Source organism: Lathyrus oleraceus, chromosome 4, assembly GCF_024323335.1.
Source record: "Lathyrus oleraceus cultivar Zhongwan6 chromosome 4, CAAS_Psat_ZW6_1.0, whole genome shotgun sequence".
NCBI lineage: Eukaryota > Viridiplantae > Streptophyta > Magnoliopsida > Fabales > Fabaceae > Lathyrus > Lathyrus oleraceus.
In genome coordinates, this window is record NC_066582.1 from 157,595,827 (window position 1) to 157,666,635 (window position 70,809).

General features: G+C 37.5%; 1 long non-coding RNA gene across 3 annotated transcripts; it reads left to right on the forward strand.

The window, feature by feature from the left end:
- The first annotated feature begins 10,311 nt into the window (after nt 1–10,311).
- On the forward strand, nt 10,312–29,148 carry LOC127074278 (uncharacterized). 3 transcript variants are annotated; one of them, XR_007785964.1, is made up of 5 exons: nt 10,312–10,680; nt 11,393–11,528; nt 27,091–27,349; nt 27,906–28,866; nt 28,945–29,148. It is a non-coding gene; the product is annotated as an uncharacterized LOC127074278 (long non-coding RNA). The 3 variants fall into 3 exon arrangements; XR_007785963.1 differs by having other exon boundaries at nt 27,091–28,866; XR_007785962.1 differs by lacking the exons at nt 27,091–27,349; nt 27,906–28,866; nt 28,945–29,148 and adding an exon at nt 12,378–13,121 and having other exon boundaries at nt 10,318–10,680.
- The last annotated feature ends 41,661 nt before the right edge of the window (nt 29,149–70,809 follow it).

Sequence of the window (70,809 nt, forward strand, 5' to 3'; positions counted from 1 at the left end):
TGCGCACGAAGCAACTTCATCTTAAACCTCTCTTTGATTTCTGCAACATTATGAACTCGTGTTTTTAGCAACACCTAAGCACTACATTATCTTAGCAACACTTCATCATTCATATCTCTTTGCTTCAGAGCCATTTATTTACTCTGAGGAAAGAGAATTTGCCCAAGAACATGAAGAACCTTAGTTCTTCAAATTAAAATTAAATGATGAATACTAAATATAAAGTAATAGTAGGAGATGGCTTTTGACTAGTGGAGTGAGGTGAAGAGAGTGGTAACTTGTTTGCTCAAAGATTAAACTCATATCTACCTTTCACGTTGGAGCTTCAGAGGTCAACAATGATGGATTTGAAATTCTGGTTCTAAGAAGTTTCAATCTAAGGCAATGCTTCAGTCAGCTTCAAAGGTTCCGGTGAGTGATTCTGGGTGAAGATTCGAAGCTAAAAGAGCTTGAATCTAAGAAAATGTCAACTAGTTTTTTAAGGTATCAGGTTCAAATGGTTTCAGAGTTTCTTTGGTTATACAAGCTTGCCAATGAAGGCAAAAGCTACCTCTATTTATATAAAACGAGATGGGATCAAGGTACATGTGAAATGGAGGTCAATTCGTGTGAATTAGGCCATACTTTTGTTGATTTGCAGAGCGTGTGAAGTGAGACATGAACTGCGTGAATTAGTGCTTGAAACTAGTCTTTTTGTGTTTGTTTATATACATTTTATCATAAAATACAAGTTGGACATGTGCAAGTGGTCCCAAGATGATAAATGACTTATAATTTCAAGTTCTAGGCATCGGTAAAAACAGAGTCCAACATGCCATGTTTGAAGTTAGGACAAATAGAATCCACTTGTGCGTTTTATGATTTTATTTATGCCAAAAGTTCATCTCATTGCCATAAGTTAAATGCAAACAGAACCAAATCAAAAGGAGGCTTGAAGTGAAAATGGTAGGTGTTGAAAGTTGACGCCGTGATATGCTTTCTAGGTCAGGCATTTAGTCAAGTAGTCTTGGTACACTTTGGGCATCTTGAGGCCTCAAGTTCATGACACCATAACGTTTGATTTCCTCGTTCATTTTGAGCCAAACTTGGGCCAAATAATGTTTGACATAAGCTTAACAAGATGCAAAAGGAATGAGATCAAAATAACATTTGAGCTGAAAATGGCATGGCTTACAAGTGAGGGTCATGACAAGGTTTGACCTTGTTTGACAACTTATCCCCTTCCAAAATTGAGGTCCTTAGAGGTTGAATTATTGCTAGAGCCTTGAAGAAAAGTTGTAGAGGTACTCCTTAGGAACATGTTTCTCAAAGAAGCTTGTCAATTGGTTGAAAATTGAAGGAGTTATTAACTTTAGGCCAATAGTGAGCCATACTTACAAATTAGGTCAACCAACATTGTGCCAACTTATGCAAAGTTGAAGTTTCTTTACATCCCAAATCAAAATGATGATAGAATGAGCATCCCTTGAAAAAAACTTGATTAGGGCTTGAATAATCTTGAGGATGGATTGATGAGTGGATGAAATAGCATGGAAGTAAACACATGAACCACCCTTGAATCAATGAACCATAACTTGCATCTTTCTTGACCAAAGTGACCTTTGTTTTATCCTGAATTGAGGTATGATCACCTACATGAACAAGAGAATAAACAAGTACCATATCTTATGAAGCATTGGTTAGTTGAAAAGTAAACAAAGTGAAAAACCCTAATGTTAAAATTAAGACCAAGAATATGGCCATGCTTGTGCATCCATGACCAAATGGAATGGTCATGCTAATGTTATGATGATGCATGGTATGATTCTATGTATGCAAATGAGACAAATAAAAAGGTAAGAAAGAAATGGTAAATTTTGGGGTATGACAAAGAGGACAATGAAGTATCTAAAAGGAACATCCAATGTCAGCTTATGGTACCCCAAAGGTAGTGTATGTAGTCTTGTTGGTTTCTCTGATGCATATTATGCATGATGTAAGAAGGACAAAAAAAGCACAAGTGGAACATATCACATTTTTGGAAATTCCCTAGTTTCTTGGTCATGCAAAAATCAAGCAGGTGTGGCTCTCAGCACTGTAGAAGCAAAATATATTGTCGTCGGTAGTTGTTGTGCTCAGATAATTTGGTTAAAACAACAACTTCATAACTATGGTGTAATTCTAAGAAGCATATCACTTAAGTTCGACAACACTAGTGCAATCAATATCTCAAAGAATCCAATCATGCATTCAAGAACCAAGCATATTGATATTCGACACCACTTCTTAAGGGATCATGTTCTAAAAGGTGACATTGAAATTTCCTTCATTGATACCTGAAGCTAGCGAAAATATACCAAACGCATTGCACACTCGAACATACAACAGAGTCTTTATTGAACTTTATTTATTCCCGAAAGGGAAAACATCGATAAAACCAGGGGAAAGAGATATTTGGGTAAGGAAGTCGGTTATGCAAGGGGAAGACATTAGCACCCCTCACATCCGTTGTACTAACGAGAACCACTTTGATTGTTCTTGCTCGGATGGGTGTTATATATAAGGTTTACTCGCAAAAGGATAAGGGAAAAGAAAAGAATAGATAGAGTGCTCGATGAGGATTAGAGTCCTCATGCCTACGTATCCTTATAGTGCAATAAGGAATTCAGAGCTCCGTAGTTCATGGAATTAGTGGTGGAAGGTGAAAAGAAATTGTGATAACAAGGTCTGAACCAAAGGATAATATTCTTTTGAACTCCAAAAAAGGAATGAAATCTGAACCCAAGAGTAAAACTGGCGTGAACCATATGTGGGGTAGCCCGAGCGTAGGGCCACTATATACGGTATGGCCGAAAACAAAGAGAATTAAGTGTTTGGTTTCATAACATAAATAGCTCTTGGTTCACAAGCAGACGCTGGATGGACCTTAAATAGATATTGTATTTAGCTCAAAGAAATAGTATATCAAATGGAGTTAATGGTTCAATGATTGAAGGTAGATAATGGTTCATGAAAGATATGAATGGTGCCCTAAGCCAAAATAATAATTAGGATTGTCCTTGCCAAGGGTTCGAAGCTTTGTGCCTACGTATTCTCATCGTGCAATGAGAAAGTCAGAGCACTCGTAGTTCGTGGAACCATGAGAACAAATGAGGAGATTGAAAGTGATGAGAAGTATAACTTGTACCAACAGAATGGTGGAAACAAAAAGATGTTTGCCTAAGCAATTTGGACTGATAAGACAAACATAATTTCAAGGGTTAATTGCAGTGGAAACATAAAGGTGTTTACCTAAGCAATAGGGACTGGTAAGACAAACACAAGTTCACTTCAAGGGTTGGCTGCAGTGTTGTTTAGTATAGGGAATAATGTTTCACTGTAGGGAACAAATAATTCAAAATCAAAGAAGAATGGTATATTGGATCCATGAAGGAATAAAATCTGAACCAAAGAGTAGACATGCGTCTTAGCCAAAAAGAAGGAATGAAGTGTTTGGTTTTTGTAGCCAAACATCTCTTGGTTCACGAGGTGGACTGCCGCTATATCATCCTAAAATGATGTGCATGGAATCCAAGGGAAAGTGATATTTGATCCTAAAAAGAAGGTATTGATTTATGAATGAAGAAGTGAAGGATTTATAAATAGGGTAGCTCATGGATAATTTGAATTCTCGTGCCTATATATTCTTACCGTGCAATGAGAAAGCCAGAGCTTTCATAATTCAACCTACTATGACTGATAACAAGATACGGAGGCAAGAGGAAATGATATGATAATAGAAAATGAGGAAGACTTGGAAGTCATTGAATATGAACCACACTAAAGTTTATGAGTAAAGGCGAATACGATGAGCAACTGGGTCATTCGTTCCGTACCCAAAGATATTCAGAATGAGTTAATGGAATTCTCCATTCTCATTCATTCTTTACTACTTAAGGCTCATGGCATGTGATTTTTATCATAACTTTCAAGTTGCTGAAGAAGGCTCTTTGCTGCTCCTTGTGATGATGTAGACTTTGTCAATCATTTGATTCAAATTACATTAAAGTCTATGAATAAAGGCGAATACCTTGAGCAACCGGGTCATTTGTCCCGTACCAAGGATACCCTAGACAAGGATAGGAATTCTCCATTCTCATCATTCTTTATTACTTAAGGCTTATGGAATTGTAGCGGTAAATTCATGACCACCAAGCTATGGATGAACTTGATGTCAATAAAATCAGAGTCGCCATTGAGTTTTTATTGCTTCCAAAGGAAAAGGGAAAAGTACGAACAAAACCCAAAGGTACGAAGTTTTCAAATCAAAACAAATAAAACGTCAGAGATTACAGGTAAGGGGGTTGGTTACACAGAGGGAAGGTGTTAGCACCCAAAGTGTCCTAGGTACTCCTAGGGAGCCCTTTTTGTGTGCAAGTGATTTGGTCAAAATGATGTTTGATGAAAATATAGAGTGGGGAGATGATAAAAGAATTCATTAATTATATTTTTGTGTTTGACAAGACCTTCAGTCTTATGCCTACATACCAACCTAAAAATAAGGGATCAAAACCCCGTAGTTCGTGGTAAATATTTCAAAGAAATTGGTGAATTGATTTTAAGAATTTTTTTAAATGAAAAGGCACAAAAGGCCCGAAGATTTGAATGGGGTTGTTAGTTCTTTTTCTCTTTTTGAAATTAAAGTCAATATGGTTAAGTTCATTCACAAGTTTGATTTGAGAAAAAGTTTGAAAATTCGATGGCATAAGGCCAAAGTTTCTAATCATTAAAACATGTCTAAGTTGAAAACACAAACACAGAAGGTTGTTGAAAAGAGGGAGATATTTTGAAATTTAAGAAGTGGGAGGAGATGAAGGGACTATCCTAGACATAAATTAAAAGTTAGGAGTTAAATAAATTTGACCGATGAGACACAATCCAACAGACAAGAATGTCAAATAGAAACCCATTTTCCTTTGGACTTTAGCAAGCAACAAGCATGAGCAATATCCAAATAATTATATGAAGACCAAAGAATCAAATAAACATAGATATAATATCCAAGTAAGCAATCCAAGAGCTAGCAGTTTTCAATGCATCAGATGAAATATTCCTTGTGGTGAACTCATAAGCAATCATCAGACAACAACAATAATAACAGTTTACCAATCAAGTATAAAGACAAAGTGACAAATGAACATAGTGGCACTTCAGGCTTGCATCATATGAAAGGCACTGTCAAAGATATCACAGTCTTAAATAGTGGCATTGGCCAAGTCCTTTAGCATAGGGAATGTTGGATACTTCTAAGTCCAAAAGTTCAGATCAAGTCCAATAGTCCACTAAGATGTTTTTTAGGGTTTTTGTTGTTGTTATTAGGTGTTTTAAGGTCATAAGACTAAAAACGAAAACAAGCAAATAATATACACAGTCACAAGATATGGCTCAAGTGAGCAAAGTGAAAAGGGATTGAAACATAAACATCTTGCATGAAATATAAATGGCAATGAATGATAAAAATACTGAAATTTAAATTGCATTAAGTAAATGACTTAAATATAAAGCAACATTAACAAAAGTTAGTCAATGGTTAGTCAAATATTAGTGAAGAGTTTTAATTGTTTAAGTCATTCTTTGGAGAACACTCAACCATTAATTCACAAGTATGAATCCATGAACCAAGACAACATCCATGAGAAGGGCTCCAACTTGGATAAATCAACAAGCATGCCACTAACTCTCACGAATGGAAAAAAGGTCAAGTTTTCACATAATGCCATGAAGAATGGGAGACTTACAATCTCATTACTAGAATGATATGCCTTACGGGACAAATTTATCTATATGTTAAGTAATCGTAATTGGACTTATATAGAAGTCACAACTATTTGAGGCCGAGCAATAAGAATATAGGTGTTAATGCATGTTAGAGACTTGGTACAAAGAACCAAACTCCTAAAACATACCACACACTAAAATAAATGGGAATGACCTATCTCAGTCAGACTCATGTTGATTCATCTAACACAAGGTCATTGATGAATCAACTAGCATTTAGACATTAGAGAAATCAATGGTCAATGATGGATTGGTGAAGAATATGGATGAATATGAAAAAGGAATGGGAAATAGAAACTCAAATTGATCATAGGAGGAATTTCATCTAATCAATATTATCTATTCATTTTGGGAGATGAAATGTATATTTCATCAATCCCCTAAATCCAATAGTATTGGTCAAACAAAAATGAAATCAACCATTATCAAGGCCAAACATCACAAGACCAAATAAATGGCTCAACACAATTTTTAAACAATTATTCAATTAAAAGTCAAATTAAAAATGAATTAAAATGTATTTTAAAATGGACAAAACCTCAAATCCCTTCAAAGCATCAAATAAATGGCCAAGGGATTTATCCTAGGTCAAACAAGGTCAAAGGACCTTAGACAAAAAATTTCACAATTTTTGGAAAGTCAGAAGTATTTTAAAAATATTTAAAACAAGTAAAAAATCATTTAATTCATGAAAAATATCAAAATTAATCCAAAAAATGATTTTAATTCAAAATATGGAAGAGGAAAATATTTAAATATTTTTGGTGAAAGTCCCATATTTTTTGGATTAAAAATGAAATTAATATGAATTAAACAAAATAAATGGATTAAATGAAAAATCAGAAATTAAAAAGAAAATAGAAAAAACAAGGGTCATCAGATCTCCCTCATTAATTGAGGTGGCAGATCTGATGGCTAATTGTGCGCGTTCCATAATAGTCCTTAGTCAACGCATCATACACATGGTAATTAAAAGGAATGACTCAGATTAAAACATTTCCACATGATCAGATGGCCAAGAGGTATGCCAACACATCATCGGAGCCCTAGCTGCGGTCGTCTTCTTCGATGGACGTCACCGGACCGGTCCACCACCAAAGTTCACTAAAATAAAAAGTGCATACACTATTTTAAAGAGAAAATGCTCAGGAGCTCGAATCTGGCCTCAATTTCTCATAATTCCAAGTATATTGAAAGATACAAGGAATTGAATTTTGAGGTACACAATCTGAGTTGCTTCGATTTAACCTTAAAGAAACTCAATCTTGTTGCCGACATTTAGACAACCAATAAACAAGTAGAATTATGGAGAAATGAGAGAGAATCGAAGGCTTGAAAATCTGGAAAAATCACCTTCGGGTTGTAGTGATTTGGCTTGATTTTGATGCAATTCCACTTGGTTCTTCCTCCTCTAGCTTGTAGTGATTGATTGAGATGAAAATGGCTATGAATACTTGGATTTCTAGTTCACAAACAAAATTTGAACTAGAGCTCGATTTCTTTGAAATCCTCAAGGAATTCTATGGAATGGGATTCTGAGATTGCTTGGCAAGGTTTGGCCAAGGTTCTTCTTTCAATCTGAGGCCAATGAGTTCATTATATAGGCCATGGAAAGTGATATTCACCACCATTTTAAAATTGAGCAAAATATAGAAATTCAAGTGCATGGGTGCATGGACATGTGCTAGGCCCAAAATGATCATTGTAATCCACTCCAATTCATGCACAAATGCTATTGATGTCATAACATGGAGCCATGCAAAGCTAAATGGAAACTGAATTCAAATGTTGCCAAAACAAGCCATGTAAAGTATCCATTCACAAGTCCCTCAATTCTTGTCCAAATGAAGTGATCTTGGATGATTTAGAAAGGTAACATCAAGGGGAACAACTTTGATGTTGAAGACGTTTCCATTTGGAGCTTGTATCATGGTGAATTTTAAGGTGAAAGTTGGAGAAATCAAACATGGTTGAAAAGTTTCTAAGTACAAAGTCAAATGACTACTTCTTCCACCTTGAATAACTTTTACTATGAGCTTCAACTGAAAATGGTTTATTAACCAAAGTTATATATCTTCCATTCCTATTAAATTTGGTCACAAATTTTACACCATTTGGATTTTGCATGAGGGAGTTATAGATTTTAGAAGTTGAGGAAAATTGCATGTTCAATGGTAATGGCCCAAAATGACCTATAATGTTTCCTTTTGCCACATGCCCTTGCAAGTAGAAATTGGCATTTATAAAATCATCAAATTTGGATAAGACATCTTGAAATCTATCATGAAACTTGGATGGACTTCATATCATAAAAATTGAGCAAATTATGATTCTTGGAAGTTGACCTCCTAACTAGGGCACAAACAAAATGACCTATAATCGTTCACCATAAAATATTTTTACAAGAAAAACTATCTCTTTATGCCTACATGAAAGTTGTTTGGAATATCATAAGAGTAAAGTTTATCTTGGAATAATTTTCATATGACAAAAAGTGTAGGAGATAGGGTCTAAGGAACCCTAGTTTTGACTAGTTGACTTTCTTTGGTCAACCTCCTTGAACCAACTTGCAAACTTGAAGTTCCTTTGATCTATGGGGATCATAGAGAATCATATATGCTTGAGATGATGTATAATGAAGTATCGCTTCATATCTTTGACCAATTGTTGAAGAAACTTGTTGATAAAGTCACATAAGATACCCAAATGAATTAGGGCTTCCAAGGAAAACAAGCTTCAAAATCTTGATGAATTCTTGATCAAAATGATAAATAAAGAACATGGGGATCCATATATGATGCTTATAACCACTGTGAACCTTTCCTTGATTGATCTCTTACATTAAGGGTTTCAAACCCTAGATATGAGCTTGATGAGGCACATGCGGATGCACACACTACCTACAAAAGAAACAAAGCTACACATTGACATATTTTTGGTATTTTGATTAATAAACAAAGTATGATACAATCACAAATGTGCTTGGTGATCTCTCCCAATACAAACTCAATGAATGAGGGGTAAGGAGGATGCCAAGGTGTGATCCCAAGGCCAATGCAAATGATGAGATATCGTGAGGGATCTTAGGGTCAAAATTGGGGTCTTACAGGTATACAACTTGAATCATGATTGATAAAATGTTGATGTAGACATATGATTGTTGCACTGTTGCTTTAAAGGGGAAAGACTTGACAATCATGTGATTTGAATTGTGCTAAAGTCTATGAATAGAGGTGAATACGATAAGCAACTGTGTCATTTGTCCCGTACCTAAGGATACCCTAGACAAGGATATGAATTCTCCATTCTCATCATTCTTTGTTACTTAAGGCTCATGGCATACAACTTGAATCATGATTGATAAATTGTTGATGGAGACCTCTGATTGTTGCACTGTTGCTTTAAAGGGGAAAGACTTGACAATCATGTGATTTGAATTGTGCTAAAGTCTATGAATAGAGGTGAATACGATGAGCAACTGGGTCATTCGTCCCGTACCCAAAGGTATTCAGAGTGAGTTAATGGAATTCTCGACTCTCATTCATTCCCTATTTCTTAAGGCTCATGTCATATAATTTGATCTTGATTTTCAAGCTTTTGAAGATACACCTTTGATATGCTTTATATAATCCACTGCTTGATTTGTCTGGGATGCCTTGCATAAAAGTCTGGATTTGAGGCCTTGAGATCCACAGCTTTACAAAATTTCTTTTGATCAACTTAAATCAAAGAGATTGAATTAAATTGGAAGATATGGTTTATCATGTACAACCTAATCTAAAGGTTATAACATGTACAAGTTCTAACTAAGGGGTCATGTAAAGATTAATATCAAATTAATCATCAATTCCCAAATATCATATGAAAATTTATGCTTAAAAGATCAATTATTCTAAGAAGAGAATAAGAACAAGAATAATTCAACTAATTAAAATTCTAATCATCAAATAAGTCAAATCATGCAATTTACAATTCTATCATATGAATTAAAATCGACCTAATCATGTAATTAATCAAACTCATGTGAATTAACCTCCAAGCCTAATCAAAACTATGATTAATCATGTATTTTTATAATCATTTTCAAATAATCAAGAACTAAACCAAATCAATTAATTCTAACTAATTATGTGAAAATTAACTCAAATTCTAACAATTGATTTCTATTTTAATTCATGAATCATTATTAAAAAAAATAGCAAAAAGTAAGAGCAAAAATCCAACTAAAAATGCAACAAAAAGGCTCAAACCGAAGGGGTACAGTTCATCCAACCAAAGGTGAAATTGGTAGTTCCTGCACTTGGCCCAAATAGAAGCCCATGCTTAAGGCAGTGTCACCCGTCCAAGGGTGCACCAGTAGCAATATGCTATGTTTAGTAGAAATGGCTAAAAGCCCCATGATACCAAGGCCCAATGAAACCCCAAATGGATAGTGCTAACAATGAGGAGTGGATAAGGATTGATTTCATTGGTGTGACGCGTGGGAAGCCGACTTTATCTGGCGTGCGCATTAGATGTGTTTGAAAGTATTAAAGGTCACTAAACGCACGTGTGGACAACCTCATGTAAAATGCAGACCAATGATTCGAATACGTACACCTCCCTCGATCATCTCATGTGCCTGTTAAATCCTCCGCCGTGCCGGAGGATGTCCTCGGTGGTGGAGGTTCTCAGAAAATAAATCAAACATCAACGTTCAAACAAAAATCATGTCATGGCCGCGAATCCACAAACAAAATTTCTTCATTCCTCAAGAATTGCTCGAATCGAAGAAAGAGACGGATGGACCCTAGCTCGAGGAATCGTAAATACATCATGGTAACCTTAGTTCGCAAAAAAAGGAAGAAGATGACTGAAAGCTTACCGGAGTAACGCCGGTGTTAGGTACGATTCTCAACTTTCTTGAGCTCTTCCTTCTTCTTATCCTTGCCTTCTTCCTCTTTCTGGTTCTTCCTGTGTGCTTCTTCTTCAATTTTCTAGGTATTGTATGCGTGAGTTTCTTCATGAGAGATAGAGATAGAGAGAGTAGTGTGCGTTGTTATTGCGCGAGATTGAGAATTAAGAGTGAGATTGAGAGAATTCTATCAGTTGAAGAGATATTCAGAGTGCAATGTGTTGTGTTCTTACGATTCTTGTAATTGGATTTTTTGTGATTTGTGAAACGTGAAATGTGATCAGTATTGAGTGATTGTATTTATAGAGTCTCTGTTCTTCTAATTTCTGTTAGAAATGCCAAATGAAATTCAACTGAAATTCTCAGTGAGTTGGTTATAAATTAGAAAACGGTTAGAGTTAATTTCGAAAGTTTCAAACCAGTTAGTGTTTATGTTGTGCCCCGTTGAAAAATGCTGGATGGATCCTTTAGTTGTTTTCTGCTATGCATTTTTACATTTGGTATGCTTATTAATCGTGTTGTTGTTAGATGAATTATGGAATTGGGATTTTGTGTTAATGAGTGTGACAATTGTGAAACTAGGTCAGTAATTCTCCTTCTTAGACCTGAACTGATGAATTTCTATTAGCATATTTTTGAAATCATCTCAAGCTGGAACCCATTGGATTACTATTCATGCATCTGTATGTTGGTGTGTTGCAGGAAATGGTATAGGCTGGAAGGATATTGATGAGCCCATTCAGATATTCGTTTGGTTGCATCTCAGTGTTTACTGTTGCAATGTGGGAAAGTTCTCAGCACCAAATCCGAAGATGGACTGCCTCTGAACTGAACTCAGGTGGATAATTCTCTTTATTGCATACTCCCTCTAGCATATTTTACTTCATACCCCTATACTTAGACTAATACCCCTATAATTTTTTAAAAATACCAATTTTACCCTTAATTGTTTTTAATCAATTTACCATTTCATTTATAACCATTCAATCGATACTTCCGAAAATTACACTTTCCATCTTCGTACTGGAACTCCTTGAAAAAGACATCCGGCATGTATTTTTTTCAAATCGAAAGACTTTGTAAAAGACATTCGGAACACTGCAAATAGTATACCAGAAGAGTTATCTAAAGATTTTCGATTCTTTTTGAAAGAAAAAAAAAGGTTCTGGAACACTTATCATATGTGTTCCGGTTAACAAAGTGACATAAACCGGAACTCTTCCTTGAAGACTTTCGGTATTATATTTCTGTATTCTGGAACTCTTCGTTGAAAACTTCGTTGAAGATTTTTATTTTTAAAATTTTTTTTTATGTTTTTTAAATTTTAAAAGAAAAAATATTTTAAAACCTCATAAAATTTATTTATGTTTTTAAATTTAAAATTTAATATTAATTTAAAGTAAATAAAATTTAAATTAAATTATATAATTTTGATTAAAATCCAAACCCATTTAAAAACGGTTTTAAACCGGTTCGCAACCAGTTCGGAACCGGTTTGGAATTTTAAATTGGTTTTTGTGAGAAGTGGTTTGGTTTATAAACCATAACCATAAAAATGGATTGGTTCATATTAAATGGTTATCCATCCACACCCCTAAACACGACGACTAATCGGTACGTGTCATTATTTTTTCTATGTATTTTTTTATATGTGATATTTTTAATATTTTTAATATGTTACTTTTAGGATTGAATATGCTCATTGGAAGTTAAAGCAGATGTTAGGAAACAGTATATGTGACATGGTCAAATATTGGGAAGCCATGAATAACAACTTGAGGTTACAACTAGGAAACATTAGAGCTTCTTTTCAAAAAAGTTTTTACGAAGTTGAACACGCGCACATAAGTCTATTTTATGGTAATTTCCGTGGTTCAGTGTCTCGAGCTGCTTTGAGACGTATTGTTGAAGAGTTATTGAGAGTTTATTATGTTGGAACTAACAGGAAAATATGTGGTTTTACTCTTAGAACATCTTATGGGTTATCTTGTGCTTGTGAGTCAGGAAGATACGCACTAGGTGGTATATCGATACCCATAAATATTGTTCGTGTTCACCGGAGGAAACTAACTATGGAAGGTGAATTAGGTGGTAAAAAAATTCTTCGATCTTGTTTCCGGTTCTTGGTTATTTTTCGTTTAAGTGCTGAAAAATAAATTGCGGAAAGTAAAAGGACACCGGAAATTATAGTGGTTCCCTTCACACTCCGAAGGTACTCCACTCCCCTTTCGACTCGAAAGAGATTTCACTATAGTTAGAATTATTGTACATCCTAGTCACACCAATGGTGATGCTTACTATCTAACCTATAGGTAATCAAGTGTATGAAGAACAATCCTCTTCAACACTTCACTTGTTTCCAACAATCCTGGACAACAAGGTATGATACAAAAATCTGAACTTAATTAAAAAGTTGATGATGAATCTTGAATATATTAATCACTTGGATTAATCTTCCCCTTTGGATATCAATCACTCAATGTAGTATACAAGTGTTCAAACCAAATGATATGTATTCTTAGCAAGGTATATGAAGGTTTAATGCAAAGAATACTTTTTTAAGAAAGTTTTTGGACACTTGATAAAAATCTGATTATTATAAGAATGATTAATTGAAAGTGTTTGCAAGAAAGGAGGTGGTCATAAAAAATGAGTAATGATGTTTATATATTGCTACAAACACCTTTTTGAAAGAGTATGATGAATGAAAGGATGCCATGATTCAAAGGAATGCAAAGAAAACATTTGAATGAAGAAATGCACCAATCTGCCAAAATTCGTCAGTGGTAACCGGTTACTGCTCGGTGGGTAACTGGTTACTTGCTTCCAACGTTCAAAAAATATTTGAAAAAACAACAGTGGTAACCGGTTACTGCTCGGTGGGTAACCGGTTACTGAAGCCCAGTTTTGAAAAATAGAATTTGGCAGAATGTGAAAAATGAAATGCAATACATCCTAATTTTCTATATGAACCAAGATATCATGGAATAAATATTTGAACACTTGTATATCATATTAGTGAAAGTTTTAGATATACCAATGATGATACTTGATCCTTTGAAATGATATACTTCACTTGAATCTTTACTCCACTTCAATTCACTTCAAGTCTTTGACAACTTTTTGATCTTTTCACATGAGAATTGTTTAGAGATGTTGTAATCATCAAAATCATCAAGAAGCCATGACTTCACAATCTCCCCCTTTTTGATGATGACAACTCACTACTTGAAAGTTGATTCTAAACTTGTTTCTCTAATCCAAGGATATCTCCCCCTATGCAAGTGCTCCCCCTTTCTTTTGGAATATGAGCAAAGCTTTGGAAATGTGTATCTTTCCTACAAAATGTTAGAGAAACAAAAACAACAAGCAATTCTTCTCCCCCTTTGTCATTAGCAAAAAGGTTGGGAAAAGACTTGATAAAAAACAGTCATACAATCACAAACATAATAAGCATTTATTCACAAAAATGATAACCAAGGTTGTCTTTGTCGTTGTTGAGGACAAAGCACTTACACCCGAAAATATGAAAGAAAGAAATATTTGGTTTTCTCCCTTTGAAAAGTTCATAAGGGGTTTTCTTGAGAACAGGCCGAATATTAACATGGTTACTTATAAAACATGCCGTGCTCAGCGCATCCGCCCAAAAATACTTAGGAAGATTTGAATCACTTAGCATTGTCCTTGCAAGTTCTATTAATGACCTATTCTTCCTTTCTACGGCACCATTTTTTTGTGGAGTTCTTGGTGCGGAGAAGTTGTGTGAGATTCCATGTTCTTCACAAAATTCTTCGAATGAGGCATTTTGGAATTCTCCACCATGATCGCTTCTAATGGAGATAATTGAAAGAGACTTCTCATTTTGAATTTGCTTGACATACTTCTTGAATGCTTTGAAGGCATCACTTTTCTACACTAAAAACAATGTCCAAGTATATCTAGAGAAATCATCAACAATAACTAATGCATAAACGTTACCTCCGAAGCTTTTTGTTCTCGATGGACCAAAGAGATCCATGTGCAACAATTGTAGTGGCCTAGTTGTGGACACCACATTCTTGGAAATGAAAGTTGACTTAGTTTGCTTTCCTTTTTGACAAGCACCACACAGCTTATCCTTGATGAACTTAATCTTTGGAAGACCAACAACTAGATCATGCTTTATCAACTTGTTCATGTGCTCCATGTGAATGTGAGCGAATCTTTTATGCCATAGCCAAGCCTCGTTGTTGTTCGTCATTAAGCATTTTACCTCATCGATTTCTTCATCGGAGTGATGTGAAGCCATAAGAGCCATGTTCGCACATTCATCGCTTTCTGACTCCGAAGATGAACTTATCTCATTATCGTTCCAAGCAACATAAGCCTTTTTGTTCTTGAATTCCTTCTTGCCTTTGAATCCTCCTTTCTTTGCAAGTTTCGGGCAATCCGGCTTTATGTGACCTTGCTTTCCACATTCATAACAAGTGACGTCTTGCATTGATGTGGATGCTTCCTTTTTCCTGAAATGTTTATTCTTTTTAGGATAAGAGGAATTTTTATTTTTATTAAAAAACTTACCAAGCTTCTTCACAAGAAGCATAAAGTTCTCATCTTCGGACGTCTCATCATCTTTGTCATTTTTTGAATCAACCTTCAAGGCAATTCCCTTGGACTTCTTTTCTTGACTTTCATGCTTCTCGAGCCTTCCAAGTTCCAATTCGTGTTCTTGAAGTTTGCCAAATAGAGACGCGGATGTCATCTTTGAGAGACTCTTCTTTTCCGAAATAGCGGTCACCTTCAGTTGCCATTCTCTTGTCAAAGATCTTAGGACTTTCAGGTTGAGATCATCATTGGTGAAGGTTTTACCGAGAGCAATCAAGTGATTCGTTAGATGGACGAATCTCTTTTGTAAGGCAACTATAGATTCACCGGGCTGCATGCGGAACATCTCATATTCTTGACTTAGAGTGTTTAGCCTCGATCTCTTCACTTCGGCTGTTCCTTCATGTGTTTCTACCAAGGTGTCCCAAATCTCCTTTGCCGATTTACATTGAGATATACGGAAGAACTCGTCCATACTAAGAGCGCTTTGGAGTATGTTGATTGCCTTCTTCTCATTCAGAATCTTTTTCCTATCATCTTCGTCATAGGTGTTTTTCAACTTTGCGGTACCAACTCCATTCACCACATTCATCGGGTTGTGTGGACCTTCTTCAACTGCTTCCTATATACCTTCTCCTTGGGCCTCAAGATGTGCCTTCATTCTGATTTTCCAGAAATCGAAATATTCTCCGGAGAAGAGTGGGGGCTTGTTGCTACTTCCACCATCTTTGAAAACCGGGTTTATGCTTGCGGAAGCCATGCTGGATCTCTAGGAACAAGTTACCTATAACTTGCTCTGATGCCAATTGTAGTTTCAGGATTAGCCTAAGAGGGGGGGGGGGGGGTGAATTAGGCTTTATAAAAAATTTCGGTTATTTTATCGGTGGATGAATTTGTGTCGTCTAAGTGTCTAGGTTATGAAAGCAATAAAGCGGAAAATAAAACGACACCAAGAATTATCCTGGTTCCCTTCAAAAACCGAAGGTACATCCAGTCCCCGTACACCTCGTAAGAGATTTTATTATAGTTTTAGATTGTACAACCTATCACACCATAAACCGGTGAAGCCTGCGTTCTAACAACTATACAACAATCAAGTGTGCAAGAACAATCCTCTTGCAACACCAACCCTTGTGTCCAACAATCCTGGATCACAAGTCAAACAAAAATAAATCTTCTTTGATGATTTGAATAAAGTGTAGTACTATCAATCTTCTCTTGATTGATCTTCTCCTTGGATAAATAATTCACTCAAAGGATAATATATAAGTGTTCAACAAGAAATGGAATGAGATGAAACAAGAATGTTAAAAAGTTTCTTCTCAAAAATTGGTTATGAACACTTTTATGAGAAATTGACAAATATGAAAGAGTGATTATCTTGAGTTTTTATGAAAGTTCTTGGAGGTATTTTTTCATTTAAAAAATCCAGAATTTATATTGATCAAAACACCTTTTCAAAGAGGTATAATTTTCTTCATAAAAATTAGTGAAAAGGTATAAGTATTTGAAAACATTTTTCATGAAAAGAGGCCAAGAAATGCTGAAACGAACTGTGTTAACCGGTTAACCAAATGGGTTAACCGGTTAGCGCATCTAACGTTAACTTCAGAATTTCAAATATAGGGCCGTTAACCGGTTAACCCATATGGTTAATCAGTTAACACTGTTGAAACACAGAAAAATATTTTAAGTAAAATGTGTTTTTCATTTCAACATGTTAAAAAATGGTTAGGTTAAATATGGAAATGCAAAACATGATTGTTGAACACTTGTATACTAATTTAAGAGTGAATTAGATATACCTTAGAAGTGATTCAACAAATTTGCAAAAGTGTTGGCTTGATAATGAAGCTTGAACCAAATGTTGCTATGCATATGTGGCTTGATTAACTTGATGCTTTAAATTCTCTTGAAGCTCTTATCTTTTTGCATTGATACATGTTGTCTTCATCAAAATTCTATGGATTGAAGCATGTTTCTACAATCTCCCCCTTTTTTATGATGACAACCAACTTTGAGAGAGATGCTTAAGAGTGAAGTTTCTCTAATTTGATTCTCCCCCTAAGTTCAAGAACTCCCCCTAAATGAGAAGCATAACACAAAAATTCTGCATAGAGAGAATATTAGAGAAACAAGTCTTCTCCCCCTTTGGCATTAGCAAAAAGGAAGAAGCTTATGAAAAAAAAAAGGCATATAAGCATACAAGCATTATGTAATCATTAATATAGTATAAGCATTCAAACACACACGATAACATAAACATAATCATAAACAAGAACAAAAAAGCATAAGAAAACATAACAACAACACAAAGAGACATGGTGCTTTAATCTTCATCTGACACGTCCTCATTATCCTCTCCTTCCGCTTCACTACCGGCGTCACCTTCATCATCATCCTCGGGAAGGTTACGGGAACTCAACACAAGGTTACAGAGGCTTTTGATTGCACAGGTAGTTTCACGGTGTTGGCTCATAATGGTGGTATAAAGGAATTCGTTGGTAATGCCACCATCCGGGATAGGAAAGTTGGATGAAGAGGACCCGTCATCATATTTATACGATCCGTCGTTGCATTGAACTATGCCGGTATTCTTCATGATTGTAACTCCGTTGGTCTCATTTGCGGTTGTGGTCATTGCAATGAACGGTTCTCTTCCGATTTCCATGTCGGTAGATTCCAAAATTCTTGAAATAAGACGGCCATAGGGCAACCTAGTCTTTAGGGTGAGTTGTTGTTTGAGATGATATAACATAGTTGGAAGCCAATTAACTTTGATCTTGTTCTTCACAGCAAACATAACCTGCATCTCTAAGTCATTGATTTGAGAAAGATTTGAGTCCTTTGGCAACAAAACATGACAGATAACATAGTGTAGCATCCGATCATCAACTGACAAATTCTTCGCATAACAGAGTGTGCGAGAAGTACGCTGACCCGAAACAATAACAACCCTTGGAAACCTGCAGATTGAGTAATAATACTCCATTTTGTCATATTTAGCCCATTTGCCATCCACATGGTTAACCCCTTTCCGGAGAAAAATTCCCGAATATGGAATCCTAAGAGAAGCGGCCAACATACCTAGGTCTGTCTCAATCTCACAGTCTCTCACAGTAGCAAACATCATATGTTTATCATTATCATTCAGGTTCAAAGTGAAATGGTTCAAAAATGATTTCACCAAATCAGGGTAAATTTTTCCATTATCAGTGATAAACTCATGCATCCCTTGAATTTTCAACAGCTCAGGGAAGGTGAAAGTAAAAGGTGTGAAGGATTTTAGGTTCACATACTTTCCCTTGAGAAGATGTCTGACCCTGACCTTGAAATCCATTCTTCTCTTTTTTGTTGTTTCCATTTGCATCTCTTCCTCTTCACTGCTTGACACTGACACATGAGCCTTTCCCTTTCTTGGAGGAGCCATGGATGAAGATGGTTGAGTGGAGTTTAATGGTGTTTTAATGATATTCAAGGAGTTTGAAAGTTAAAGAAATGAGATAAGGGTGTTTATGGTGAGTCAAAGTAGGAAGAATAGGAGTTATGAGGTGTTGGTAAGGATTAAAACACATGCACCATAAATAAAAACGCATACCAAAACTTTAAATAAAAACTTTAAACATTCTGTACTTAAAAAAGTAACGCAGAAATGCTATCTGGGAAGCGTTAACCGGTTAACCGATTCCGTTAACCGGTTAACGGGCTAAAATTTTCAAAAAATTAAAAAAATCCAGCAGCTTTGTTTTGAAGAAATGGGAAAAGATTTTCACAAAGTATTAGCACTTATCAATACGCAACTTTCGATCAAAAAATATTTTGAAACCGATAATTTTCGGACATACGACAGTAAGAAAAACTAAAAACGGCGAAAAAAGAGTGCTAGCATTATATTAAAGTGAAAATAAGCATATTTTAAGCTACTATAACACATAACAAACAATTTTAAGAAAAGGTTAGATGTCACCTTCATTGAGAATACCAAGTTCTCGCTGAATCTTGAAAAATTGCTCTTTAGCCAATGGTTTTGTGAATATGTCGGCAAGTTGGTTATGTGTATCCACGAACGTAACATCTACATCTCCGTTGAGCACGTGATCTCGAAGGAAATGATGCCGGATATCTATGTGCTTTGTCCTTGAATGCATGACCGGGTTCTTTGTGATGTTGATGGAACTTGTGTTATCACATCGAAGAGGAATGCAACCGAGATCTACACCAAAATCAAGAAGTTGTTGCTTAAGCCATAAAATCTGTGCACAACAACTGCCTGCTGCAATGTACTCCGCTTCGGCCGTGCTAAGTGCGACACATGCTTGCTTCTTGCATGCCCACGACACTAGTGCATTCCCGAGAATGTGACAAGTACCACTTGTGCTTTTCCTATCGGTCTTACATCCTGCATAATCAGCGTCAGAATAAACAATCAAGGAACATATACTACCTTTTGGATACCATGGTCTGACGTTCGTTGTTCCTTTGAGATACTTCATAATCCTCTTCACGGCGGTGAGATGTGATTCCTTCGGATTTGCTTGAAAGCGTGCACACAAACATACACTAAACATAATGTCAGGACGGCTTGCCGTCAAATATAGTAATGAACCAACCATACCTCGATATTTTATGATATCTATTGAAACTCCGGATTCATCTTGATCAACGTACGTTCTAGATCCCATAGGAGTGGACATCACTTTGCAACTATCCATATCGAATCTTTTCAACAATTCCTTGCAATACTTGGATTGGTTGATGAAGATGCCATCCTTTGTTTGCTTGATTTGTAGTCCAAGAAAATAGTTCAATTTTCCCATCATGGACATCTCGAATTCTCCTTGCATCATAAGTGAAAACTCTTCGCAAAGATCTTTGTTCGTTGAACCGAAGATGATGTCGTCGACATAGACTTGAACCAATAAGGTGTTACCCTTGATCTTCTTTATGAACAAAGTCTTGTCAACCTTTCCTTTTACAAATCCCTTTTCACATAGAAAGTTGTTGAGGCGGTCATACCACACTCTTGGTGCTTGCTTTAAGCCATATAGTGCTTTCTTCAACTTGTAAACATGTGAAGGATTCTTGAAGTCTTCAAAACCCGAAGGTTGCTTGACGTAGACTTCTTCATTGATGTAGCCAATCAGGAAAGCGCTTTTGACATCCATCTGAAACAATTGAAAATTCATAGAATAAGCATAAGCAAGTAATAATCGAATTGCTTCTAACCTTGCTACCGGAGCGAACGTCTCATCAAAATCAATTCCTTCCTCTTGGTTGTATCCTTGTGCGACCAATCTTGCTTTGTTACAAACTATGATCCCATTCTCATCAAGTTTGTTCTTGAACACCCATCTTGTTCCTATGATGTGCTTGTTGTCCGGTCTTGGTACAAGACTCCAAACTTGATTCCTTTCGAATTGGTTGAGTTCTTCTTGCATTGCTACTATCCATTGATCGTCGCCTAAGGCTTCATCGACTTTGGTTGGTTCTATTTGAGATACAAAAGTCATGTTGAGACAAGCATCCTTGAGATTTAGTCGTGTTGCAATGCCTTGGCTAATATCACCAATAACTTTATCGATCGGGTGATCTCTATGAGTTCTCCATTCTTTCGGTATATCATGATGTTCTTCAATGATTGGTGAGTCATCTCCTTGTGGTATTGGTTGATCATTTGGAACTTCCTTTTGTTGTTGTGACATATCTATTATATCATCATCATCAACAACAATAATGTTATCCTCTTTCGAGGGGTTAGTTTCATCAAAAGATACATGCATTGATTCTTCAATAGAAAGAGTTCTTTTATTGAAAGTTCTAAATGCCTTACTAGATAGGGAGTAGCCAAGGAAGATACCTTCGTCGGATTTCTCATCGAACTTACCAAGGTTGTCCTTATCATTGTTGAGGATAAAACATTTGCACCCAAAAATGTGAAAGAAAGATATATTGGACTTCCTTCCTTTGAATAGCTCATACGGAGTATTTTTGAGAATCGGCCGAATGTTGACACGGTTGCTTACAAAACATGCTGTGCTAACTGCGTCCGCCCAAAAGTATTTAGGAAGGTTGGAGTCACTGAGCATTGTTCTTGCGAGCTCCACCAAAGATCTATTCTTTCTTTCTACGACACCGTTTTGTTGTGGTGTTCGTGGTGCGGAGAAGTTGTGGGAAATTCCGTGCTCTTCGCAAAATTCTTCAAAGAATGTGTTTTGGAATTCTCCACCGTGGTCACTTCTTATGGAGGTTATTGTGAGGGACTTCTCGTTTTGAATTTGTTTCGCATACTTCTTGAAAGCCTTGAAAGCATCACTTTTCTGCACTAGAAACAATGTCCACGTATATCTAGAGAAATCATCAACAATAACTAAAGCGTAAACATTACCTCTGAAGCTTTTCGTTCTTGATGGACCGAAGAGATCCATGTGCAAGAGTTGAAGTGGCCTAGACGTAGATACAACATTCTTGGATTTGAAAGTTGTCTTGGTTTGCTTTCCCTTTTGACATGCGTCACATAGCTTATCCTTGACGAACTTAATCTTTGGAAGACCAACAACTAGATCATGCTTTATCAACTTGTTCATGTGCTCCATGTGAATGTGAGCGAATCTTTTATGCCATAGCCAAGCCTCGTTGTTGTTCGTCATTAAGCATTTTACCTTCAAGGAAGAGTCATCAAATGAAGTCATAAAAATATTATTAAACCTTTTACCTTTTAGCAAAATGTCATGGGTGACTTCATGTTCTATTAAACATTCATCCTTTGTGAAGTTGATTCGGAACCCTTTGTCACACAATTGACTTATGCTAAGTAGGTTGTGCTTTAGGCCTTCAACATAAAGGACATATTCGATGATGGTAAAAGGAGGTGCTCCAATGGTTCCTACTCCAAGGATCTTTCCTTTATTGTCATCACCGTATGTAACATATCCTTTGGCCTTTAAAGATAGATGTGAAAATTTGTTGACATCGCCCGTCATATGCTTTGAACAACCGCTATCAAGATACCATTGATTCGAAGTTGTCTTCAAGCATACCTACAAAACAAAATCAAGTTTTGTTAGGTACCCAAATTGCTTTGGGTCCTTGGTAGTTAGTACCCTTTTCAACCCACACATAATTCCCTTTTGCAACGCCAATGTTTCGCACATAACAAGCATTAGGTGTGTGACCTTTAATTCCACAATAAAAACAAGTAGGTTGAAAATGACTTCTATATCTAGGAACATAATTCTTCTTCTTAGCAATCATTTTCTTTTTATGAATTTGATGCATACTTTTAGAATTGTTTACTTTCTCTTTAACAACTTGTTCACTTGCTTTAACAAAAATGGTCTCATTTGTGCTTGGTTTGGAAAACTTAGAATATCCTAATCCACTTTTATCATTAGGATACCTTTGGTGCCTAAGAATTTCCTCCAAGCCAATTTGACCTTTTTCATATCTTTCTAAAACTCTTTTAAGTTGAACAATTTGGAAAGATAAAGACTCACAATTCTTACATACAAGACTTTGTTTTTCATCCATCAACTTTTGTTTTTTACTTTCAATATATTTTTCCAAAGCAATATTATTTTCTTCTAAAGATGAAATTCGTTTCTTTTGGGATGAAATACTTTTATACAATGTCTTGCATTCTTTTAAAAGTTCATCTATAACATCTTGTGCGTCATTGTCATAAACTGAAAAGTTGCTACTAACCTCATCGATTTCTTCATCGGAGTGATGTGAAGTCATAAGAGCCATGTTCGCACATTCATCGCTTTCCGACTCCGAAGATGAACTTATCTCATTATCGTCCCAAGCAACATAAGCCTTTTTGTTCTTGAATTCCTTCGTGCCTTTGAATCCTCCTTTCTTTGCAAGTTTCGGGCAATCCGGCTTTATGTGACATTGCTTTCCACATTCATAACAAGTGACGTCTTGCATTGATGTGGATGCTTCCTTTTTCCTGAAATGTTTATTCTTTTTAGGATAAGAGGAATTTTTATTTTTATTAAAAAACTTACCAAGCTTCTTCACAAGAAGCATAAAGTTCTCATCTTCGGACGTCTCATCATCTTTGTCATTTTTTGAATCAACCTTCAAGGCAATTCCCTTGGATTTCTTTTCTTGACTTTCGTGCTTCTCGAGCCTTCCAAGTTCCAATTCGTGTTCTTGAAGTTTTCCAAATAGAGACGCGGATGTCATCGTTGAGAGACTATTCTTTTCCGAAATAGCGATCACCTTCGGTTGCCATTCTCTTGTCAAAGATCTTAGGACTTTCAGGTTGAGATCATAATTTGTGAAGGTTTTACCGAGAGCAATCAAGTGATTTGTTAGATGGACGAATCTCTTTTTTAAGGCAACTATAGATTCACCGGGCTGCATGCAGAACATCTCATATTCTTGACTTAGAGTGTTTAGCCTCGATCTCTTCACTTCGGCGGTTCCTTCATGTGTTTCTACCAAGGTGTCCCAAATCTCCTTTGCTGATTTACATTGAGATATACAGAAGAACTCGTCCATACTAAGAGCGCTTTGGAGTATGTTGATTGCCTTCTTCTCATTCAGAATCTTTTTCCTATCATCTTCGTCATAGGTGTTTTTCAACTTTGCGGTACCAACTCCATTCACCACATTCATCGGGTTGTGTGGACCTTCTTCAACTGCTTCCCATATACCTTCTCCTTGGGCCTTAAGATGTGACTTCATTCTGATTTTCCAGAAATCGAAATATTCTTCGGAGAAGAGTGAGGGTTTGTTGCTACTTCCATCATCTTTGAAAACCGGGTTTATGCTTGCGGAAGCCATGCTGGAACTCTAGGAACAAGTTACCTATAACTTGCTCTGATGCCAATTGTAGTTTCAGGATTAGCCTAAGAGGGGGGGGGGGGGGGTGAATTAGGCTTTATAAAAAAATTCGGTTATTTTATCGGTGGATGAATTTGTGTCGTCTAAGTGTCTAGGTTATGAAAGCAATAAAGCGGAAAATAAAACGACACCAAGAATTATCCTGGTTCCCTTCACAAACCGAAGGTACATCCAGTCCCCTTACACCTCGTAAGAGATTTTATTATAGTTTTAGATTGTACAGCCTATCACAACATAAACCGGTGAAGCCTACGTTCTAACAACTATACAACAATCAAGTGTGCAAGAACAATCCTCTTGCAACACCAACCCTTGTGTCCAACAATCCTGGATCACAAGTCAAACAAAAATAAATCTTCTTTGATGATTTGAATAAAGTGTAGTACTATCAATCTTCTCTTGATTGATCTTCTCCTTGGATAAATAATTCACTCAAAGGATAATATATAAGTGTTCAACAAGAAATGGAATGAGATGAAACAAGAATGTTAAAAAGTTTCTTCTCAAAAATTGGTTATGAACACTTTTATGAGAAATTGACAAATATTTATTCCATGATATCTTGGTTCATATAGAAAATTAGGATGTATTGCATTTCATTTTTCACATTCTGCCAAATTCTATTTTTCAAAACTGGGCTTCAGTAACCGGTTACCACTGTTGTTTTTCAAATATTTTTTTGGACGTTGGAAGCAAGTAACCGGTTACCCACCGAGCAGTAACCGGTTACCACTGACGAATTTTGGCAAATTGGTGCATTTCTTCATTCAAATGTTTTCTTTGTATTCCTTTGAATCATGGCATCCTTTCATTCATCATACTCTTTCAAAAACGTGTTTGTAGCAATATATAAATATCATTACTCATTTTTTTATGACCACCTCCTTTCTTGCAAACACTTTCAATTAATCATTCTTATAAACACTCAGATTTTTATCAAGTGTCCAAAAACTTTCTTAAAAAAGTATTCTTTGCATTAAACCTTCATATACCTTACTAAGAATACATATCATTTGGTTTGAACACTTGTATACTACATTGAGTGATTGATATCCAAAGGGGAAGATTAATCCAAGTGATTAATATATTCAAGATTCATCATCAACTTTTTAATTAAGTTCAGATTTTTGTATCATACCTTGTTGTCCAGGATTGTTGGAAACAAGTGAAGTGTTGAAGAGGATTGTTCTTCATACACTTGATTACCTATAGGTTAGATAGTAAGCATCACCATTGGTGTGAGTAGGCTGTACAATAATTCTAACTATAGTGAAATCTCTTTCGAGTCGAAAGGGGAGTGGAGTACCTTCGGAGTGTGAAGGGAACCACTATAATTTCCGGTGTCCTTTTACTTTCCGCAATTTATTTTTCAGCACTTAAACGAAAAATAACCAAGAACCGGAAACAAGATCGAAGAAATTTTTTACCACCTAATTCACCCCCCCTCTTAGGCGCATTTACAACTTACATTTGGACTATTGGAGAAACATGAGGTCCAAGAGAAGAAATCCAAGAGCATTGCCTTAAAAGTTGATTCCAAAGTTGTGAAGAAAGAAGACAATCCCGAAGAGGACGAAAACTTTATGCTTCTTGTAAAAAGACTAGGAAAATATTTTGGTACAAAAAATAATATTGGAAACTCTAGTTACACAAGAAGAAAGAAGTTCTCAAACAACAAAAAAGAGAAGAATGGATTTCAAGGTCAGGGTCAGACATCTTCTCAAGGGAAAGTATGTGAACCTAAAATCCTTCACACCTCTTACTTTCACCTTTCCTGAGCTGTTGAAAATTCAAGGGATGCATGAGTTTATCACTGATAATGGAAATATTTACCCTGATTTGGTAAAATCATTTTTGAACCATTTCACTTTGAACCTGAATGATAATGATAAACATATGCTGTTTGCTACTGTGAGAGATTGTGAGATTGAGACAAACCTAGGTATGCTGGCCGCTTCTCTTAGGATTCCATATTCGGGAATTTTTCTCCGGAAAGGGGTTAACCATGTGGATGGCAAATGGGCTAAATATGACAAAATGGAGTATTATTACTCAATCTGTAGGTTTCCAAGGGTTGTTATTGTTTCGGGTCAGCGTACTTCTCGCACACTCTGTTATGCGAAGATTTTGTCAGTTGATGATCGGATGCTACACTATGTTATCTGTCATGTTTTGTTGCCAAAGGACTCAAATCTTTCTCAAATCGATGACTTAGAGATGCAGGTTATGTTTGCTGTGAAGAACAAGATCAAAGTTAATTGACTTCCAACTATGTTGTACCATATCAAACAACAACTCACCCTAAAGACTAGGCTGCCCTATGGTCGTCTTATTTCAAGAATTTTTTAATCTACCGACATGGAAATCGGAAGAGAACCGTTCATTGCAATGACCACACCCGCAAATGAGATCAACAGAGTTACAATCATGAAGAATACCGGCATAGTTCAATGCAACGACGAATCGTATAAATATGATGACAGGTCCTCTTCATCCAACTTTCCTATCCCGGATGGTGGCATTACCAACGAATTCCTTTATACCACCATTATGAGCCAACACCGTGAAACTACCCGTGCAATCAAAAGCCTCCGTAACCTTGTGTTGAGTTCCCGTAACCTTCCCGAGGATAATGATGAAGGTGACGCCGGTAGTGAAGCGGAAGGAGAGGATAGTGAGGACGTGTCGGATGAAGATTAAAGCACCATGCTTCTTTATGTTGTTGTTATGTTTTCTTATGCTTTTTCGTTCTAGTTTATGATTATGTTTATGTTATCGTGTGTGTTTGAATGCTTATACTATATTAATGATTACATAATGCTTGTATGCTTATATGCCTTTTTTTCCATAAGCTTCTTCCTTTTTGCTAATGCCAAAGGGGGAGAAGACTTGTTTCTCTAATATTCTCTCTATGCAGAATTTTTGTGTTATGCTTCTCATTTAGGGGGAGTTCTTGAACTTAGGGGGAGAATCAAATTAGAGAAACTTCACTCTTAAGCATCTCTCTCAAAGTTGGTTGTCATCATCAAAAAGGGGGAGATTGTAGAAACATGCTTCAATCCATAGAATTTTGATGAAGACAACATGTATCAATGCAAAAAGATAAGAGCTTCAATAGAATTTAAAGCATCAAGTTAATCAAGCCACATATGCATAGCAACATTTGGTTCAAGCTTCATTATCAAGCCAACACTTTTGCAAATTTGTTGAATCACTTCTAAGGTATATCTAATTCACTCTTAAATTAGTATACAAGTGTTCAACAATCATGTTTTGCATTTCCATATTTAACCTAACCATTTTTTAACATGTTGAAATGAAAAACACATTTTACTTAAAATATTTTTCTGTGTTTCAACAGTGTTAACCGGTTAACCATATGGGTTAACCGGTTAACGGCCCTATATTTGAAATTCTGAAGTTAACGTTAGATGCGTTAACCGGTTAACCCATTTGGTTAACCGGTTAACACTGTTCGTTTCAGCATTTCTTGGCCTCTTTTCATGAAAAATGTTTTCAAATACTTATACCTTTTCACTACTTTTTATGAAGAAAATTATATCTCTTTGAAAAGGTGTTTTGATCAATATAAATTCTGGTTTTTTTTAAATGAAAAAATACCTCCAAGAACTTTCATAAAGACTCAAGATAATCACTCGTTCATATTTGTCAATTTCTCATAAAAGTGTTCCTAACCAATTTTTGAGAAGAAACTTTTTAACATTCTTGTTTCATCTCCTTCCATTTCTTGTTGAACACTTATATATTATCCTTTTAGTGAATTATTTATCCAAGGAGAAGATCAATCAAGAGAAGACTGATAGTACTACACTTTATTCAAATCATCAAAGAAGATTTATTTTTGTTTGACTTGTGATCCAGGATTGTTGGACACAAGGGTTGGTGTTGCAAGAGGATTGTTCTTGCACACTTGATTGTTGTATAGTTGTTAGAACGTAGGCTTCACCGGTTTATGGTGTGATAGGTTGTACAATCTAAAACTATAATAAAATCTCTTACGAGGTGTAAGGGGACTGGATGTACCCTCGGTTTGTGAAGGGAACCAGGATAATTCTTGGTGTCGTTTTATTTTCCGCTTTATTGCTTTCATAACCTAGACACTTAGATGACATAAATTCATCCACCGATAAAATAACCGAAATTTTTTAAAAAGCCTAATTCACCCCCCTCTTAGGCTAATCATGAAACTATAGAGTATGTTGATAAGGCATCTCAATCTTCACAAAGGAAATCTCAACCATCACAGACTTTGAAGAAGTTAAAATTATCAAAGAAGCAACCACAATCAAAGAAACATTTCACTCTTCAATTTCCTAATCATATTAGGTCATACATTGAAGATGTAGTTAATGTTGTATTAGATGGTAATTGTGGATTTAGAGTCATTGCATCATTATGGTGATGATGGTTGGTCAGTGGTTCGCCGAGACTCGTGGTTGGAAATAATAGACAAGGATAGGTCAACTTTGTGTGACAAGTTATTTTGTAATCGGTTATCAGAAGTGAGAGAGTCTTTGATGATAGAATCCTTTGGTTCACAACCACTAGAAAAATGGTTGACTCTACCAGATATGGGTTACTTGATAGTGAATCGTTATAATGTTGTACTTGTCTGTTTAGGCAATCTGTGCATGACTTTCTTTTCTATGACAAGTTCACATTCACCAAATGTCTTCATTTATTTCATTGGTTTTGTTAACCAAAATCATTGGATTCAGGTACGTATTTTATTTTATATGACTTACTGTTTTAATTATTTCACTTTGTTAAATATATGTTTTAATTATTGTTATCAGGTTAACATGAAAGAGGGGTTTCCGTTGCCACCGGTCACATTAGATTGGAAGAAGTTTCGTTGTCAAGCAACAACGTCTTGAATGTTAGGATTTGCAGGACGTTTACAACATTGGCAATTACTTACGCCTATATTAGCATGAATATGTAATCAAAACATGAATATGTAATCAAAACATGAATATTATATTATGTCTATTTTATTACATTCAGTTCTAAAAGTTAATACATAAATCAATGTGAACGAGAAATATGCAAAGCTTCATATAAATCAGCAAACTGCAGATCTTCCTCTTCGGCATTAACCTGTCTCAAATAACGATGAATCAATGGAGATACACGAGCCCAATTAGGATCAGATGGTCCTGCATCGTAAACATGAACTGACACCTCTCTTGGTTTGTCATGATGGGGAGAGACCAAACGTGGATGCGAAACACAATAATACCACTCTAGATATCCATCTTCTCTATCAGATGGAGTGGTGGCCAAGGTAGTTGGACGGATCACAGCAAGAATGCTCTGATGGTAACTAATCAACATCAATATCAGTAGCCATCATACGATCAAGAGGTGGGGATGGAACATACTGCTTGTACCCGAACTGAAGTAAACATTTGCCAGGCAAGTATGGAATAACTGTGTCACCCCACTTCAAACACCCCCTGTACAGACATAACTCATCAAACTGACGCTATCCTCTATGATCCTCAAATGGACACCATATGACGTCAGCAGGTGTTAGCTCGTCCAAAATAGGTCGCAAATCATCCACCTTCAGGACTCCTTTCCTATAGGACCATCTCATCGCTCGAGGAAGACCACAATTATCAACTGGTTTCCAATTCTCTCCTCTTTTTCTAACAGTTGAAAAGTACTCGTGAATCCAGCACCGTTACAATATAAAAACATAATAAACAAAATAAATTTAATTAACATACTTTATAAAATGAATCCATCACTTAATAAACAAAATTAAATTATATACTTGTAGGAGAGTAGGATATCCACCAAGCTGCTGGTAACTGAACATGGACGCATCTCCAAGGTATCTGTATAGGGTAACCAATGTAGTTGCTCCCCAACTATATCCCGAACATCTATTTAAGTCTGTAAACAGTAAGAGATATTGTGCCTCGACAAGTGTAAATGTCTTGTCGGCAAAAATTGTGGAACCCACCAACATCAACAAATATGCTCTAGTCGCATATGCCCAGCTAGAAGCAGCTCTATGTTGTATGAATAAATCGTATAACCACTCCAATTTATAATAAGAACCCCTGCAGCTATGAACATGCGATTGTGCCTCACTATGTGACACTCCTAAGTATTCAACAACAAGTTCAACAACAACCTCTTCAGTGACATCCTGAGAACTCCAGAACACACCCCTGATGGGCAAGTGAAGCAAACATGAGGCGTCATCCAAAGTAATGCTCAATTCACCAAACGACATGTGAAATAAAGATGTCTCTAGATGCCATCTTTCTATAAATGTGGAACCGGATTTGTGTCTATCTTGTTCAAACTAGTTCTCTGAAGTGAAAATAACCCAAACCTAGAAACCCAACTCTCCACCTGTTGTGGAAGAGCTAGTGGAACCCTCGATGTCAGCTTAAGTTCGTGTCCAGCAACCTTTAACTCTTTCTTCGGACCTCTTTCCTAAAAAAAATTAAAACACATATTATAAAACACAATATAAAATATTCAAATATTATTCAATTTCAAATATACATCGTTTATTTACCTCACCAAACCATAAACGACGAGCAACATGATGCTCGTACTTTATCAAAAAAGACATATCATACGACCCTCCTAGATAGCCAGCCGACTCTGCTGCAGATGAAGACGCGCCCCGTCCTAAACTATGGTCTGGAATCCTACCGTCTACACCTCGTCTTCGAACCACTATAAAAAAAATTATTAAAAAAAATGCACCATAACACTTCTTAAAAGAGTTCCGGTGTGATGAAAAACTAGGTTGAGTTCCAGAACACTTTCCATAAGACTTTCTGTTAAATGAATGAAAACCGGAAGTCTTTTACAAATAGTTTCGGTAAACACTCTTCCAAACCGGAAGTCTTTCTTAAAGAGTTCCGGTTAGCGAACTGGAAGTCTTCTAGAAAGTGTTCTGGTATATGTTTTGTGAACCAAAAGACTTACTCTTAGTGTTCCGGTTTACACGGTCAAAAACGCTGATCCGGAAGTCTTGAAGCGAAAAAAAAAATCAATTTTTGGAAAATATACCCTATTTATACGAGGATATTTTGGTCCAAAAAACTAAATCGTAGGGGTATGGGTATAATTGTAAGGTTACGAGGTAAAACTTCCCTCCCTCTAATGGACTCTAATTCTAAACCTGGGATCCACTCATGTGAAATCGTGTGCAGATTTGCAAGTGGAAACACAAGTCATCATTAGTCAGTAATTTCCCGAATTCTACATCAATATGGCTTTGCAGTGTTGATGAATGAAGTGGGCAAAGGCTTCCATGGCAAGGTTGGAGGAACTTTTCAGGTTCTGAGGTTTCCAACAAGCAACCAATGGAGATGTGGCTCGAATTCACTTCCACATTGGAGCACTTGGATCATGTTTCAACCACATATGCTTGTGATGATTTGATGATAGGATGTTCCTCTAAGATTTTTATAATTCCAATGAACACAAATGAAAACCACTAAAACCTCATTCGGGACATTCTTATGTAATGAATCCAAATGTAATTGATTTCACAATGGTGAATCCAAGTTTTAATTAAAATGTAATTGTTTTGTTGTGCATGAAATATCTATTTGAAATGTGTATGAAAGGAAATCATAATTTATGCTTAGAAATGAAATTTTTGATTTTGTTGAATTTGGTCAACTGGTTGACCAAAAAGTCAATAATTGATCAAAAGTCAACCTAAGTGAAAAAGATGTAAATCAACAATCAAAGTCTCATGGTTAACCTAAAAATGGAATATAATGATCAAACATGAATGAATGAACTTGCAAATCAAGCTACCACATGGCTTGAACTAAAAAATGTCATTTTGCACCAATGATCATGTCATGCTATCAGATATATTATACCGATTACAAGAAGATCCTAAGGTAAACTGTGGATCAACCAACTTTGATCATCTGAATCATATTGAATGAAATGAATTAAGAGGTATTGATGAATCAAGAATCAAAGCACAATGCCCTTATGAGACCTCAAACAACTAGACCAAAATATTAATGCTATATTGTAATCATAAGTAAGGAATCAAGGACCATGAGCCTATGCAATTGAAAACATCAGGAGACCCGCTTCCAAGAGACGCGTTTTACAAAATCAGAACAGATCTTGGAATTCTAAGTGAAAGTGATATTTAATCGAGTCAAGATCCTTGAGAATTTCATTTGAATACATTCACAGAATCTCATATAATTAACAAGGTACATGTATTCTTCTTCATTAAACTATATTTATCAGTATAAATATACTTGTTTATATTGATTTTATTTATTTTCATTCATATGATTTGATTATATACTTGATTATATTTTATTCATTTTTTTTTACTTTGATTTTATTATGTAAGACTTGATTATATGATCTTTATGATTGACTTTCCTTAATTTCATAATTATTTAAAATATTTTTCAATAATTTCTTCGGGTTCAATCGGTTACACTCATGTAACAATTGATTGAAATGCTTATAAATACGTCTTCCACTAGAAATAGAATCAAACCAAATTTTGTGTAATCGATTGCACACTCCTTCAATCGATTACACATGAATCATATTCCTTTTTTATTTGATTGCAATCGATTACACCTGAACAGAAAACTCTTTTTTATTTGGATCGATTGCACCTAAACGAAAAACTCTTTTTTATTTGAATTGTAATCAACTAAATTCATGCTTCAATCGATTGCAACTGAGTGATTTTGCATTTTATTTGTGATGCAAATCGATTACACATATATTTCAATCGATTATAGCTGCATGTTCTCTATTTTTTTTTTGTTTTTTCATTCACGTGAATCTTGGTCAAAAAGTCATTAACCCTAGTAGGCCCCATGTGATTTTTCAGAATTTGTTCCACTTCTCTCTTCCCAAAACCTGCGCCCTCTCTCTCCTTATTTTACCAAATATTCAACACACTATTTACTATACAAAAAACTATTTCTATTCAAAACTATGAAAAAAGATAGTTTTATTTTGGTATAGGAAGAAAACCTGAGCATGCAATTTTTCAGAAGCGCAAAAAGAGAACTGGTGGTAAGCTTCCTGATAGAACATTTTGGTCTGTTGGAAATTTGTTTATTGATGATAGGTTGCTACACTATTTTTTTTGAAATACATTATTGTGACAAGGTTTTCCAATCACTATACTATTACTGACACATAAATACAAATTTTATTTGCAATGAAAAATGATATTCCAGTTTATTGGGCTTATATGATTCTTAAGCACATGGCATCCCATGATGAGAATTCACAAGAACTACCTTATGCTTTTTTCATCATAGAAATTCTTCAATGTTTTGAGGTAAATCTTATTAAAGAGGATCATGTTCCAATGAAAGATTGGAAGATTACTGTACATCTCTGCAACAACAAAATGGGTGTAATTTATAACTACAAGGATAAGACTATCCGGTATATAGATGATGAAGTTGAGAATCCTCCTTCGGTTCTTCAAGAAACTGAAGACATGAGGCATGTTATGGATTATATGGATCACATGCATCACTCCTTATCTACCTAAATCAACAACCGCTTCATCCATACCCAAGCTCCTCCTTGTGAAACTCCACCTTACCATTATCCATTATGTAAACCACCAAATGCTCTACCACAAAACTTCAACCAAGAAAATCCACAAGTCAACTTTGGCCAAGATTTCATGAATCAAGATTAATGTGTTTTTCTATGTTTTTTTATTATGTTTAAGTTTATGTTAAAGTTAAGTTTATGTTCTTGTTATGTTTAAGACCATGTTCTTGTACATTAAAGTTTATGGTTGATTGTTATGTTATGTTTAAGACAATGGTTATGTTAAGTTTCTAAATTTTTATTTCTTGATCATTATATACTTTTTCTATTTTTTTACTTTCAATTATATTTTTCCCCTTCTTTTTAATTATGACAAATGGGGAGAAGATATTATATATGTGTGTATGCTTGTATTCTAACTTTTTCAGGAAGAAACAAAGTTAGTATGATTTTTTGAAGTTAGGGGGAGTTATCTAAGCATATGATTCTAAGAGAAAGGGGGAGAGTTGTGATCAAAATTAATCTTCTTTACACATATGGTTGTCATCATCAAAAAGGGGGAGATTGTGAAGACAAACTTCCAACAAGTTTTGATGAAGATAATGGTTTCAAGCTCAAGTATTATTATCAAAGAAAAAGAGAAAAAAATCTTATAATTAATCAAGGTATATGGAAATTATTATCATATGCAATCTTAAAGTGCTCAATTAAATTGATCATGCATTTGCAAAAATTCATTTCATACTTTGTTAAAATATTTTTTAAATGTTTTAATAGCATTAGTTGAAAATAAATTTTGATGCATGCATGGAGTTTTGGACTTAGAAATTTTATTAAATTTAAAATTTTGACCCTTGCAAATGATTGACATGTTCATGCAATCGATTGCAGCATTACATTTTTTCAAAACTTTATCCCTTATAATCAATTGATAGGCTTGTGCAATTGATTGCACCTGGACAAGTTTTTAAAATTATTGAATCATGCTCACTACTTCAGTCACTCCTTTTCATGACATATCCTAATTATAATCTCATTATATTTCAAAAATATTTTCCAACCATTACCATGTTTTATCAAGAGTTGTTTTCATTCTATAAGTATAATTCAAATTTTATTTTTACTATTACCTCTTTCAATCATATTTTAAAAAATCTCTTTGCATATTTTTCAATTCACGCGTTCCAGACTTAGATGCCTTTTTGAAAAAATTTCATATCATTCTAAAAACATCACTAAGCACTTAGAGAGTTTTTGATAGTGAACTTTCATAATTGAAAGAGAAGAAGTCCTACTTACACGATTTAGTTTATCAAACTTATTCTACTTAAATTCATTACTGTATCAGCATCTTATTTTTTCAGGATTGGTAATTATGTAGGATTCTTGGTGATTATGTTAGAATCTAGTGTATAGAAGTCTAACTTAGGCTTCTACAAAAGTTTTGATATTATTGAAAGCTCTTACTGCATAAGGGGACTGAAGTACTCTCGGATTATGAGGGGAACCAATATAATTTTTAGTGTTCTTTATTTTTTGCATTTACAACTTTCATCACTTATCACATAAAGTAAGAAAATAAAGATCACCATACAAAAACCAGATAATTTTTTAAATACCTAATTCACCCTCCTAAATTAGGTACTTACACTGTAACACCCCTAATTTATTTAATTATTTTTATTTAATTATAGCATTTTATGAATTATTTGATAATTTATTTATGTGACGTTGGTGTGTTTTGGGTGTTTTATGAAGTTTTAGAGTATTTGAGGATATTTTAATTATTTAATAAATATTAAAATATTTGATTAAGAGCGGTATATTTTATTTAATTATTTAAAATAACGATAATAATTATTTGAGATTTATAGTAATAATTATTTAATTATTTAAATATAGGGTGACACCTTATGTTAAAAATATATTTTTCTTTTAAAATCAAATAAATTTTTTATTTAAATATTAAAGGTGTGGCACTTAATTGAATAATTGTTTAATTTAAGATTTATTAAATTTTATTTAGCAATTAAATAAATATTTTATTTGGGATTAAATATGTGGGAATTAATATTTAATTGGATAAAACATAATATATATCGTATAGTAAAGTTATAAAAAAAATCAAGGTTTGAGGCATATCCTTAAATGGTGCATCTGAGTCTGGGAAGACCATTTTGGGAGAGATCTGAGGCAGGGATTTGGAGAGGGAAGAATATCAAGACCTTGAAAGCTCAATCGATAAGGTAAGAGGGTCAGATTTCTTACTATATGGTGGATTTTAGGCAGTAGAATGATGAGGGTTCCCTTACCCTCTCATCATCGCTTATTTTTCATCTATGTGAAATATATCAAATCAAAATACAAGTATTTTATTATACTCATTTGGTATAACCATATGGGGTTTGGCCCAACCCATTTTACTTTTTGGTTTTTGGTTTTACAAAATATGTTTTATATTAAAATTTTGGTTTTGGGAGTCGATCGTTGTTAGGATCTGTGCCCAAATGGGATAATCTCATTTGATAACTTTTGGTGATCATATGATTATATATTATTTTTGTATGGATAAAATGGTTTTCGGTGATTTGTTAATGAAATTAAATTTTGATGTTAAACTACAGTATGATATGAAATTGCATGTTGGTGATAAACCTTTGGTCAATTCTATATGATAATATCTCAGAAGTGTTTATAGAGATAATCTCATTTGGTTACTCTTTGTCTTTATTTTATGGTTCTGTTAACCGTAACCCTTTTGGGAAAAATCTAAAAACTCTAATATTAATCTTTTGGGGTAAATCATAACTTTTGAGAATGTTATGTTGGAAGAATTCAACATTGGGAGGCGGAAACTTGGAAAATTTGAGGTAGGAGGACTGGTTTAAGGACTGGTTGCACGTATCAAACTCACTGTTAACAGTGAATATTTGGTTTTTAAGCCGTATAAGCTCGTTTAAGTTCTGAAAACAGTGTTTTACTAATTTCTGAAATTCAAACAATTTATGTTTTATTTGTTTTATGTATTTAAAGATATTTGTCAATTCCATAAGGATTAACTTTTTGATTATAATAAATTTCATATTTTGTTTAATCTTCCTGGTGAATAATAATATTTTTTTATAAATAAAGTTAAAACTAACAAAATACGTGTTCTTAGTTGAAATTGTGATAAAATAGTCCTAAAATAATTAAATATATCTTTTATAAAATATTATAAAAATATTAATATATTTAACTCATTTTTAGGAATATAATTAACTAAATAATTTTGGGTGGAAGAAAAAAGAATATATTGTTTAATAAACAGAATTTTAGGTGATTTGAATTTGGATGATCCTTATTGGATAATTTGTAGTTCGTGAATGGAACTTATTTTGGTGATATCCTTTGGGATAATTTTGGTGTTCATAAGTATTATTATACATAATTTTGGTGAATTATGATCTTGTCCATGAAATGCATATTCGTGATTCATATTACCATGCATTCATGTATTTTGGAGTTTAGGTGGGACTTCGGTCCATTTTGGTGGTCTCAGATCCATTGGTGGGGATGGTCTTGGTGGAAAAGACCAGGGGCGAGTCTTAGATCCATTAGTGGGGATCATTGGTCTAGGTGGGAAAGACCAGAGACTAGTGGAATAAAATCTGTAATATTCCTCTGATTCCACAATATATTTTTGGTACCACATGCATATAGGTGATGGAGTTGGTGGATCATAGCATTGCATTTTGTTGTGATGTGTGTTTGTGATTGTAATTGATATATATATATATATATATATATATATATATATATATATATATATATATATAATATATATATATATATATATATATATATATATATAGGATTGCTATGTTTTTTATTTAATGTCATTTTGTTGCTGAAATCACACTGTTACTATATGTAAGTATATTCTCACCCGTTTCTTGTTTGTTGGTTTTGTGGTGTGCTTTGCGCAGGTGATTAGCAGGGCTGCAGTTCGTTGCTGCAGTGAGATGGTTATTTCCTCTCAGTACACTTTTATCTTCCGTATATTCTAGTTTTCGAATAAGAATGCTTTGATCTGTAACACTGAGGATAAGTGCGTTTGTTTGCATCACTTTGATTTGTTTGTAATCAACTATTATGAGATTTTGATTATGATGAATTAATTCAGTTTTATTCATACATATTTTATGGTGTTTCTAAGTAAATTTTCAATGTGCAACATCTGTTGTTTTATGATTTATGAAGTGTTTATGATGGAGTAACATCATTTTCCTGTTAGTTTTATTTAAAATCTATTATCCGAGGTTTAGGGTGTTACATAGTGGTATCAGAGTATAGTCGATCCAATCGGCCAGTATTTAATTAATTATTTACTTCCTTTTGTGTGACTAGTTTAGTTAAAATCCGTCAACACATTATTTCTTCTAATAGTCATTTGCTTGAATAGAGAGATATGGATGGAAGAAACAATTGTGCTATCATTGATGCATTGGAAGCTTTAGCCCATGCGATGGGCAACAAAATCAACAAGATGATGGAGGTGATCATGGTTTGAACAAGTTTCTGAGAAATAAACCTCCAACTTTCAAGGGAAAGCATGATCCATAGGGTGCTCAAGCATGGTTGCAGGATTCTGCTAATTAATTGGAGGAACTACTGAAGGATGAAGCACAAGTTTTCGTGATGTTTGCATCCCTGAAGGCTGTGAAATTCTGGTATCAGATATGAGATGTCGAAGGTAATGTCACGACACTAATATTTGAACAATATAAACAGGATAAAAGATAAAGAACAGTAATACAAGTGACACAAACAATTGTTAACCCAGTTCGGTGCAAACTCACCTACGTCTGGGGGCTACCAAGCCAGGAAGGAAATCCACTAAACAAAATTAGTTCAAAGACTCTCAGTAAACAACTTCAAGTTACAGTCTTTTCACCTAATCTCTACCCGTGTGACTTCTATCTAAGAACTCTTAGATATGAGATCCTACTCACTCCCCCTCAATCACAGCAGTGATGTAAAAACAAATATTACAATGAAAAGAAGACACTCTTCAAGAACACATACTTGATCTTGCTTAAAAGCTTCAACCAAGTAGACACACACTCATGCTTCAAAGCTTAGAGTGGACAAATTACAACTCAAAAGTCAGTCCAATTCAATCATCTATGGATGAATGAATGGCTTGCAATACACACGACCACACAAGACTAAAACTCTTATTCTCTCTCAATATTTCGTTCGCTATTTCTTGTGTGTTAAAACCAGGTATTCCATGCCCTTTTTATAGAAGTGTTTGGCTGGGCTTGAACATCACAAAACCCTAAAACTATTTTCCGTTCATATCTTCTCATGACAGCTGATAATATCTCGTTGGAAAATAAGTCAATCTGGTTTTAATTACTGATTGAATGGCGCGTTCAATCATCACAACAATCACACAGAGATTAACATAAAAAGCACAATCACATAATACATAACATTCAGACTAAATGTTTTATATACAGATGTCATGACATCGGGTCTGACATCTCAGTAAAATCCTGCATATCCACATTTTAAACATCCCGCAGGAACATGTTATCTCATGTCAAGATAACACTTGTGACAACTTGTGAACACTCTAGGTTTTACCAAAATTGATGCCAACACATAGAACCAACAAACTCCCCCTTTGGAAAATTTTGTCTAAAACATACATCAGACCATTTGTTTCACAAGAGTATAATCACATCATCAGTTTTAGCAGCAGAAGTAATAAAACACACATTACTAGCTAAGATAGTGTAACACCTCAAATTTTGCCCTCCTCTCTTGGGACTAGCTTAGCATATTGCATTTCATTTTGTAGGACATTAGGCATTACATCTTTGCATATCATGTGAAATAAAAAAGTCATCCTCCCAAGTCTTTTTCAGAAGATAGAGAGGTGAAGAGATTCAAGCCTGAGGGTCTCATAAATTGATCACTAATCATCTGAGGTTTGTGCTTCAATTAGGGTTTCTTGGTCCTTCAAGGAGTTTGAGCATTATCTTACTGGCAAGGGTACATCATCATCATCATGGTTATGTCATCCTCAAGGGGCTCATTGTTCAGGCTCAGATTCTTTGGGATTAGGGTTTTGACCTCTGGTCAACCCTAATCAGTTGCATTCTACCAGTCAGGGTTCCTCAAGGAGATGGGGTTTGTTTGCTTGGATGAGGATCATATGATTATTATGTGGAGCTTACAAGATCTAGGGGTTCATTTTGGATCCAATTCCTCAAGTGGTTAAGGGTCAGGCTGATCAGGGCATTTCTAAGTCATCTGTCAACTAGAAAGTCAACAGAAAGTCAACTGAGGGCTAGGAGGTGGAGAAATGGTTTTCAACATCTCATTCATGTTCAAAAGAGGCTTATTCATCATTTCAAATGCATATCTTGAAGAATTTGAGGCCAGATCAAAACTTTCCAAAAATGGAAAGTGACCTGTAATTGAAAGTTTCCAAAAATGGAAAGTTTTTGGTTCAAATTCAACTGGATCTTACATCATCAAAAAAGCTTCAAATGAAATTTTGTCCAACATGAAAGTTGAAGATCTCTCTCTCCCATTTCCAAAAAGTCCAAGATCATGAATTTATGATGAATGGTTGAGGAGATATGATCAAATCATTGCCAAGTGTGCATGGAACTTCAAATGGCCATAACTTTTGATTCATAACTCCAAAATGAGTGGCTCTTTTTGCAAAATTCTTATCATGACATGAACTTCCCAAATCAATCATCACATTGCATGAATTTCCATCATATGATCATATGCATATTCATGTCCATTTTGGAGGGAAAATCATGAATTCAAAATTGGTGCATCATATGGACTTTTTAACCATTCCAACATGTTCATAACATGGTTTTAAGTGAAAATGCATGGCCATTGTTACTGCTCACGTGCATGTTGCATGCATGGGGTGAAAAAACCAATTTTGCACTACACCTCATTTTTGAATTAAAATTTCATTAGCCAAGTTAAGTGTGATTAGGAAATGGGTTAAGCCAACATATAAATAGATAATTGTAACAGAATTGTTCATTATTCATCATTTCTAGATCTAGAATTTTTTTCCTCCAAAATTTTCTCTCAACCAAAATTCAAAACTCTTCCACATAACATTGAGTTTTTCTTCCATATTCTGGTTCTATGATCTTGATTTAGTGCAAATCCAGCTTTGTTTTGAAGGATTCGTGTGGAAATCAAGCATGGCATGTTCATGAAGATGAAGATGGAGTTTCAAATTTGAGCAAGATCTAAGCATCTCCAGGCCTCAATTTCAACTTCAGGATTCATAACAGTGATATAGGAGTGGATTTACACGCTTGCCAAGCCTTGGATCTGCCACTGCCATTGTTGGATCTTCAAGAGGTCAAAAATTCAAACCTCTTAATTCCTGTTTTTATGTACATAATCTTGTAGATCTTGTTGTGGTGGAAATTCTGATATAAATTTCATGAAATTTGAATAAAAAATGAAGAAGATATGTGGATTTCAAGTTTAGATCTAGAAACTTCTTTGCTTCGATTCAGAAAATCCATGGAGATTTAGGCTTAGATAATATGATATTTGAATTCTACATTGAAAGAGCTTTCCAACGATATATAATTTGCAAAAATCTGAGAAATTCTGGAAAATTCTGGATGAACTTCATCTTGTTCATCATCATCTTCATGAAGAAGATGAAGATCTTCATCTTTGTGACAGCTTAGCATCCGTTTTGCCGTCGCTAAGTGGCGCTAGGGTTCTTGTTCAAGAACACGCCCAGAACGCGTTTTGATCCGTTGGTTCTCACTTCGATTCCTGCTTCCAGCGTTTTTGAATTTTATTTTCTTTTTTTCAGTTACACGCTTCGAATCCTGATGGTAGCATAAATTTCAAATTATTTTCTCATGTTCATTTTCCCTCCAATTTAATCCATGCCATGATCATTTGAGTTCATTTTCTTTCCCAAACTTTAAAAATCCATAACTAATTGAAAAATCATCCAATTAATCCCATTCTTTTTGAAAAATGATCCTATCTTTGTATAGAATTTTATGATGTTGATTTCATGATTTTACACTTCCTGGATTTTGAATTGTGTTGGATTATGTGAACATGTATGCATATGTGACCTTGCCTTACTCTTTCTATTGTGAAATGCTTGATATTGATCCAATTGCTACCAAATTTTGAATGATGATTCTTGACATGATAATTGACATTTTAGTTTTGGTTTGACATTTTTCCCATGCTCCATTTCTGTTTTATGTACATGTTAGCAAGGTGTGACAATTTGTGTCACACATTTGGTTGTTCAACTTGTGTAATTTAATTTCCATGCCAAATGATCTTGGATGCTTCTGATTTTTTTATGATGGTCATGTTGGATGTGTTGGATGCTCATGATTTTTTCCAGAATTATTTGAATCATTTCTGTTTTGATTTGGAATTTTCATTCTCAATGTCCATTTGTGAGCCTTGAAATTGTCTTTGACTTCTCTTGCTTATTACATGGCCTTGCTTGATGATTTTGACTTGGTCCTTTTTAGGACATGTTAATATGTGTTTGAAGTTGCATTGTGTTGAATTTCAGCTCCTGTTTTGAATTTTTTCTTCACCTTTGACCCTAGGCTTTGACCTAGTGGTTTGTACTTACATGTGAGCTTTGAATTTCAGGATCAAGCACTTAATCTCCATGGTTGATGATGCTTCATCATTTAAATGTTGATATTTGCTATTGATTGCTAACATTTGCTGTTTTGTAGGTTGATGATAACTCACTTGAGTTTGCCTTATGGTTTATTTGTTGTACATTGGGTTTGCCTGTTTGATATTGACTGTTGTCTGTTTGTCTGAACACTGTACTGATTTGTTTAGTTGTTTACACAGGTACCTAAGTTGCTTTAAGTTCATTTGAACTTTGCTTTGCTTGGCTTGTGGTTGGCATACCACTTAGGTAATGACCCCTAACTTCATGTAGTCTGGAAGACCTGTCATGTTACTTTGGCAGGCACCTGTCTGAAGCCCTCCTTAAGAGGCAATGTTTGTGGTTGTTTAATTTTGTGCCAAGCAGGTAAAGTCCTCTTAAGAGGCAATTGGTAGACAAAAGGGATGTGCAATCAATCCCCTACTATTCAGTGTGTCATTCACTTTGCTCACACCATGTGTTGATGCATCTTGAATAAGAACCCAAGATCTTGTTGTGTCAGTCATGTGGAGAAGAGTTCCTACATTCTGAACTCCCACACTTTCATTGTCTGAAGCTCTCCCAGGCCAGGGATAAGAGCTGTGAGGTCTTACCCTCACTTCCCATTTCATCTGCTTCACCCTAACTCTCAATGTTAGGGTTAAGAGCTCAAAACACCCATTTCCAGTTGGCTTGTTTGTCGAGGTTGATTTGACCCCTTGACTAAAGCCTAGCCTTGTATGAGCCACTTGTTTGCATATAGTGTGTGTGCTTGCTCTCTTGTGAATGCGTATTTGCTGTTTATTTACTGTTTCAACTTGCTGCCTGTGCAAGTTAGGTTTGTTCAGAAACCTCAACCTAGGACTATGATGGATTTGTATGACAACTATTAGGCTCGAGTCAGTCTCCCTTTTAGTATGTCATTTCCCGGTCTCTGGTTTAGGAGAAAGTTTCTCCCCTGTTAAGGGGAACTACGTTGCCCTGATCCTCATACCAGATGAGGTACGTAGGCAGGAGATCGTGCGAGATCTCTCCGGGCAACCTTTTATTTTTTGTGTGTGTTTTCCTGACAGCTATTAGGCTCGAGTTCCAGACTCCCTATTAGCTTGTCTGTTTGGTAACCTTTTTGTGTGTGTTAGGAGTTGGATGTAAGTCCAGCGGTTGGCATTCCGTTTCCTATTTGTTGTGTGTTTGGAGTCTGATGTAAGTCCAGCGATTGACATTCGGTTTCCCGGTGTTGTGTGTTGTTTGGAGTCTGATGTAAGTCCAGCCATTGGCATTCGGTTTCCTGTTTGTGTTTCTTTTGTTTGGAGTCAGACGTAAGACCAGCCATTGGCAGTCTGTTTCCGTTTGCGTGTTTACTTTGACGTCTCAGCGTCTTTGTGTTGTGTTTTGTTTCGGCGTGCGTTAGCTGAACTACGGTAGCTCTGATTCTCATTCCAGATGAGATACGTAGGCATAGGATGCGATATCCTAGCGAGCTCGTTTCCCATTTCCCCGAACTACGTTGACTCTGATGTTTGTGTCTGACAAACTACGTAGGCCCAGGATGCGACATCCTGCCGAGTCCGCTTCCGTCTCCTTCCACCTGTGTTTTATTCCATGTGTGCGTGCATTCTTTGAGCAGTTATCTAGCAACCTTATTCTTTTCTTTTGAGCGTGGATCCCGTCGAGTACGACGGACGTGAGGGGTGCTAATACCTTCCCCTTGCGTAACCGACTCCCGATCCTTGCAATATCCGGTCGTAAGACCATTCCCTTTCCAGGTTTACTTCGAGCGTTTCCTTTCCCTCCTTTGGGATAAATAACGCACGGTGGCGGCTCTGTTTGTTTGTGTTTTCCCGCCGGTTGTTTTTCGCGGATGCGACAGCTGGCGACTCTGCTGGGGACTATTGAAGTTGACCTCTTGCTGGTCCATCTTCCCTAAGCGAGTCACTCCTAGCGCTCTAGGATAGTTTAGGTTGCTTGTGCTGCTCTATTTATTGCATTTATGATTATTATACTGTGTATATATTTGCATATGTGTTTGCATGCATCATGTTATCATTGTGCTGAATCTGCACAGGTTGGTTCCTCTGTTTGGGGTGGGTGTTCTGAGTGGGGCTAAAACCCAGGCCCGAGTATACACCTAGGATTAGTGTGGTCTCACGTTCCTCACATGTTGGTTGGGCATGTTGTTGCGACGTGACATACCACAATCCGGGCGAGGTTCTTCTGAGAGAGCTCTTCCATTGTGGAGTATTCCACTTTGGTCGAGTTACCTCTTTAGAGCTGTTGACTTCGGTGACCGTTCTTTCCCGGATCTTTGGTTTAGACGATCTTATGAGAGCTGCAGCGGCACACCCGAAAGGGCAAACCCGTTGAGTATCTTTGCCCGATTGTCGAAGCCATTATCCGCCTTAGGATGACCTTGTTAGAATTCACCTGTGAGGGGAGGGTTTGATTCTTACAGATGAATGTTCTGATGGTGACTTTAATGGTGACTAATGGTTCAGTTATCGATCAGAGTCTTATTTATAAGTCGGATTTATGGATATTTATTTCTGAGACGCCGGAGTTCTGTCCGTGGTATTTATCAGTGGGGATCCGTTTATTTCAGGATTCCCTGGGTTGGTACAGATGATTTTGTTGTTATCAGATCAGTGGTTCTCCAGTGATGATGGTGATGTATTCTCCGGTTCCGTTTATTTCGGAACCCCGAGTCGGATTTGTGGTTATTCAGTTCCCTCAGATGGTTGTGATCCGTTCAGAGACCGGGGCTTTCGTATAGTTGATTTTCAGAGGACTTGGAGAATGGCACAGTGCATTGCATTCATGCATCAACATCATTCCCATTTTGCATTCATCTGCATCTAACCCATGTCTATCCATACTCAGGGTACATTCTCGATTGAAATTCTAGTTGAGAGACATCCTGATGTCAGAATGTTATTGTCGAATTATTATCCATCTCGATGAAACCAGGATCGAAAGACAGAGTGTTCCTCGTATGGATAGACATTGCATTCATGCGTGAGTCATATTAACCTGTCTTTTGTTTTGCAGGTGTCAGTATTTAACGTGTTTGATTGACACAGGAATCATTGCTCGCGCACGTAGAATCATCCCTTTGCAGGTAGCTCGTCCGCACAGATACCCTACCAGGCGCAACAAATCCAAACTGATGGATACATCAAATGCAGACATTCTCGAACTGAAAGAGAAGATGGGAGAGTTGATCAATGTTATGCAAGGGTTCGCCTTGGGGCAGAAGGCATTGGTTGAGAAAGTGGAGAAGCTTGAGCGGGCTTCTGCTGCCAACAATGGTAATAACCTAGAGGGTGTCTCCAACAACGGTCTTGGTGGTTCCAGGGATGGAGGAGATCTCGGAAAGAAGACAACTGCTGGTGTGGTGATTAATAATGGGGGTGGTTTCGGTGTTGCCACAGGCGGAGGACCAGGTCCGATGGGCAACAATCTGAAGGACAGTCTGTTTCCTCCTTTCTTCGGGGCCGAGGAGGACAGAGAAGAAGACTAGTTATCCATGCTTAATGAACAGTTCGGTCAATACGGTGTCCAACCACCCAACAAAGAGATTCAGGTGTTGGCGGAGAAAATCAAGGCTCTTGAAAGCTATGTTACTCCGGGGGTTGTTAATATGTCGAACATGGGGCTTGTTGAAGGGATTGTGATCCCGCAAAAGTTTAAGGCGCATGCGTTTGACAAGTACAATGGGAGTTCTTTCCCGGAAACTCACCTCCAGGCTTTTGTCCGAAAGATTTCTGCTTATACAATGGACCAGAAGCTTTGGATGTACTTCTTCCAGGACAGTCTGTCTGGGGGGTCTTTGGAATGGTACACCAAATTGAGGTCATCTGATGTCAAGAGCTGGCAGGATCTTGGTGATGCGTTCTTTAAACAATATCAATTCAATGCTGACATGGCTCCTAGCCGTACCCAGTTGCAGGGTATGTCTCAGAAGCCGAATGAAGGGTTTAAAGAATATGCACAAAGGTGGAGGGAGTTGGCTGCCAGAGTTCAACCTCCGCTGGTGGATCGGGAGATGTCTGATCTGTTCATGGGTACCCTGCAGGGGATTTTTGCTGAAAGGATAGTGGGTTGTCCCGTCATTGGCTTTGCAGACATAGTAGTGGCTGGTGAGAGAATTGAAAGCTGGCTGAGAATGGGGAAAATACAAGGAAATGCTCTGTCATCTGGAGTAAAGAAGCCATTTGGGAACGGTCAGCGCAAGAATGAGGGTGAATCGAGTGCTGTGTATGCCCAGAGAGGATACAGTAGGGATCGTTACTACCAGCACACTGCTGCGGTAACCATTCCTGCTTGTAATCAATTAGTACAACAACAACATCAGCCACCTCAGCAGAGAGCACAGAGAGCAGGGTACCAGGTGAGAGGAAAGGGGATTGATCGTCAGTTTGATAGGCCACCCGTGACATATGCTTTTCTGTTCAAGAAGTTGATGGATCTTGGGTTGGTTCAGCCGAGGATGATGGCTCCGGTAAGACCAGATCAGAGGCCTCCTAACTATGATGAGAACGCCAAGTGTGAATTCCATTCTGGTACACCAGGGCATAACATTGAGGGTTGTAGAGCCTTTAAGCATGTTGTCCAAGACTTGGTAGACTCCAAGGCCATCAATTTTGCACCATCTCCGAATGTTAATGCTAATCCCATGTCGGCGCATGGTCAGGTGATGGTGGGTGTAATTGCTGAAGATCCAGATCGCATCTGTGCGGTGGGTGAAGAGGTCGACGGTGACTGTGAGCTTGATGGTTGGATAAAACCGTGCGTACCAGGGATGGAAGTCCGAGACTGGAAAGCCGAAAAGATCATCACTGTCACTCTACATGAAGAGTAGTATTTCTGTTTTTCAATTCTGTATGCATGAAAGCCATACGTTTTGCCCGAAACGTAATGGTCCATTGTAAGGGCCACCTCATGTGCATCATTTTGCAATGTTTTGCATCATTAATAAATGGATGTTTTTCACATTAAAAGCGGTGTTCCCTGTTTTTCACTTATTTTTGCAGTTTAAAAACAGAAATAAAAATGGCAATGTTACTTTCTTTTTTTTCTTCCTTTTGATTTGTCTTGTCCCGACCTCAAAAGCAATGCATGAATCAATATTCATGTAGATGCGACTATTCTCCTGATCTCATTGATAACAATTCTGTTACACCCTCGTATGACTTCGACAATCCGATCTATCATGCCAAAGAAGGAGACGAAGAAGATCGTGATCTGCTGGAAGATTAGCCAGGTTGTTGGGACAAGAGGAGAAGGTGATTCAACCGCACGAGGAGCGAGTTGAGATTGTCAATCCAGGCACCGAGGAGGTCTGAAAGGAAATAAAGGTTGGGGCCGCCTTGGAGGCGAGTGACAAGAGTGGAGGTGATGCCATTCAGTCTCAAGAACGCCGGTGCCACATGTCAGAGAGTCATGGTGACTTTGTTTCATGATATGATTCATCATGAAATCGAATGCTATGTTGATGACATGATCGTAAAGTCCCAAACAGAAGAGAGGCACCTGGTAGATCTGGCCAAGCTGTTTGACTGGTTGAGACAATTCAGACTGAGGTTGAATCCGAATAAGTGCACTTTCGGAGTGCGGTCCGGAAAGTTGTTGGGGTTTATTGTAAGCGAAAGGGGAATCGAGGTTGATCCTGCTAAAGTAAAAGCAATACGAGAAATTCCTGAACCGAGAACAGAAAAGGAGGTTCGTGGTTTCTTAGGTAGATTGAACTGCATTTCACGGTTCACATCTCATCTAATAGCCACGTGGGAACCCACTCAAGCTGTTGTGAAAAAAGATCGAACGGTCAGGTGGAATAATGACGGCCAAGCGGCATTTGAAAAAATAAAAGAATATTTGCAGGAACCTCCGATTCCGATGCCTCCCGTGGAGGGACGACCATTAATTCCGTACTTGACAGCCTTCGAGGGGTCTATGAGGTGTGTATTGGGGCAGCATGACGAGTCTGGTCGAAAAGAGCATGCAATTTACCTTAGCAAAAAGTTTATCGACTGTGAAACAATACATTCACCGCTCGAGAAAACTTGTTGTACTTTGGCATAGGCTGCTCGCCGACTGAGACAGTGTATGCTGGTTCATACCACTTTGTGGATTTCCAAGATGGATCCGATCAAGTATATGCTTGAGAAGCCAGCATTGACCGGACGGGTTGCGAGATGGCAAGTGATTTTGATTGAATATGATATTCAGTACACCTCTCATAAAGCAATAAAGGGGAGTGTATCGTCTGATTACCTCGCTCAGCAACCCATTGAGAATTATCAACCGATGATGTTTGAGTTCCCTGATGAGGACATCGAGGTTCTCAAATCGAAAGATTGTGAGGAACCGATCCCAGAGGAGGGGCCTGACCCTGAATCCGAACGGATTCTGATGTTTGATGGGGTCGTTAACGTGAATGGAAGCAGGGTTGGTGTTGCTTTGGTTACGCCAAAGGGGAGCCCACGGTCCTTTTGTTGCCCGGCTAACATTTGAATGCACCAGCAGCGTGGCTGAACACGAAGCTTGTATCCTGGGTATCGAACCTCGGTGCGTACGTCTACTGGGGCAACACCTTTCCCACTCGTATAGGATGGAAACCGTGCTACCGGTCGAGGTCCAGATTCCGTCAGTGAGAGGATGTAAAATTGGAAAAGGATGAATGGATAAGGACTCGGTATGAAGAGTTGAGCCTAAGGGAGGAAAAGAGGCTGGCAACCGGTTGTCAGGGGCAGTTGTGCCAACAGCGAGTGAAGCGTGCTTTTGACCGAAAGGTGCGGCCTCGTGTGTACCATGTAGGAGATATGGTGTTGAAAAGGATCCTTCCTCCTCAAAACGATCGTAGGGGCAAGTGGACACCCAATTATGAAGGTCCATTCGTGGTCAAGAAGGTTTTCTCTGGCGGAGCCTTATTGTTAACGACCATGGATGGCGAGGATTTTCCGTCCCCTGTGAATGCGGACGCAGTTAAAAAATACTTCGTATAAAGAGACTCGCTGGACGAAAAGAATAAAATAGTCCAGGCAAAAATGGGCATCTCGGCGAACCAAAAAAAATGAAAAGGTTCGGGCAAAAATTAGGGATAAAAAGAAAAAAAACTGTACACCCGGCAAGTCGAAAACCCCACAAGGGCGGCTTGGGCAAAAAAGGGTATCCCGATGGACTGAAAACTTGAAAGGGCGGTCCAGGCAAAAGAGGGATTGAAACGAACAACTGCGTCTGGCATGATCGTTTTCGCTTTGGTTAAGGCACGTGGATAATCCCCGACAGAGATCAGTCTGAGTCGTCTTGTTCAGAAGGCGGAAAGCACGAAGAGTCTGAGGACATATGGGGTGTAACCGAGTTGGAACTCAATGAGATCACGGGTTCACATTGCCATTAGGATAGATTTTTCCTTTTGTGCGCAATTACCTCTTTTCAGGAATTGCTTCCTTTGTATTGCTCAGTTATGAGCCACGCCTTTTCAATCAATAAAATGCATATTCAGTCAAATAATTTTGTTTTTGTTTTTCATTACCGCTTTGATTGCAAAAACATCCAGTTATTTTTGATAAAGAATCTTTGAATTTTTGAGACATGGAGGTCCCTTCCAATGCATGTTTATAAGATTGAAAGCTTGAAATCATATTCGGAAGGTTGAGTGACCCAAGTGTTGAAATTTTGGCACGCCTGGGGCACGTTTTTGTCTAGCGATCTCTTTTGCAGGTGCTGTTAGATATTTTCACTCACTTGCAGGTTGTGATGTGAAGCTTTTTGACAAAAGATCCTCGTGGAGTCCAGTCAGGGACAAGGGATCGAAGAATGGTGAAAAGACAGCGAGAAACGTACGGCGATCCTGGAGGTTAATTAAGAAGACTCTTCAAAGTCTGAGGACTGGAAAGATTGCATGAATCTAAGGAGTTCGATCTCCGCGGAGTACGGAGAAGTCGAGAATACAAGGTGATGAATAAGAAAAGTCCAGACGAGCCTGGGAGCTCTCAAAAGTGGAAAGCTGACACTGTGGTTAGATAGTGAATACTAGGGTTCGACGAGTCGACGAGTGTTCTGTGCCAGACTTTCCTGGTTTCCCCAAGCAGAGTTGGGATTGTTACCTCCCCAGCAGATTCAAGGTTTGTGTCTTCCCTAGCAGGGTCGGGATGGTTATCTCCCCAGCGGGTTCAGGACTGGTATTTCCTCAGCAGCCAGGCCTGAAGGTTGTTATTTCCCCAACGGAGGTGTCTGCAGATTGGAGGTTGTTTCCCTAGCAGGGTGGAGGTTGTTATTTCCCCAGCAAGTCGAAGATTGTTGTTGTCCCCACAGAGTGCGTTGGTAGCTGTTTCCCAGCGAAGTCCCCAAGCGGATCGGGTTCAGTGGAGGTCATCCCTGGTGAGGGTGGTCCTATCCCCAGCAGCAGTGCTATTCCCCAACAGGGTGGAGATTGGAGCGTTCGCGAGTTCCTCAGCAGAGTGCCTCGAGCTCCCCAGTAGAGTCCCTTGAGGGGGATATATTTTTATGCATTCATCATCTAGAAAAGCATAGCATATTGCATCATTAATCGCGTAGCATTTCCAGGGTTATGGAGCATTACGCTGAAAAAAAATCATGCATAAGCATTGCATCAGCATAAGCTAGTCTCAAACCGTGGTTACCGTTTGAGATTCGGTTTCGCCGGTTGGTGAAGATGCTACTCAAGCCGTGGTTACCGTTTGAGAAGTGGTTTCGCTGGTTGGAAGATCAGCCTCAACATTGCAAGCATCAGTTACTCAAGCCATGGTTACCGTTTGAGGATTGGTTTCGCTGGAAGTTTGAAGATGTTACTCTGAGGAGTTTAGCATCGTGACGTTGGGTCAACGGTATTCCCCGGTGGTGCGATACTGGAGGAGATTTCTGTCGTGCGAGATGGAAGTTGGAAGATTTTACTCCGAGGAGTTTAGCATCGTGACGTTGGGTCAATGGTATTCCCCCAGTAGTGCGATATTGGAGGAAGAATTTCTGTCGTGCGAGATGGAAGTTGGAAGGTGTTACTCTGAGGAGTTCGGCATCGTGATGTTGGAGCAACAACATTCCCCAATTAGTCCCCGGCAAGCGTCTGCCTGGTTTTGACATATGGAAATGTCATCCCTGCGATACCAGTAAGTGTCGTGTCGATCCCCGTAATGTCCCTTTTTCTTTGGTGTCTGTAAACATCATTGTTCGATGTTAGTAAACATCGAGTTTCATTCCCAGTCATTGGTCAATGTCTGGTCGAGTACATTCTTTGGTGTCAGTAAACATCATTGTTCGATGTCAGTAAACGTCGAGTTCCTTCCCAGTCATCAGTAAATGTCTGGTCGAATATCCTTTCTTTGGTGTCAGTAAACATCATTGTTCGATGTCAGTAAACGTTGAGTTCCTTCCCAGTCATTGGTAAATGTCTGGTCGAATATCTTTTCTTTGGTGTCAGTAAACATCATTGTTCGATGTCGGTAAACATCATTGTTTGGTTTCAGTAAACATCATTGTTTGGTGTCAATAAACATCATTGTTCGATGTCAGTAAACGTCGAGTTTCTTCCCAGTCATTGGTCAATGTCTGGTTGAATATCTTTTCTTTGGTGTCAGTAAACATCATTGTTCGATGTCAGTAAACATCATTGTTCGATGTCAGTAAACGTCGAGTTCCTTCCCAGTCATCAGTAAATGTCTGGTCGAATATATTTTCTTTGGTGTCAGTAAACATCATTGTTCGATGTCAGTAAACGTCGAGTTCCTTCCTAGTCATTGGTAAATGTCTGGTCGAATACCCTCTGATATGTCGCCAGCAGAGTGGTGGTTGGTGTTATCTCCGGCATTGCCAACGGAATTATCACAAGAAAATGGAGAACGAGGTTCTTTGTTTGGCAGCAGGAGTAATGTAACACCCCAAATAAAGTAAAAGAATTATTTAATTAAGTTGATAATATTATTTTATTAATTTAATTAAATTAATTTGGATTATTGGATTATTATATTATTATTATTATTATTTTGGGAATAGTAATATTTGGAAAATATATATATGTGGGGATAAGAGAAAAAGATTCTCATTAGGAACAGAAGGGTTTCACGTGAAAAGTTGGAAAGCTGCAGAGAAGAGGAAAAGGGCGAAGAGCGGTAGAGCCAAGACTGAAGAACGGAAAAGCTGAAGCTTAGAGATTGCCGGATTATCTGAGGTAAGGGGTCTGAATCTTATTAAATGATAATATGCGAGCAATTCCATGATATGTGTTGGATTGTCGATGAATTTTGGGGATTTTAGGGAGATGGGAAAGTTGGGGTTTTGATTAGAAATTCCCCGACCTGTGAGTTGTTGAGTTAGATGCATGATAATCGAAGTATGTGTGTATATATGACTGAATAATTGTGTGAGTCGCGTTTTCCCGAACGCGTAGCTTTTTACGGAAGTTGAATCGGAGGTCCGGAAGTCCTCCGACGGCGGAAAGTGCGGAGAATTCTGCATTCTGCCTTGTGTTAGCGCAGGAACTACTGTTTCGTCTGCGTTAACCGGTTAACCCAGGGTGTTAACCGGTTAACACTGTTATAACTTGAGAAAATGTTGAGTTTTGCCTGCGTTAACCGGTTAACCCATAGCGTTAACCGGTTAACACTGTTGCGTTTTGCCTGTATGTGTATTTTCCTGCGTTAACCGGTTAACCTATAGCGTTAACCGGTTAACACTGGTCCAGTATTGAAAAATGACTAATTTTTATGTTGAAATTGTGATTTGGCCTATTGTGGTTGATTGTGATGAATCCATGTGTTAAGATGTAATGTTGTTGTTTTGTTGAGTTGTATGTCATGCTATTAATGATGAAGATAACATGATCATATGATGTTGTTGTTGCGATGTTGATTATGATGCATGTTTGGTGTGCATGCATTCATGAAAGGCCGATGCCTAGTGATGAACGGACTGAGTTCCAATGATGTTGTTGACTCCGGGCTTGTTGAGAGGCTTGGTTCCTTACGGGGAACTCGGATTCTATGGTGATGAATCTGGGAGTGGTGATCCTGTAGTTGGTCACCAAATGGGTATACCGAGTCGTGTTGAGTCATGCATGGGTGTGTGCATTGCATTTGATATGTTGTTTCGTTGATGTTCATGAGTATGTTGATTATGTTGATTTTGATGATTATGATGAGATGTGTTGGCATATGTGAAATATATTTATGTTTATATTTCTGTCGTTATATTATTATTTAATAATGTAATTCTCACCCCTTCTGCATGTGTTTATGTTCATCTATGATGAGCAATGTGCAGATAAAGAAGAGTAGCTATTGTCGAGGTTTGAAGAATAAGTGTAGAGTTATTCTACAAGTCGAGTCAAATGCTCTGGTCATGTGACACCGGGGTTATGGGATTCGATAGAGAATTGATTATTATTACGTTGTTTATGATGACTATTATGTTGAAATGGTTGTTGAGACGATAATGAAACATTATTATGAATTGTTATATGTTGAAAGATTATAATTGTGTTGTTGTCCGCTGCGAAGTTTTAATAAATAAATAATATGTTTTATGTTGTGATACGATAAAAGTGTTATGTTGAAAGAAATGTAAACTCTTCTACATGTTGTACTCTGATAATCTATTTAATTATGTCGTTTGGGGTAGAAGGGTGTTACATTAGTGGTATCAGAGCATGGTCAGTCCAGTCGAGTCATAATGTGAGGTTTTCCCTGTTGGTCGATTAGTGTAAATGACACTGTCGATATTTAACGGTTGTGGTTGTGTTATGCAGAGTATGGCTGGAGAAAATGACCGTGCGATTGCTGAGGCTTTGACTGCTATGGCGCAGGCTATGCAGGCGCAGCAGAATCCGCCAGTCGACGAGTTTAGGAATTTGGGAAGGTTTCTGAAGAATAACCCTCCTACATTCAAAGGGCGCTATGACCCAGATGGTGCTCAGATTTGGCTGAAGGAAATTGAGAAGATTTTCCGGGTGATGACGTGTACTGAAGCACAGAAGGTGCAGTTTGGTACGCATATGTTATCTGAAGAGACTGAAAACTGGTGGGATAACACTCGCCAGAGAATTGCAGTACCAGGTACTGAGATGACTTGGGAAAGGTTCAAGACGGCCTTTCTGGAGAAATATTTTCCTGCTGATGTGCGATGTAAGAAGGAGATGGAATTTCTAGAACTGAAGCAGGGTAACATGTCTGTTGCTGATTACGCTTCGAAGTTTGAGGAGCTGGTGCAGTATTGTCCTCATTATAATAATGCTGATGCTGAGGAATCCAAGTGTGTCAAGTTTGAGAACGGGTTGCGTCCCGAAATCAAACAAGGCATTGGTTACCAGGAGATTCGTAGGTTTCCTACACTGGTTAATAAGTGCAGGATATTTGATGAAGATAGCAAGGCTAGGACTGCTCACTACAAGAGTCTTAGTGAGAAGAAGAATAAGGATCGTGGTAGTCCTTATGCATCTCCGAATGGTAAAGGTAAGCAGAAAGTGGTAGATGCGAAGAAGCCAAGTGGGGGAGGATCTCCCATAGCTGGTAAATGTTTCAAGTGTGGCGAGCCAGGCCACCGTGCTGATAGCTGTGCCAAGAAAGTGCTGAGATGTTTCCGATGCGGTCAGGCTGGTCATAGAGTTACTGAATGTAAGGATGCTGGTCCGACATGTTTTAATTGTGGCGAGAAAGGCCATATCAGTTCGCAGTGCTCGAAACCAAAGAAGGCGGCTACTGCAGCTCATACTACTGGTAGGGTGTTTGCTCTGGGTGGGGCTGAAGCTCCTAAAGAAGATAATCTGATTAAAGGTACTTGCTTGATTAATAATGTTGAATTGCTTGCCATTGTTGATACTGGTGCTACTCATTCGTTTATTTCGTATGAGTGTGCGACCAGGATTGGTGTGATTATGTCGTCCCTAGGCGGAAGTATGGTGATAGATACTCCTGCTAATGGTTCTGTGAAAACTTCTGTTATCTGTCGAGGGTGTCATTTGACGATCTTTGAGAGAGAGTTCGTGGTTGATTTGGTGTGCTTGCCCTTGCACCAAATTGATATTATTCTGGGAATGAATTGGCTAGAATTCTATGGCGTGTTTATCAACTGCTATAGTAAGACGGTGCGGTTTTCTGAAGTTGGTGAGAATGATGAAGCAAGATTTCTATCTGCTAGGCAGGTGGGGGATTTTGTGAAAGATGAAGCTCAGATATTCGCTTTATTTGCGTCTCTGCAAGCGGATAAGAAAGTGGGGAGTGTAGATTTGCCTGTTGTCTGCGAATTTCAGGATGTGTTTCCGGAGGATGTAAGTGATTTACCTCCAGAACGTGAAGTCGAATTTGCCATTGACTTAGTACCAGGTACGAGTCCAGTGTCGATGTCTCCTTATAGAATGTCGGCAACTGAATTAGTTGAATTGAAGAAGCAACTTGAAGAATTGCTTGAGAAGAAGTTTGTGCGTCCAAGTGTTTCTCCTTGGGGTGCACCAGTATTATTAGTGAAGAAGAAAGAAGGTACGATGAGGTTGTGTGTCGATTATCGGCAGTTGAATAAGGTGACTATCAAGAATCGGTATCCATTACCGAGGATTGATGATTTGATGGACCAGTTGGTTGGAGCTCATGTTTTCAGTAAGATTGATTTACGGTCGGGTTATCATCAGATCCGAGTGAAGTCAGATGATATTGCGAAGACTGCTTTCCGTACGAGGTATGGTCATTATGAATACACTGTGATGCCGTTCGGTGTGTCTAATGCTCCAGGTGTGTTTATGGAATATATGAATCGTATATTTCATCCGTACCTTGATAATTTTGTTGTGGTATTCATAGATGATATATTGATATATTCTAAGACGGAAGAAGAGCACGCAGGACATCTGAGGATTGTTTTGCAGGTGTTAAGAGAAAAGAAATTATATGCAAAGTTATCTAAATGTGAGTTCTGGTTGAAGGAAGTGAGTTTCCTTGGCCATGTGATTTCGAGGGGTGGAATTTCTGTTGATCCTGCTAAAGTTGATGCCGTATTACAGTGGGAGACTCCGAAGTCTGCTACTGAGATATGCAGTTTTCTGGGGTTAGCTGGTTATTATCGCAGATTTATTGAGGGCTTCTCTAAGTTGGCATTGCCGTTGACGCAGTTGACTAAGAAGGGCCAAGTGTATGTGTGGGATGCAGCTTGTGAAGCGAGTTTTGTTGAGTTGAAGAGGCGGTTGACCAGTGCTCCAGTGTTGATCTTGCCTAATCCTGGTGAGCCCTTCGTTGTTTATTGTGATGCTTCTTTGATGGGTCTTGGTGGTGTTTTGATGCAGGATGGTAAAGTTGTAGCTTATGCTTCTAGACAGTTGAAAGTTCATGAGAGGAATTATCCTACGCATGATCTAGAACTTGCAGCTGTTGTATTTGTGTTGAAAATGTGGAGGCATTATCTATTTGGTTCCAGATTCGAAGTGTTCAGTGATCACAAGAGTCTGAAGTATCTGTTTGATCAGAAAGAGTTAAATATGAGGCAGAGAAGGTGGTTAGAATTACTGAAGGATTTTGACTTTGAATTGAGTTATCATCCCGGTAAGGCTAATGTAGTTGCAGATGCGCTGAGTAGAAAGTCTCTACATATGTCTATGATGATGGTTCGGGAGCTTGAGTTAATTGAACAGTTCCGTGATATGAGTTTGGGTTGTGAAGTTTCCGCTGATAGTGTAAAGTTGGGTATGCTGAAGTTGACTAGTGAAATTCTGGAAGATATTCGGAATGGTCAGCAAGTTGATGTCGCTCTAGTCGATCATATTACTATGGTTAACCAGGGTAATGGTGGTAATTTTGAGATTGATGAGGATGGCATCCTGCGATTTAAAGGTAGAGTTTGTGTTCCTGAGGTGTCTGAATTGAAAAAGAGTATTCTTGAAGAGGGCCATAGGAGTAGATTGAGTATCCATCCAGGTGCAACTAAAATGTATCAGGATTTGAAGAAGTTGTTTTGGTGGGCGGGTATGAAAAGAGATGTTGCTAAGTTTGTGTATGCCTGTTTGACTTGTCAGAAGTCAAAGATTGAACATCAGAAACCGACAGGTATGATGCAACCTTTGAAGATTCCTGAATGGAAGTGGGATAGCATTTCCATGGATTTTGTGACGGGATTGCCGAGGACGGTGAAAGGTAATGATTCTATTTGGGTGATTGTGGATCGGTTGACTAAGTCGGCGCATTTCTTGCCGATGAAGATTAATCACTCTTTAGAGAAGTTGGCAGAGTTGTATATTGAGGAGATAGTGAGGCTGCATGGTATTCCATCCAGTATTGTGTCTGATAGAGATCCCAGATTTACTTCTAGATTTTGGGAAAGTTTGCAGAAAGCGTTGGGGACCAAGTTGAGGTTGAGTTCAGCTTATCATCCTCAGACTGATGGTCAGACTGAAAGAACTATCCAATCCTTGGAGGATTTGTTGAGAGCTTGTGTGTTGGAGCAGAGTGGTTCTTGGGATAGTTATTTGCCGTTAGTGGAGTTTACTTATAATAATAGTTTTCATGCTAGTATCGGTATGGCTCCATATGAAGCATTGTATGGTAGGAGGTGTAGAACTCCATTGTGTTGGTATGAATCAGGTGAGAGTGTTGTACTCGGACCTGAGATTGTGCAGCAGACGACTGAAAAGATTAAGATGATTCGAGAGAAAATGAAGATTTCTCAGAGTCGTCAGAAGAGTTATCATGATAAGAGGAGAAAGGCACTTGAGTTCCAAGAGGGAGATCATGTGTTCTTGAGAGTTACTCCGACGACAGGTGTGGGTAGAGCTTTAAGGTCTAAAAAGCTTACTCCAAGGTTTGTGGGTCCGTATCAGATTTTGAAGAGGGTTGGGGAAGTGGCGTATCGGATAGCTTTACCGCCGTCGCTTTCTAACCTGCATGATGTGTTTCATGTATCTCAGTTGAGGAAATATATTGCGGATCCTTCGCATGTTGTTCAGTTGGATGATATCCAGGTGAGGGATAATTTGACCGTTGAGGTGTTGCCAATTCGGATATATGACCGAGAAGAGAAGACCCTGAGAGGTAAGAAGATTGCTCTAGTGAAAGTTGTTTGGGGAGGTCCAGCTGGTGAGAGCTTGACTTGGGAGCGTGAAGATCAGATGAAGGAGTCGTATCCGACTCTATTTGCTTGAGGTAGGTTTTCGAGGACGAAAACTTCTAAAGTGGGGGAGAGTTGTAACACCCCAAATAAAGTAAAAGAATTATTTAATTAAGTTGATAATATTATTTTATTAATTTAATTAAATTAATTTGGATTATTGGATTATTATATTATTATTATTATTATTTTGGGAATAGTAATATTTGGAAAATATATATATGTGGGGATAAGAGAAAAAGATTCTCATTAGGAACAGAAGGGTTTCACGTGAAAAGTTGGAAAGCTGCAGAGAAGAGGAAAAGGGCGAAGAGCGGTAGAGCCAAGACTGAAGAACGGAAAAGCTGAAGCTTAGAGATTGCCGGATTATCTGAGGTAAGGGGTCTGAATCTTATTAAATGATAATATGCGAGCAATTCCATGATATGTGTTGGATTGTCGATGAATTTTGGGGATTTTAGGGAGATGGGAAAGTTGGGGTTTTGATTAGAAATTCCCCGACCTGTGAGTTGTTGAGTTAGATGCATGATAATCGAAGTATGTGTGTATATATGACTGAATAATTGTGTGAGTCGCGTTTTCCCGAACGCGTAGCTTTTTACGGAAGTTGAATCGGAGGTCCGGAAGTCCTCCGACGGCGGAAAGTGCGGAGAATTCTGCATTCTGCCTTGTGTTAGCGCAGGAACTACTGTTTCGTCTGCGTTAACCGGTTAACCCAGGGTGTTAACCGGTTAACACTGTTATAACTTGAGAAAATGTTGAGTTTTGCCTGCGTTAACCGGTTAACCCATAGCGTTAACCGGTTAACACTGTTGCGTTTTGCCTGTATGTGTATTTTCCTGCGTTAACCGGTTAACCTATAGCGTTAACCGGTTAACACTGTTCCAGTATTGAAAAATGACTAATTTTTATGTTGAAATTGTGATTTGGCCTATTGTGGTTGATTGTGATGAATCCATGTGTTAAGATGTAATGTTGTTGTTTTGTTGAGTTGTATGTCATGCTATTAATGATGAAGATAACATGATCATATGATGTTGTTGTTGCGATGTTGATTATGATGCATGTTTGGTGTGCATGCATTCATGAAAGGCCGATGCCTAGTGATGAACGGACTGAGTTCCAATGATGTTGTTGACTCCGGGCTTGTTGAGAGGCTTGGTTCCTTACGGGGAACTCGGATTCTATGGTGATGAATCTGGGAGTGGTGATCCTGTAGTTGGTCACCAAATGGGTATACCGAGTCGTGTTGAGTCATGCATGGGTGTGTGCATTGCATTTGATATGTTGTTTCGTTGATGTTCATGAGTATGTTGATTATGTTGATTTTGATGATTATGATGAGATGTGTTGGCATATGTGAAATATATTTATGTTTATATTTCTGTCGTTATATTATTATTTAATAATGTAATTCTCACCCCTTCTGCATGTGTTTATGTTCATCTATGATGAGCAATGTGCAGATAAAGAAGAGTAGCTATTGTCGAGGTTTGAAGAATAAGTGTAGAGTTATTCTACAAGTCGAGTCAAATGCTCTGGTCATGTGACACCGGGGTTATGGGATTCGATAGAGAATTGATTATTATTACGTTGTTTATGATGACTATTATGTTGAAATGATTGTTGAGACGATAATGAAACATTATTATGAATTGTTATATGTTGAAAGATTATAATTGTGTTGTTGTCCGCTGCGAAGTTTTAATAAATAAATAATATGTTTTATGTTGTGATACGATAAAAGTGTTATGTTGAAAGAAATGTAAACTCTTCTACATGTTGTACTTTGATAATCTATTTAATTATGTCGTTTGGGGTAGAAGGGTGTTACAAGTAATATGAAGTTATCGGGGTTCAAAGGCGGTGATCCGGGATCATCCGCGCGAAAGAAAATATTTGTCCGGGGTTCAAGAAAAACGAAAAAAGAGGAAATCATCAGAAAGTTTCGGGGTTCAAGAAAAGCAAAAAATATAATAATCCCTAGCGAAGCGCAAATTGTTCGTCTGTTCTTGGTATTCAATCACTCTTCACCCTGATCATCTGAAAGCCGAGGCTATTCATATCGACGGGTTCACAGTGGATTGAATAGGGGCAGCTGTAACACCTCAAAATTTGCCCTCCTCTCTTGGGACTAGCTTAGCATATTGCATTTCATTTTGTAGGACATTAGGCATTACATCTTTGCATATCATGTGAAATAAACAAGTTATCCTCCCAAGTCTTTTTCAAAAGATAGAGAGGTGAAGAGATTCAAGCCTGAGGGTCTCATAAATTGATCACTAATCATCTGAGGTTTGTGCTTCAATTAGGGTTTCTTGGTCCTTCAAGGAGTTTGAGAATTATCTTATTGGCAAGGGTACATCATCATCATCATGGTTATGTCATCCTTAAGGGGCTCATTGTTCAGGCTCAGATTCTTTGGGATTAGGGTTTTGACCTCTGGTCAACCCTAATCAGTTGCATTCTACCAGTCAGGGTTCCTCAAGGAGATGGGGTTTGTTTGCTTGGATGAGGATCATATGATTATTATGTGGAGCTTACAAGAGCTAGGGGTTCATTTTGGAGCCAATTCCTCAAGTGGTTAAGGGTCAGGCTGATCAGGGCATTTCTAAGTCATCTGTCAACCAGAAAGTCAACAAAAAGTCAACTGAGGGCTAGGAGGTGGAGAAATGGTTTTCAACATCTCATTCATGTTCAAAAGAGGCTTATTCATCATGTCAAATGCATATCTTGAAGAATTTGAGGCCAGATCAAAACTTTCCAAAAATGGAAAGTGACCTATAATTGAAAGTTTCCAAAAATGGAAAGTTTTTGGTTCAAATTCAACTGGATCTTACATCATCAAAAAAGCTTCAAATGAAATTTTGTCCAACATGAAAGTTGAAGATCTCTCTCTCCCATTTCCAAAAAGTCCAAGATCATGAATTTATGATGAATGGTTGAGGAGATATGATCAAATCATTGCCAAGTGTGCATGGAACTTCAAATGGCCATAACTTTTGATTCATAAGTCCAAAATGAGTGGCTCTTTTTGCAAAATTCTTCTCATGACATGAACTTCCCAAATCAATCATCACATTGCATGAATTTCCATCATATGATCATATGCATATTCATGTCCATTTTGGAGGGAAAATCATGAATTCAAAATTGGTGCATCATATGGACTTTTTAACCATTCCAACATGTTCATAACATGGTTTTAAGTGAAAATGCATGGCCATTGTTACTGCTCACGTGCATGTTGCATGCATGGGGTGAAAAAACCAATTTTGCACTACACCTCATTTTTGAATTAAAATTTCATTAGCCAAGTTAAGTGTGATTAGGAAATGGGTTAAGCCAACATATAAATAGATAATTGTAACAGAATTGTTCATTATTCATCATTTCTAGATCTAGAATTTTTTTCCTCCAAAATTTTCTCTCAACCAAAATTCAAAACTCTTCCACATAACATTGAGTTTTTCTTCCATATTCTGGTTCTATGATCTTGATTTAGTGCAAATCCAGCTTTGTTTTGAAGGATTCGTGTGGAAATCAAGCATGGCATGTTCATGAAGATGAAGATGGAGTTTCAAATTTGAGCAAGATCTAAGCATCTCCAGGCCTCAATTTCAACTTCAGGATTCATAACAGTGATATAGGAGTGGATTTACACGCTTGCCAAGCCTTGGATCTGCCACTGCCATTGTTGGATCTTCAAGAGGTCAAAAATTCGAACCTCTTAATTCCTGTTTTTATGTACATAATCTTGTAGATCTTGTTGTGGTGGAAATTCTGATATAAATTTCATGAAATTTGGATAAAAAATGAAGAAGATATGTGGATTTCAAGTTTAGATCTAGAAACTTCTTTGCTTCGATTCAGAAAATCCATGGAGATTTAGGCTTAGATAATATGATATTTGAATTCTACATTGAAAGAGCTTTCCAACGATATATAATTTGCAAAAATCTGAGAAATTCTGGAAAATTCTGGATGAACTTCATCTTGTTCATCATCATCTTCATGAAGAAGATGAAGATCTTCATCTTTGTGACAGCTTAGCATCCGTTTTGCCGTCGCTAAGTGGCGCTAGGGTTCTTGTTCAAGAACACGCCCAGAACGCGTTTTGATCCGTTGGTTCTCACTTCGATTCCTGCTTCCAGCGTTTTTGAATTTTATTTTCTTTTTTTCAGTTACACGCTTCGAATCCTGATGGTAGCATAAATTTCAAATTATTTTCTCATGTTCATTTTCCCTCCAATTTAATCCATGCCATGATCATTTGAGTTCATTTTCTTTCCCAAACTTTAAAAATCCATAACTAATTGAAAAATCATCCAATTAATCCCATTCTTTTTGAAAAATGATCCTATCTTTGTATAGAATTTTATGATGTTGATTTCATGATTTTACACTTCCTGGATTTTGAATTGTGTTGGATTATGTGAACATGTATGCATATGTGACCTTGCCTTACTCTTTCTATTGTGAAATGCTTGATATTGATCCAATTGCTACCAAATTTTGAATGATGATTCTTGACATGATAATTGACATTTTAGTTTTGGTTTGACATTTTTCCCATGCTCCATTTCTGTTTTATGTACATGTTAGCAAGGTGTGACAATTTGTGTCACACATTTGGTTGTTCAACTTGTGTAATTTAATTTCCATGCCAAATGATCTTGGATGCTTCTGATTTTTTTATGATGGTCATGTTGGATGTGTTGGATGCTCATGATTTTTTCCAGAATTATTTGAATCATTTCTGTTTTGATTTGGAATTTTCATTCTCAATGTCCATTTGTGAGCCTTGAAATTGTCTTTGACTTCTCTTGCTTATTACATGGCCTTGCTTGATGATTTTGACTTGGTCCTTTTTAGGACATGTTAATATGTGTTTGAAGTTGCATTGTGTTGAATTTCAGCTCCTGTTTTGAATTTTTTCTTCACCTTTGACCCTAGGCTTTGACCTAGTGGTTTGTACTTACATGTGAGCTTTGAATTTCAGGATCAAGCACTTAATCTCCATGGTTGATGATGCTTCATCATTTAAATGTTGATATTTGCTATTGATTGCTAACATTTGCTGTTTTATAGGTTGATGATAACTCACTTGAGTTTGCCTTATGGTTTATTTGTTGTACATTGGGATTGCCTGTTTGATATTGACTGTTGTCTGTTTGTCTGAACATTGTACTGATTTGTTTAGTTGTTTACACAGGTACCTAAGTTGCTTTAAGTTCATTTGAACTTTGCTTTGCTTGGCTTGTGGTTGGCATACCACTTAGGTAATGACCCCTAACTTCATGTAGTCTGGAAGACCTGTCATGTTACTTTGGCAGGCAGCTGTCTGAAGCCCTCCTTAAGAGGCAATGTTTGTGGTTGTTTAATTTTGTGCCAAGCAGGTAAAGTCCTCTTAAGAGGCAATTGGCAGACAAAAGGGATGTGCAATCCATCCCCTGCTATTCAGTGTGTCATTCACTTTGCTCACACCATGTGTTGATGCATCTTGAATAAGAACCCAAGATCTTGTTGTGTCAGTCATGTGGAGAAGAGTTCCTACATTCTGCACTCCCACACTTTCATTGTCTGAAGCTCTCCCAGGCCAGGGATAAGAGCTGTGAGGTCTTACCCTCACTTCCCATTTCATCTGCTTCACCCTAACTCTCAATGTTAGGGTTAAGAGCTCAAAACACCCATTTCTAGTTGGCTTGTTTGTCGAGGTTGATTTGACCCCTTGACTAAAGCCTAGCCTTGTATGAGCCACTTGTTTGCATATAGTGTGTGTGCTTGCTCTCTTGTGAATGCGTATTTTCTGTTTATTTGCTGTTTCAACTTGCTGCCTGTGCGAGTTAGGTTTGTTCAGAAACCTCAACCTAGGATTATGATGGATTTGCATGACAACTATTAGGCTCGAGTCAGTTTCCCTTTTAGTCTGTCATTTCCCGGTCTCTGGTTTAGGAGAAAGTTTCTCCCCTGTTAAGGGGAACTACGTTGCCCTAATCCTCATACCAGATGAGGTACGTAGGCAGGAGATCGTGCGAGATCTCTCCAGGAAACCTTTTATTTTTTGTGTGTGTTTGCCTGACAGCTATTAGGCTCGAGTTCCAGACTCCCTATTAGCTTGTCTGTTTGGTAACCTTTTTGTGTGTGTTAGGAGTTGGATGTAAGTCCAGCGGTTGGCATTCCGTTTCCTATTTGTTGTGTGTTTGGAGTCTGATGTAAGTCCAGCGATTGACATTCGGTTTCCCGGTGTTGTGTGTTGTTTGGAGTCTGATGTAAGTCCAACCATTGGCATTCGGTTTCCTGTTTGTGTTTCTTTTGTTTGGAGTCAGACGTAAGACCAGCCATTGGCAGTCTGTTTCCGTTTGCGTGTTTACTTTGACGTCTCAACGTCTTTGTGTTGTGTTTTGTTTCGGCGTGCGTTAGCCGAACTACGGTAGCTCTGATTCTCATTCAAGATGAGATACGTAGGCATAGGATGCGATATCCTAGCGAGCTCGTTTCCCATTTCCCCGAACTACATTGACTCTGATGTTTGTGTCTGACAAACTACGTAGGCCCAGGATGCGACATCCTGCCGAGTCCACTTCCGTCTCCTTCCACCTGTGTTTTATTCCATGTGTGCGTGCATTCTTTGAGCAATTATCTAGCAACCTTATTCTTTTCTTTTGAGCGTGGATCCCGTCGAGTACGACGGACGTGAGGGGTGCTAATACCTTCCCCTTGCGTAACCGACTCCCGATCCTTGCAATCTCCGATCGTAAGACCATTCCCTTTCCAGGTTTACTTCGAGCGTTTCCTTTCCCTCCTTTGGGATAAATAACGCACGGTGGCGGCTCTGTTTGTTTGTGTTTTCCCGCCGGTTGTTTTTCGCGGATGCGACAGATAGCAACTAGTAAACACATATTAAACACACATGCGCTTGTGCTCCTTCTCCCCCTCAGTCTGGTCAACACAAACATCACCTTCAACATCACCTGTACCAAACATATTATCTCCTCTTCAATCCTCTTCAACATCTTCTGTTATCAATAGATTACATCCTCTTCATCATCATCTGTCATCTCTTTATAGCATAGCTACTCCAGCTACAACTACTTTAGCTACTTCTCCCCCTTTTTAGCCAAAAGAGATCAAAGAGACCAACGAGACAAAATAAATGTCTATTAGTCAAACAGAATGTCACACAGAATGTCAAAGCATATTGTTAGGTGTTACAGATCCACAAACATACACAGCTAGATAAGTTGAGATAAAAATCTAGAAAAACCAAAAAGAACCCCAAAAAAATACATCAAGGCATCAGATCATGACTGCCAAAAGAACCACCAAAAGAACATCCATCATAGCACACCATCAGAAAAGTGGGGGACAACTTCAACAAAACTAGTCAGAGGAGCTTGCATCTTCATCAGCTTCAGAACCAAAACTGCCACTTGATTCATCTTGAGATTCAGACCTCTCACTAGAGGTTTGGGCTTCTGTTTCCTTGGCCTGTCCAACATTATCTCTATCAGCTTGCTCCAAGCTTTCAATCAGAGCCTCCAAAGCTTCTTTCCTGGATTTTGCCACCCTTATCCCAGTATCCAATTCCTTATAAGTTTCTTTCAGCTCAGAAATAAGACCACCTTGTGAGGATGGCTTCTTCACAGCAGATGTCATGACAATGTCATTGACATGATTGCCTTCAAACAATTTATAATGAACTGATATATGAGTCTCGCACCTCGAAAAATGGGGATATGACTTTAAGCGAAGCGCGATCGCACACTCGCATTGATGGACTGAATAGAGTCGCCACCGAACTTTATTTATTCCTAAAAAGGAAAGGGGAAATATCGATAAAACCCAAGAAAGAACGACAATGATTATGGTCGTCGCAACCAATATCAGGGTTCGGGAGTCGGTTACGCAAGGGGAAGGTATTAACACCCCTCACATCCGTTGTATTCAACAGGAACCGTTTAGTTAGTTTCGTTTTGAATGTTAGCTTATGTTAGTCTTCTCAAGTTATGATGAGGGAGAGAAAGAATAGAAGAGAGAAGAAATGTTTTTGGATTTTTAACGAAGGACTAAACCTAAGTTTTTTATTAGTGGGACTGACAAGATTTACAAATCCTGCTCCTACGTATCTCAGTAGAGAAATCAAGGCTTACGTAGTTCTGGGTAGAAAATGTTTGTTTGTTGGTCGATTTTAGCGAAAGCTATATTGTATTAATCGATGGAAAACATTGTTTTACCCAAAACAGATGAGAAATGAACGTATACCACACATCGAATGGATTTATAAATCTACATTCGAAAAAGCGTCACTTATCTCGACTCAACAATCGTGGCCGAAACATTGTTTTGCATCACCTTAAGACAATATATCTTTCGTTTATGAAAAAGGTTTTTGATTAATCGCACGGCGGCGAGAAAGAGTTTGATTGGTTGGATGTATTTTGAGTGATGGCGAGAACTTGGATGAGCGAGATATCCATCTCGAATCCTAGTCTCAGGAGTGCACGGTATACACCATGTTCCATTTCCATCCTTATTGAAAAAGTGTTAAGGTAGGAATTAAGTATTTTTGAGTTTTGAAAGACGAATATTTGATGAGAACGAGACATGAGCCCTAAGATAAAAAATTCAGGGTTCCACTGGAATGCTAGATTCCAATGGTCCTTTTTCGTTCGAATTATTTAAGAAAATTATGTAATGGACAACGAACACTTGATAAGAATCAAATGTTCAAAGGGTTACGCCAGAATGCTTGATCCCAACGGCCCTTATTTTGTCCAAGTTAATTATCAAGTGTTTTAAGAATGAAGAAAAAAGAATGAACGGTTAATCCAAAACGTGAGGCTCGGGACGGATTATTCGAGGGTTCCCACCGGAATGCAAGATTCGAATGGTCCTCTTCTTTCGTGTTTTAGAAAAGGGAATTTAATCGGGTTGTAAAGATAGTTTGAAAATAAAATTATATTATAGGGATAAAATTAATTTTACAATTTTATATGTATATCGAATTAACTTTATATATAAAATCGAGTTCCCACCAGAATCCTAGATTCTAATGGGAGGAAATGGAATTAAATATCGAAACTATGGAAAGTTAGTGAAATTTAAATTGAAAATATTAGTGAATTCGAATATGGTTATTTACATGTGTAAATGTATGAACCTAGATATTAATAACCTAATTAAATTAATTAACACATGGAAATCAATTAACCGTACCAAATCCCATATAAAAAAAATCAATAATTAAGAAAATCTAAAAAACTAAACATTTAAAATCTAACAATCAATTAACAATTAAATTAAATTAATCCCATAAAATATTAAAAGTAAAATAAATAGTAGAAGTTATAAAATATTTAGATGAAATAGCAAGCATAAAAATATGAAAGATATGCTACTCCTAAGTATCGAACCCATCCCACTAAAGAAAATGAAACTGCTACTCTCTCCACTAGGCCACTTATAGTCATTTATTACTTCAGTAACAAACTGAATATATGAACCAGAATAGATTAAAATTAAAATTAAAAATAAAACTAAAATAAGATGGTCTGTTGGACTAATCAAAGCTCACAAAAATGGTGAGGAGGAATCCAATGGACAGACCCTAGCCGCCTGGCTGTTGGGTGGAAAATAACTATGCATTAATACTAGCGCACAAAAATTAATAAAGATTAGTACCAAGAAAAACCAAAGGGTAGGTGGATTTTAATTAGGTTTTAAATGCTATTCTTTGAAAATAAATAAAAGAAGCAGAAATAAGACACATGAAACACGCAAAATCCATTCGTCTTCTTCACGAAGACTCACTCTTGCTTCCTCATCATCTCTCGTCTTCGATCTATCTCTGTCACCCTCAATATCATTCAAACTCCCAATCCCTCATCATCTCTCAAACGCTCACACTCTCTACTCTCACTATACATGCAAAAATCCATGGCATTTAAGAGATTCAAACAAATAAATCTCACCTTCGGTGGTGGTGACGGTGAGGCTTGGATCTTCCTTCTTTACCTCTTTGAGGTTCTTCTCTTTCGCCGTTTCAATCTAGGTTTTTTCGCCGTTTTAGAACTAGAGTTTTCGTGGCCGCCCAAATTTTAGGTTTTTTCGTCGTCCTCTTCGTCCTCTCCTCTCTCACCTTTTATACTCAACAATTAGGGTTTCAAATTGGCCTCTGGAGATCAAAAAGGGGTTTCTGCGAAATCCCTTTAGGGTTGTCAGATTTTGGTCGCCCTATTTGGTTGTTAAATCGGAAACGGTAATATGAACCTAGCTTTCTTCCTCTAATTTATCTTAATTCTCTTTTGGGACATTTTTTGAAATTCTAACGCCTTGCTAATTACTTGTGTTTTTACTGCAGTGAAGATTGGTTAAAAACATGAGTAGCTTCGGTTTTCACATGGCCTTGATGGTGCGACTTCACTATGAATTTGTTGCAGATTGGTTCAGGTTGGACGTTAAACTATGAAAAAGATATTCCAGCGCTTCTTGAGGATGGAATCAAGGTTCTTATATATGTCACATTTCGTTCCTGCAATTAAATAACAGATGTGTGTAGCGGCAATCTCCGGTTTGATTTTCACATAATTATTTTGCAGTAACTTTGCTGCAGTTTGTAATAGGTCCAATTCTCTCTACCTCGGGCTCTAAATAACCAGTTCCCGTACACTGCACATCTAAGCTATTTTTCTCGTCAATTATGCAAAGCTCTTTGTTGACTAATCCTTCCCACCTTGAGTTATTTTCTGTTATCCTGCTGATTTATTGTGATGTTTACAAGGAATTTGCTGTGAAACTGATATGAGCTATTGCCACCTTGTTGTTCTGTTATGAACCTTGTAGGGAATGTTGGCTAGATTATGCAGGTCACGCTTTTCTACTGAAGAAATGCAGGTTGATAGTTGATTATGTTTAGCAAAGTCACAGGTTGGCAGTTAGTCATGAAGGAATTCTGCTTGAGGTGTTAAACACAATTGTAGGTGGAAATCATTTGGCTGAGTTTTTTCTGTCACGAGTTTATTCAAATTGGTATGATATGCAATGAGTTGTGGAATTGGATTTGAACTTGTCTTATGGAATTAGATTAATGCTTAAATTAGTGTAGGATTTGGGTTGTCATTGACTATGTTGAATTGAATTAGAATTGGGATTTGATGTGAAATTTAATTGAATGCTTTGGATTGGACTGTATAGTGAATTGAGCATGGGATATTTGTATGTTTGAATTGGTGTGTGGAATTGTGTATGGATTGATTCGTGTGTTGTATGGATGGTTAATTTCTTATAAATGGTTTTGGACTATGTGCTTATGTTGTTGACAAAATGGATTGTGTCCTTTTTGCTCTTGTTTTTCTGCACGTATGGCATTGTTTCATGTTCTGACTTGTGATTTACAGGGTGCCTTGCCAAAGCTTATGCGCAGGAGGCCATGTTCTACAATGCTTCATGTGTTCAATCTTGATTTATGCACTGGTTTCGTTCTGCAGGACTATGGCTTGAAGGGCATGGAGACATGGTGTCATCCTTATGTTTATAGCCTTGTATTTGGTATGTTCATGTCAATGTTTTGGGTCATGTACTTGTTTATGCATTTCTGACTTTGTAATGGCATTGCTATGGTTTTGCAGAATGGTTGATGTATGGTTCTGCAACATGTGTACATGGTAAGTGCTTGGACTTGTAACATTGTTTTTTTAATGCTTGAAAATGTCATGGCTTAGATTGGTTTGAAATTGGTATAATGCTCGACCTCAATGATTGTATGCTAGTGTGATGCAATATCCTAGGTTATGTTTAAAAAGGTTATGACTTGTTCTTTAACTTGGTCGGTTTTGTAGGTTTGTGGAAATGAACATGACATGGACAATGTTACTCGTAAATGAAGAAATCATGATGGAAGCAAGCTAACATGCATTTTGGAAGATAAATCATGACCCATGGGGGGAATTAGGATTAGGTTTGGGAAATTGGTTGTTGGTTTATGAAAGGTCTCCAATGAATCTTGATGAAGACGAAGCCTATTCCAAATCGTGAGTTTCTCTCTTCCCAATTCTGTTTTTTGATGTTCTGTTAAAGATTTCTTCTTTTTCAATTCCTTGCGTGTGATTGTTCTTCATTATTCTTGCTTCTCCTTAACATCTCTGTTTCTGTTCCTGTTAGATGTGGTTTGAAGGAGGTCGTAGGATGGAGCTGGAAGCGAGTTGAAGGGTTGTTTGAAGACGAAGCTTCTGCCTTGGTGTGTCGCAACTTGCAGGGCCATGGCTTTGAGTTTTTTTTGCAGGGTCATTTTATTGACTTTACTTGTGTATGCAAA